The following is a 72,089-nucleotide window of genomic DNA, read 5'->3' on the forward strand; positions in this document are numbered from 1 at the left end:
ATCCTGGCTCGGGTTAAAGTCCTCCCCTTTCCTCGCCTTCCCCTCGTCTTTGTACTTCACAAGCTTGTGGTGGGAGGACTTGTTGGTGAAGCTCTATGGATCATCTAGGTCAGACTCCGTGAATGGCTTGGCCTTCTTGTACGGGGCCATATGGGCCATGCCATAGAGGTAGAACAGACTTGGCACAGGCTTCTTGTGGTCGTGCGTCTGAGAGAGAGGAACAAAATATTAGTTAAGGGCTCAAGCTAGCATGAATAATGATATTGCTATGTAAATAGGTCATTTTGGCGCTAAGAAAGGTTATTATGTCATTTTTGAAGAAAATAAGCTAAGTTAGGTCATTTTTGAGGTAACCAAGATTATTATGCCATTTTTGACCAAAGTATGCTAATTATGTCATTATTGAGCTATCCAAGGTTATTATGTCATTTTAGAGCTAATTATGTCATGAATGAACTAGCTAAGATTAGTTTAGGTCGTTATTGAGCTATCGAAAGTAGTTATGCTATTTTTTAGTAACCTTAGCATATTAAGTCATTTTATAGAGCTATCTAAGGTTATTATGTCATTTTGTAGCTAATTATGTCATGAATGAACTAGCTAAGATTAGTTTAGGTCGTTATTGAGCTATCGAAGGTAGTTATGCCATTTTTAACTAACTAAAGCATATAAAGTCATTTTATAGAGCTATCTAAGGTTATTATGTCATTTTGGAGCTAAATATGTAATAAATGAACTATCCAAGGTACTTATGTCATGTTTTAACTAACTAAGCATATTAAGTCATTTTGGAAGGGATAAATGCTAGCATGAAGAATGAAATTGCATGAATCATGTAGCAAACCACATACCCAGTTATCCTCGTACTCAAACAGGTTGGAGCTCCCTTGATGGTGTGGCACACCTTTCATTTGGCCGCGCTTATCCTTGGCCCTCAGGTGTTCGACTAGCCATTCGGGAGAGCACCACGCATCCACCAACACCTCCCAACAGTCCATCTTATCCACACACCATCTCGGGGGCACCTAAGTTAGTGAAGAGAAATTACAGCGCTACGCCTACGAATCAAATCAAGAAAACTAAGTTCAAGGCCTTAGGAATAGGTAATTACCTACATGTACTTCTCCTTACTCAGAAACTTGCCACGACACTTCGTCTTGGCCCTCCTAATACCCTTCGAGGCGTAGTAGTCTCGAACGGCCTGCACCCGAGCCTCGTGCCGAAAGTTCTGAAGTAGGCGCTTGCACTCGGTTTCGACAACCGTAGACGTGGCCTCCTGCTCTCCCTCTAAAACCCTGTAGAAGTTCTGCAATCAAACAAGACAACACTGATTAGGAAAATCACTAGGTAGTTTTGACTTTTAATTCTGTAAAGGAGAAATTACCCAAAACCAGCGGAACACCATGTCGGCCACCGTCTCGCACAAGACACCGCCGACCATCTCCCCCGTTGGGGCTGGGGAAACCGAGTACAGCTCCCACCTCAGTGCTAGCTGTGGAACCTGACCCTCACCGGGAAACGTGACCCACCCAGGGGAGTGCTGCCGGCAAATCACACCAAGGACCTGGTTGGGCCTGCGGACACCACGGGGGTGTACCCAGCCCCTGCAGTATGACAAGGCCAACGCATTAGATATTAATTTGAAGGAACATGAAGCCAAAAGGTTAAAAAAAAATTAAATGCACTTACTTCAACCCTTTAGGCGCAATCAACCACCTCTGGTCGGGGGTCGCCGACACGGGCGGGAGCTTTGTACAGCCATGCTTGTAGACCTTCTTGCCCTTCTCAACCAGCTCGTCGTCGCTGTAGCTATCACCAGAAAAGGTGTCCTTGCTACCATCAGTAGGGCCACTAGCCTCCGTAGTCTCGTGGGAAGAAGCCTCCGGGATCGGAGTCTTCTGGGACGAAGACCCCGTGACCGGAGTCTTCTGGGATGAAGACCCCGTGACCGGAGTCTTCTGGGACGAAGACTCTGGGACCGGATTCATGTGGGGCGAAGGATCGGCAACCCGAGTTAGGTAAGGTGAAGGATCAGCGACCCGAGTCCGCTGGGGCGAAGGATCAGCGACCAGAGGCTCATGGACCGGAGTCCGAGACAGGTACAAGTCAGACGGAGCAGTCCTGTGGTCGGGTGAATCAGCTGAGGGTGGCGGCGAGGAAGGCGTAGAAGCCTTCCTACCTCTCTCGCTGCCACGTCCACCTCTACCAGCCTTCTTCGTGCTCCCCCGACCTCTCCCAGACGTAGAAGAAGCGCCCACCGCAGCTGTCTGCATACTATCTAGCAGCGCTCTCCGGAAGGGCTGGGCTGCAATACTGGAACCACCCCTCCCAGTAACGCTTGCAGGAGGCTCGGGGCGCTCTGGACCCTTGCCCACCATCTTGTCAACACCTGCAATGACAAAAAGTAAACGAAATTAGTACAGCATAAAAAATTTGGATACCTGACATGAATATAATAGTATGTATATAATTTAAGTGTATCATCATCATGATCATCATGAACATAGTAAAAATACCCCTCCCAGTAGCGCTCGCAGGAGGGTCAGGGTGTGGTGTCTGGGTGTCGGGGTGTGGTGTCAGGGGGTCGGGGGTCGGGGTCTGGGTGGGGGGTCGGGGTGTCTATTGTCGGGGTCTCAGTGAGTCGGGGTGTCAAGGTGTCGGGGTGTCGGTGGTCGCGGTGTCAGGTGTCGGGGTGTCGGTGGTCGGGGTCGGGGTTGGGGTGTGGTGTCAGGTGTCGGGGTCGGGGTGTCAGGGTGCCGGGGTCAGGGTCAGGGTCGGGGTGTGGGTCGGGGTGTGGTGTCAGGGTGTCGGGGGTGGGGGGTCGGGGTGTCGATTGTCGGGGTCTCAGGGTGTCGGGGTCGGGGGTCGGGGTGTCGGTGGTCGGGGTCTGGGTGTCGGTGGTCGGGGTGTGAGGTGTCGGGGTGTCGATTTCGTGTTTTTTAGTTTCTTCGTCTTCTCCTCCTCCTCTCCTCTTTCTTCTTCTTCTTCTTCTTCTTCTTCTTCTTCTTCTTCCTTTCTTCTTCTTCTCCTCCTCTTCCTCCCTCCTCCCCCTCCTCCTCTTCTTCTTCTTCTTCTTCTTCTTTCTTCTTCTCCATCCTCCTCTTCCTTCCTCCTCCTCCTCCGTCTTCTAAACTAAAACTAAAACTAAAACTAAAACATAAACTAAAACTAATCTAAAATAAACTAAAAATAAAATACTCTTCTTCTTCTTCTAAACTAAAACTAATCTTCTTCTTCTAAACTAAAATACCCTTCTTCTTCTAAACTAAAACTAAAACTAATCTAAAATAAACTAATCTAAAATAAACTAATCTATAATAAACTAAACTAAAACTAAAACTAAACTCAAACTATAACTATAACTATAACTAAAATAGAAACTAAACTAAAAAAACTAAACTAAAAAAGTGGGGAGAACTCACCTGCAGGGATCGCCGGAGGAGGCGCGGGGCGGCCGGTGGATGGGAGGCCGGCCGCTGGAGGGGGAGGCCAGACGGCCGCGGCGGGACGGTGCGGGGACGACAACGCAGGGGAGGGGGCGGGGCGGCTGGACGGCCGCAGCGCGGCTGGCCGACGTGGAAGGGGAGGCGGGGCGCGGTGGAGGTCGGGGCGCCGCAGGGGAGGGGTGCGGGCCGCTGGGGCGGCCGGCTACGGCTGACGGGGTCGGCGGCGGCGGCGCGGATCGGGGATGGCGACGCAGGGGAGTGGCGATGGTGGGGGGGGGGGCCGACGTGGAAGGGGCGGCAGGGGCGTGGTGGAGGTTGGGGCGGTGCAGGGGAGGGGTGCGGGGCCGTAGGGCGGCCGGCTACGGCGGACGGGGTCGGTGGCGGCGGCGCCAGTGTGGGTCGAGGGTGTCGGGTACATAGAGAGAAGAGAGAGAGAGGACGGGGCGGGACGGCCGTTTACGTACCCATCTCTTTGCCGTCCGCCAGCGGACGGCAAACAGTCTTTGCCGTCCGCTGGCGGATGGCAAAGAGGTGGGGCCATTGGGTCGTTACCATTTAGACCTCCACTGGACCCCACCCCCTCTTTGCCGTCAGCCAGCGGACGGCAAGGAATTAGTTGATGGCGAAGGACCTCTTTGCCGTACGCTGTCTCTTTGACGTCCGCTTCCTCAAAGCGGACGGCAAAGGACCTCTTTACCGTCAGCTGACAGATGGCAAAGAGGCGGCGGACGGCAAAGGACCTCTTTACCGTCAGCTGACAGACGGCAAAGAGGTGGCGGACGGCAAAATGCTAGATTCCAGTAGTGATGGCAAGAAAAATCGATCTAGTCGGCCTAACCAAACCAAAGATTCAAAGAGGAAATACGAGGCTATAAGTAATCATGCATATAAGAGATCAAAAGACTGAAATAACTTTCATGCATAAAAACATAGATCTGATCATAAACTCGAAGTTCATCGGATCCCAAAAAACACACCGCAAAAAGAGTTACATCAAATAGATCTCCAAGAGGCCATTGTATTGAGAATCAAGAGAAAGAGAGAGAGAGGAAGCCATCTAGCTACTAACTATGGACCCATAGGTGTACAATGAACTACTCACGCATCATCAGAGAGGCACTAATGAGGATGATGAACCCCTCCGTGGTGGTCTGTCGATTGGATCTCTGGTTTTGTGAACTTGTGGCGATTGGAATTGATTTTTGTCGACTCCCCTAGGGTTTTTGGAATATTGGGGTATTTATAGAGCAAAGAGGCCATGCAGGAGGCCACCGAGGTGGGCACAACCCACCAGGGCGCGCCTGGGCCCCCAGGCAGCCCACATCGGTTGTGCCCCCCTCGGGGCACCCCTCTGGTACTTCTTTGGCCCATCCTTTGTCTTCTGGCCCAGAAAAATGCTCCAAAAAGTTTCGCTGCGTTTGGACTCCGTTTGGTATTGATTGTCTGCGAAGTAAAAAACAAGCAAAAAAACAACAACTGGCACTAGGGACTATGTCAATAGGTTAGTCCCAAAAATGATATAAAGTTGCTATAAAATGATTGTAAAACATCCAAGAATGACAAATATAACAGCATGGAACAAACAAAAATTATAGATATGTTGGAGACGTATCAGCGCGCCGTCGGTTAGACGTGCGGGAAGGGCCAATTGTGAACGAGCCTATGCTGGGGTTCCCTGGGTGCCTACCCTATGATGTGGGCTCCCCAGCGTTTACCCGCGAGCGGTGGCAACTTCAGTGGCCCCATTCCTGAAGTTTCAAGCATGACTTGCCAGAGAAGTATGGTGGCAAGCTCAATCTGGCTGAGTTTCTCGGAATCTACACCATCACTGTGCAAGCTGGTGGTGGTAGAGAAAACAAAGTTCTCTCGAACTATTTTTCATTGGCTCTCATGCCTAACGTGAGATCTTGGCTGATGAACTTGCTGAAGGGCTCCATTTCTTCTTGGTCGGACTTGTGTCATGCATTCATTGGGGCCTACATCGGGGGCCATGAGCCTCTGGAGTAGCCCAACAACCTCCACTTGATTCCATAGAAGGATGGTGAACCCCTTCGTAAATATGTCTAGAGATTTAGTCGTGTGCACCATAGCATACCCGATGTGTAGCCTGTTGTCATGATTGCTTCGTTCCATACGAATGTCCGCAACCAAAGGATGCGGGCTAAGTTGAACATCAAGCAGGTGAAGATCGTCAATGACCTGTATGCCTTGGCGGATAAGTGCGCACGTGCTGAGGAAGGGGGGACTTCCTGGGGAGGAGGCTGGAGCCGAGGTTGATTCCCCAGATGACGAGGCGTCCACCCCGAAGAAGATAGGCCGAAAGCGCAATTACAAGCACAAAGGCAATGCAGTGATGGTAGTCAAGAGTTTTGGCAATTCAGATGCCACCAGGATGCCCAAGACCGACAATCCCGGCAAGGAGGTTGCCGGATGCGCTGATTGTCGGGAAGCTACGGCAGGCTTAAAGACGGAGGGCTCCAGCAAGCCATACTACAAGATCGAACGCACCATGGGCACTGGTTGGTCCGGCAACAACAGCCACGGTGGCCGTGGGGGCCGCCTCGCCAAGGGCCAGCAACCGAAAGGAGAAGCCTTCTCGAGGCCTTTGAGAAGAAGGAAGGCGAAGATGATGGTCATGCCAACGATGAAGAATCTGACGGACAGGAGTTCCAGAAGGCTGTGGGGGCCATGTGCGTTGATGGAGATGCATCTTTGCACTCCTCTCACTGCCAGCTCAAGCAGTGGGTGCGTAAGGTTAATGCTTCCGAACTAACAGTAGAGGAACAAAAGCTGCTCAAGTGGTCTGACACGCCCATCGTTTTCGACACTGAGGACCACCCTGACCACACCACTATGGTCGAGTGTTTTCTTTTGTCGGTTTCTCCAAAAATTCACAACCTCAAGGTGACTAAAGTGTTGGTTTACGGTGGGCATGGCTTGAACCTGATGTCACCCGCTGTGATCAAGAAGCTGCAAATCCCTGATAGAGATCTCCAAGAAATGGGAAGTTCCAAGGGGTCAATCTAGGGAGGAGCTAACCCACCGGCCTGATTACGTTGCCGATCACTTTTGGTACTGAACTGAACTACATTATCGAGAAGGTCATTTTCGGCGGCGTCAAGATATCGTTGCCCTACAATGGGATTCTTGGTCATCCGGACCTGGCGAAGTTTATCGCGGCGTCACATTACGCCTATAACACTTTGAAGATGCTAGGCCCAATGAGCGTCATCACCGCCTACTCCGACAAGAAGGGCACAGTCATTTGTGCGAACAAGCTCTACTAGGAGGCAGTGGCAGGATCTACTGGCAAGGCACCTGCTCCTGTCGGCAAAGCTCTCTGGGGAGGAAAGAAGAAGTCCGCTAAGACCTAAGAGGATGTGCCGGAGATCTCTACAGGCAAGAGAAAGAAGACCAAGGCCTCACCACCTGCTATGAAGCAAGTCTCCGCAAGGGAGGATGGCACTGGCGGTACCTTTATCATGAGGACTACCTTTGAAAGCAAATAGGAAAGCCCGCTCATTGCCTTTCCGTGGGGGAATATCGATGTGTTTGCACGGCAACCATCTGATATCCCCAGCATTCCCAAGGAGGTGATTGAGCACCACCTTGTCGTCTGCCCCAATGCGCGACCCGTCAAGCAGAAGGTCCGAAAGCAGGCTTTGGAGCGGTAAGAGTCCGTTGCCCAAAAGCTAGATGCAGCAGGCTTGGTTAGAGGAGTGCTACACCCAACTTGGTTGGCATACCCCATGGTCGTTCGCAAGGCCAATGGGAAGTGGAGGCTTTGTATTGACTTCACTGATGTAAACAAAGTGTGCCCAAAGGATCCCTTCCCTTTGTCGCAGATTGATCGGACTGCAGAATCCACCATCGGTCACGACCTACTCCCTTTTCTTGATGCTTACTCTGGTTATCATCAGATCTTCATGGCTAAGGAAGATGAGGCGAGGACGACATTCATTACTCCATGTCGTACGTACTGTTTTGTACACATGCTGTTGGGGATATAACCCGCCGTATTGGGTTGGGTCATCAAGGTGGCGGCTGAGAAGCAAGACTCAAGATGGGCCGTGGTGCCCAGGTACAAGACTAGCAGGGCGGCTCATAGCGTGGGCCGACTCAGGGCCTAGCAACCGAAGACCGCGGCTCATGGCCCGAAGGAACAAGTCGCCCAGAGTTTCCTTGCTTAAGGAGCAAGACAAGTTAGAAATATACTAAGTCATGGATCATGATACGACCCAGACTCTTATAAGCCTAGGGTCTCGACCAATATACAAAGGCGAATCCCTGAGGCAGAACAAACTAAGTTACAATCGATCCATAGCTAGGTCAAGCAAATCCTCTCCCTTGCAATTGATCCTCAAGCAATAGGCAAACAAGCAGGAAGTAGGCTATTACCTCGATCCTGAGGGTCCTAACCTAGGTAACAACGTGTCTCTCGATTCCGATCAACCCCGACAAGCTAACAGCCCAGTTGCAATTGCCTCATGACTAAGTCCTCACACTAGGCATCTTCCATGACAAAACCACGATAGTTGGTGCCCATCGTGGGCCCATCACATGGTGGTTTCGAGTTCTTGAAGGGCTCTTTCCCAGGGATTGAGGGATAAACCATCGGCAGGATGACGAAGAGTCGTCGCGGCAGGCTCTGCATCGACGACGCCGGCTAGGGCTCAGAGGCCGACTCAATCGATTACGGGTACCGGGTCCCCTTCAGCATCATCCATGTCTTCATCAGCAAGTTCGACGGAACGGAATCTAAGCCTGACATCTGCACCAACCTCATCGAGCCGGCTCGGCGCGCTCAACCCGCCCGGATCCTAGCCGGCCGGAAGCATGTGTTCGCTGGCTTCATGCAAGGTGTGGAACTTGCGGAAAATTCTATGTCTGAAGGAGAGACCCTTGCAACTTAGATGATGAGTCCTCAACCGGGGATATTGAGTCAATCTACCATCATTAGGATGGTAGGCTTGGGGGTTGTTCCGATGGCAACATTATACCAGACCCTTATGAGCCGCCATGCCGAGCTGCCATCTTCATGGCAAGTACGGTGCCGACTCTCAATTCATAAACGACCGGGGTGACAGCAACGACTGACCCTACCACTACAAAAAAATACACTTCCGTGATGATACATGTTTGTCACAATAGGTCATGTTTTCTGTCATGCATGTACATCCATGACGATTTTATGACAGAATCAAGATAGTTATACCTGTGCTGTTGTAGAAGTGTTCCATGACATTACCCAAATTATCATCACGGAAGTGTCCACTTCCATGACGATAAATCGCGCATCAGAGAAGTGCTTTCGTCAAGGGTGACCGACACGTGGCATCCACCGTAATGGGTCGCCGTTAAGCTATCGGGTTCCGGTTTGGATCCGATAACCCGTTAATAGCCCAGACCAACGTGGATTTTCCACGTGTAAAATTCTCATTGGCCGGAGGAAACACGTGTTGGCTCACCGTTGGTACAGATGTCATCCACTCATTGGACAGGAGGCGCCTATGATAGGTCAGCACGTGGCACGGCCCAACAGTGGCCCATTCCAGTGAAAAAGGTCGGCCCAGTAAAAATTAGCAGGTCGGCCCATATAAGGACTACTTGTGTCAGGTCCATTTAAGCCCACGGCCCATACGAGATGTGCCAATTCGGCCCATCAACGGCCCGTTAACGATTTGACTCCATTGCGGCCCATCGTCAGTTCGAGCCTGTTAACAGCCCGCTATATATTTGGGCTCAATATCTAACCGATGTGGTTTCGGCCTGTTAACGACTAATTCAAGGGATGGGCCAATTTCCAGGATGTACATCTTTCGGCCTTTTAGCGACCCATTTAAGTGTTGGGCCAATTTCCGGCCCGGTGTGTCTTTCAGCCTGTTGACGGCTCATAAATGAGTTGGGCCATTTTCAGTCGGACCTGAGTTTTTGTCGGCGTCCTGGGAACGGGGGTCCCCAGACTTGCCTGCTTGCGGCCCGCGGCATGGCTCCACCAACGGCCCTGTACGGCCCATCTTCACCAGCCACAAGACCCTCGCGAGGGGCCAAGCCTCGCGATGCGGATGACGCAAGACCTCCTCGGGGGAGGCCTCACTAGGCTGGCTTGCGAGGGGTGGAGAGATCAAGGCAAGGGGCACCTCGTGAGGTTTCTGTGATGCAAGCCATGATGACTGGGGCCAGGCGGGCGGCAGGTGGGCGCCAGCGCGCGAAGTTTTCTCGTTTCCTCTTCGGTGCTAAAGAGGAAAGCGCAGGTGAGGAGTCCCGAGGCATCAGGCAAAGGTTTCCATATCAGTGGAACGAGACCAAGACCAGCAGGACGGCAGGACGGAGGTCACCGTGGAGCCCAAGACGGCGTCACCACCAGAGCCTTTGGCAGGCGAAGACCACCTTTAGTCAGGATAACTTGTACTAGTTGTCTCCCTTCAAACTAGGCCGTTGTGGGATCCCTTCCCGCCTAACATTTGGGAAGACGACCAGGGCCTCTATAAATAGGACTAGCCACCATAGTAGGAGGCAATTGATCCGGGGCCATCATGATCATCCTCAACCACACAAGCTCACCGAGCACAAGAGCACCTCTCCTCAGGAGGCTATTCTTCCCATATACTAGTTCTTCCTCAGCCCAAGAGGCAATCCACCAGACCACACTAGAGTAGGGTATTACACCACATCGATGGCCCGAACCTGTATAAACTCCCGTGTCTCTTGTTCTTTGGGTTCGTCGAGCTAGGCCTTGAGATCGTTGCGATAGCGAGCTAGGGAGAGAGAGATCTTCGTGCGCACCCCAGTGTTCGAACCTCAAGGGTTTGCCGGAAACCGAAATCCGACATTTGGCACCCCAGGTTGGGGTGCGCTGAAGCCTCTCTTCCATCAGCAGACCCGCCAACACTCTGCAGCGCTGATGTCTGCCGACCTGAGGGCCCACGCTGACCACTGGGCAGCCTTGCCAGCCTGGGCGGCGTCGTCTGCCCGAGAAGACCTCAACCCCGCGCTCCAGCCGGCACGCGCACCGCCAAACGCTGCGGGGCGTGGGCGGCGCGGTCCGACGACGCCGTCCACCCTTATTCTGCGGTGCGCGCGGGCCGCCGCAAGGGCCTCAAGCTACGCTGCGGCGACGGTGCCGCACACCCGACAGGAACAAGCCAACATGAGGGTCGCACTCACGGTGGCGCAGGAGCTGCTGCGATACCGACTGATGGAGAGCGGCCGAGATGCATTGCTGGTGCGCGTTGCCGAGCTGTTGGACGCCACGGCCAGGGGTACGCCACCTTTCTGCTTCTTGCATACGCCTCAGTTGCGGCCGGATCGCACGGTGGGCCTCGTCGCACCCTCGTGCTCCCGGGTGCACCAGGAGGTTCCGTTGGCATCAACGCGACCAGCGGCGCCCAACCGCACCTCTGCCTTCCCCGATGGGTGCAGGCATGAGCATTGCTACCCATGGCCCCGGCAGGATGCCGCCCTACCATCCTCAGAGCGGCGCGCTAGACTGGGCCGCGTGGAGCGCGGGGCACTTCAGCGAGGTTTCCGGGGCAACGGCTCCGGAAGCCTATGTGCCCCGCATGATGGACCAGGAGTACACGCCGGAAGATGACCCCGACACGTTCCTCAAGCCGGGTTGGGAAGAGGAGACACTGGAAGTTGAGGCCTTCCAGGAGCCATCCGGGGGCCTCACCGACCATGCCGGCGACAATAGCCACAGGGTACCGCTAATCTCTCAGGAGCAGGCTTACGCTAACCATGGGTCGCAAGTGAATCATGTCACAACGGTGGGCGACGACCCCAGCACGGCAGCCCCCCTTCCACCAGGGGAAGCGCACTGGGGGCTGCATGGGAGGAGCCGGGAACAAGGCCCCTCCACACATCGCACGGAGCAAGGCATCGCCCGGAGGTAGGCCCTCTGCCGGGGAGGCACTGGCGATCCTTCCCCCGGCAGAGGGCTCGTGGTCGCCGAGGGCGCCGCTAGCGTCCCCTTTGCCCCGTGGCATCGTCCTGGTTTCCGGACGCCCCAACGGTGGTCGAGGGTGGTGCAAGGCGGGGCCCTCGTCTGGCGATATGAAGCAAGGCTCACGCCTGTGAAGGTCTCCGCTCGTGACACTCTCACGTAATAATGAGTGGGGCTGTACACGCCCCGAAGTCTCCGGAGTGCCGCCCTCAGGCCTCGGGGGCTCCCGGCCACGTCCTAGTGGAAGCACCATGCTCCGCGCTGGCCGTCGACACTGTCCCCCAATGACTATGCTCACAGCCTGTGAAAGCACTTAGCTCCGCGCTGGTGAGAAGACTCGAAGACAAGAAGACTAGTTAGGTGCCGGACGCGGCTATTTGCTTCTGTCCTCTCTTTCTTTTTGAAGCTTGAATTTGCAGCCTTTGATCTTGAATTTGAAGTTGTATTTCCATTGGCAATCGTGGGGAGCATACTCTCTCGTTCGTGTTGATTTCGTGAGTTTCTGGATTCGTGCTTTGTTTTGAGATTTGCGTTCGCTGTCTTTCCACCCTCCGAGCGCCTCGCGAGCGGGGGCTGGCAGCGGCGTACGCGCGCCATGCGCTTGTCCCGCCACCGCGCGTCTCGCCATCACTGGCGTTCGCTTCTCGCGAGGCCCTCTCGGGTGGGCTAGCGGACCCCTCAGGAAAACTGAAACCTCACGAGCTCGCAAGGGGATCCCCTCAGAAGAAATGCACATCCGCAGCCGCCAAATCAGCTTGAAGCCGGCTGGACGTAAGTAAGTTATCACAGCAAACCCGCAAGGGGCTCGCAAACACACAAGAGCGCGTTTTTAACCTAGCCTAAGGAGTAAAATAGTAGTCTATTTACATGAGGGGCCCCCCTCCCCAAAATGCTCTTACATTGTGAGGGGCTGTACCCAAGCTTTTTGCGTGCAGGTTCAACGTAAAGGAGCGCGGGATCAGTCGGACATGTCGCTCGCCCCATCTCCCAAGTCGCTCCCGGACAGGCTGTTGGCGCCGTTGCTGGAGCTACCTTCACCGTCATCAACCACACTACCCTCATCCGCCGCGACCACTACCACGTCGTCGTCAAAAGCAAATGCCCTAACCAGAGCACCCACGTTATCGTCCACCCAGCGCGCTAGGTTGTCCCGGATGACCTCAAGCACTGGCGCAATGGCGGCGTCAAATCAAAGTCAGGATTGGTGTTAAGGAGATGGATGTAGACGCGGGAGAATGCACGCCCGAGGAGGCCTCGGCTCTTTTCGTCCACGAGCTCGCGAGCCCTCTCAGCTCGGTTCGCCAGGCGTGTCACGACATCGGTGAAGAAGAGAAGATGGCCGGCATAGTCCTCGGCGTGTGGATGGGGAGCGTGCTCATCGCAGATGGTACCGAGTCCCTGGTTGGCCTTCTTCCTGAGGTCCTGGAGCATGGGAGTGTGCTCGCGCAGTAGCGTTTGTCGGCGAAGTGCCTCCTCCCTGCTCTGCTACGCGAAGGACTCAACGCTGGAAACCCGCTGCTGAAGAAAGAGCAGCTCGGCACGGGCGGAGGCCAGCTCGGCCTGAACAGAGGTCAGGGCGGCCGAGGCAGCCTTCTCACGCTGTTCCGCTTCAGCCAGCGCCAACTTGAGGGCAGTGGTCGTTCCAACAGCTTCGGCTTCCACGAGCGCCAGCTTCAGGTCGTACCTGCCCGTGAGGGCCGCGCGAGCCTCGGCCACACGGCGGTCGACCTCCTCCTGAGCCTTAGCCTCACGCGCACCGATGACATCCTCTGCCTGGTCGACCTGGCGCTCCCTCGTCTCCAACCGCTCGAGCTCGAGGTTGCGCTCCGTGGCCTCCAGCAGTGCTTCTTCGCGCCTCAAGATCTCCTCTTCGTCGACGGTGCACCCTTCATCGACGCTAAGGCGGCTTTGCGCGCCTCCACCTACTGCTCCAAAGAGGCGTTCAAGGCCAGCATCTCCAACCTGCGCCCCTTGGCGATCGCGCGGTGACAGTCTGCCTCCCTGGCCTCCTCCAAGGCTCGGGCGCTGGCCTCGCGCAAGGTTGCCAGGGATGCCTCGGCCTTCGCATTAGCATGCTCATGCTGAAGGTGCCCAAGACTGATAGCCACCTTCAGTTGATGCCACTCCTCCACCAGCCGGAGACCCTCGGCTTCAAGGCGCGCGTCAACATCCACGAGTTCTTCGCCGAGCCGGCTCATCGCACCCATTGCGTCCTGAAAGAGCTCGTGGCGGACGACACTCCACTTGTGCGCAAACTTAAGCGCGCGATCGGGTCCGTCATCCACAGCCGGGGTTGTCGACGGGATCCAAAGCGGCTCACCCCCTTTCAGCAGGGGGCTGGGGGCTGGCACCTCCCGGGTCACTGACCGGGCTTAGGCAAGAGCCCGGATGGGTTGAGGCCCGTTGCTCGAAGAAGAAGCCAGGATCGAAGCCATCCAGCCGTTGTCCATAACCAAAGGGGGAGCTCTCAGCACGCTTGCCGCACCCCAGGCTAGGCCACGAAGGAGTGACGGCAAAGGCGCGGGCTCAAGGTGCCAGGCTAGCGAGTTTGCCTCTCCGGCCGACCTCGCGCCGGGGGCGGCACGCTGGTTTGGGTTGCTCAAGGCCAGCGGGGGATTCGAGGCAGGAGGAGGTTGCTTCCCCGAAGACTTATCGGCCTTAGCTGAAGGGACCCTGAGGAGCCACTATCGGGAGGGGAAGCAGCACTCGAGAAATTACAAAGATAAGGTACTCACTCGTCTATGGCGATATACTTCCTCTGCTTCAACAGTCGGAAGGCATCACTGCTGCAGCTTGGAGACCCTTTCCTCTTGCGGAGCGCATTGAAGTCCAGGAGGAGCTGACCGAAGCGTCGGGCAACCAGCGCGGGGTGCGGCTAGTAAGGCGCTCGAGGAGACAACCTCGGGAGTGCTGGGATGAGGAGAGCCCTCGGGCTCCGCCTCATGATGACCCGCTGAGGCCTCGGAGGCTTCAGCCTCAGTAGCAGCGGATTGCGTCGCCCCCTCAGCTGTCACCCTAAGGCAAGAGTCACGGGGCTCCCGAGGATGGCACCTCGAGAGCCTCAAGCGGTGTCAACACCTCAGCACCCGCGCCTCTGGCCTCCAGCGGTGCTCGCCCCCCTGAATTCACTCTTGGGGTAAGCTCGGCGCTGGCTGCAAGGAGGGGGACCATGGAGACAGGGTTCTCACAGGGCCTTCAAGGCCTACTGGATGTCGCCCCCATACATCGAAAGGGGGCATCTGCCCCGCGAACTGCACCCTGTTTGAGCAGCAGTACAAAAGACAACCCTCCGGCGGCATATCGGCTGGCGAGGGGTCGCCCGTCAGGACCTCGAGCACCGCTCTTCGTGCCTTGGGCGGAAGCCCCGACTCCTAAAGCCTCATGCGATCCTAGCCGCCGGACAGGGCCGACATCGGCCGGGAATGGCGGTGGAGTGGGGAGACGCGGCGTCGGATGAATTCCTTCATCACCATGTGAGCAGTCACACCGAGATCTTTCAGCCTCTTCAACTGGAGCCAGACAAAGGCAAGGCGGGGTCCGCGAGCTTCTCATGGCGCCAGTCGGAGCTGGGAACGGCGAGCGCCAAGGGAGGCAAGAGCAAGGGGCTGAGCACACCGACGGCCACAAACACCCACCATGTCCAAATCTCGCTTGTGGATGGTGGAAGTTCAAAATCAATCCCCGAGCCAGCCGTCGCAGCCATGGCCTGGAAGCTCAAGCATCCCGAGCACTGCCGAGGGCTATTCAGGTGCAGCGAGAAGAAATGGCGCAATAGGGCCACGGAAGGGGGAATGCCCACCATGGCCTCGCAGACGAAAGAAAAGACAGCAAGAAGGGAGACTGATTGGGGATCCAGGTGCAACATATGGATGTGATAGTGGTAGAGCACGGCGTTGAAGAAGGTGGAGAAGGGAGGAACCAGGCCAGCCCAGAGGGCGTCGATGAAGAATTGGACCTCGGTGGCTATCTTGTCGACGGAGGCATGGGACGCGGACCAGGCCACCGTCCTCCCCCATTCGTTGAAGTCAGCGGCGAGCGCAGGGCGCACCTTGTCCATGGCTTCCTGGTTGAGCACCAACGACCGGCCTACGGCAGGTTCAACGGCCGGGGGTGGCCCGGCTGAAGACTCAGACTTCTTCTTCCCCTTCTCCGTTCGTTGGGGCGCCATGGCAACAATGAGGGCTATGCCCGGGACAGATTGGAAGAGGAGGTTATTGTTTCGGAAAGGCAGGGGAGTTGGAGGAGCGCGTCACCAGCAATGGGGGGATAACTGTGTAAGTCATGGTGGCCGCCTAGCCAGGCGAATATCAAGTCTGCGTGGGGAATCGGAGACGCGCACGTCCAATCAATCGCCACGCGTCAGACGGGGCCACAGGCTGTTGGGGCCTGCGGCGCTCCACACTTTCCCCTTGGCTTCGCCTCGACGCCAAGTCCGAGTGCGCCTTGGGCCCGGGGGCTACTGTCGGTGTCCTGGGAACGGGGGTCCCCAGACTTTCCTGCGTGCGGCCCGCGGCGTGGCTCCACCAACGGCCCTGTACGGTCCATCTTCACCAGCAAACACTCAAGACCCTTGCGAGGGGCCAAGCCTCACGAGGCAGACGACGCAAGACCTCCTTGGGGGCGGCCTCACCAGGCTGGCTCGCGAGGGGCGGAGTGATCAAGGCAAGGGGCACCTCGTGAGGTTTCTGTGACGCAAGCCATGACGGCTGGGGCCAGGCGGGCGCCAGTGCGCGCAGAGTCCTCATTTCCTCTTTGGTGCTAAAGAGGCCAGTGCAGGCGAGGAGTCCCGAGGCATCAGGCAAAGGTTTCCATATCAGCGCAACGAGATCAAGACCAGCAGGACGGCAAGATGGAGGTCACCGTGGAGCCCAAGACGGTGTCACCACCAGAGCCTTTGGCAGGCGAAGACCACATTTAGTCACGATAACTTGTACTAGTTGTCTCCCTTCAAACTTGGCCGTTGTGGGATCCCTTCCCGCCTAACATTTGGGAAGAGGACCAGGGACTCTATAAATAGGACTAGCCACCACAGTAGGAGGCAACTGATCCGGGGCCATCCAGATCATCCGCAACCACACAAGCTCACCGAGCACAAGAGCACCTCTCCTCAGGAGGCTGTTCTTCCCCTGTACTAGTTCTTCCTCGGCCCAAGAGGCAATCCACCACACCACACTGGAGTAGTGTATTACACCACATCGGTGGCCCGAACCAGTATAAACTCCCGTGTCTCTTGTTCTTTGGGTTCGTCGAGCTAGGCCTTGAGATCGTTGCGAGAGTGAGCTAGGGAGAGAGAGATCTTCATGCGCACCCCAGTGTTCGAACCTCAATGGTTTGCCAAAACCTGAAATCCGACAATTTTGGCCTTTTAACGGCCCATGCTCTTCATGGTCCAATACCAGCCCGGTTTGTCATTTGGCCTGCTAAAGTCTCACAAGAAAGTTGGGCTATTGACAGTACGACCTGACTTTCAGCCTCTTAGCGGCCCATGCTCTTCGTGGTCCAGTACGAGCCCGCTGTCTCTTTCGTCCTGCTAAAGGCCCACAGTATAGTTGGGCCATATGTAGCCCGACCTTAGTATCGGCCTGTTAATGGCCCGTGAAATCAAATGGGCCCACCTGTTGCCCGCTTCGATGTCGGCCTGTTAACAACCCAGGAGGTAACAACGCCGACCATTAACTTTCGTCCTGGTAATGGCCCATTAACTTAATGGGCCCACTAAAGTTCATACATGTCTTTAGGCCCAATTAGATAATTTGAGCCCATTACGACGAGCAATTATGCACAGGACCAAAACCGATCAAGCAAAGGTACGACATACAGGGAAAAACATTGCACATCCACCATATATTACAGGAAATTACATCCACTGGGTAATCGAAGATTGATGCCAATGCAAATAAATGACAGTGCACCGATCTACAACGTCACAATCTACAACCTCAGCGCGGGTGACGCCAATAAGCATGTGGGCAAGTTGTTGCTGCTTTGCTACACTGTCTCTAAAAACATTGATCAGTTGTTGTTTCGCACAAATGTGCACCTCTGATTCCTCCACCATTTCCATCATTGCTTCAGCCATTAATTGGTTTAGAAACATACATTTTTTGTTGCATTTGAGACAGAGGAAACTGAACAGATTTAGATGGAGATTTTGGCAGGCTTGTATTATTGATAGTGGAGAGTGTCTCGACCACTGCATCATAACATAAATTAGGAGGGGAACCGGACAGATTAACCAAGAGTTATTGCCATATTACCTGGCCTAGATTTATTGGAAAGAAACAATGGGGTTGCCTTGCTATTTTCAGAGTTTGTCTTCTTATCTTTAGCAGCCTGCACCAAATTAACACACTAGCACTGCTATCATTTGCCAGGTCAGATAATAGGAAAGAACATTGACACAGCGAACGTTTGGGTAACCAGACCACACCAGACTACACCAAATTAACACAATATGGCACAACTATCATCAGCCAGGTAAGGCAATACGAAAGCAACATTGGCACAATGAATGAATGGGCAACCAGAGCAGCACTACAATTCCGTAATGTGCATGATATGAGATAGTATACTCATGCAGCTCACTATGCAAAACTACCAGGCAGTTTTCCTTACAAAAATCAACATTGTCGCCTTTAACATTTTGCTACAACTAAATTTAGATCAGATAAAGGTTGGATTCATGTCGATTAACAAAATACATGCTGATGTAAAAATATAATGATATACAACAGGTACTTACATCAGCATTGGAGCACAGAGAATTCCCACAAGATACTTTCCTCGAATACGATCCCAATGGAGGAAGTCTTCTATCGTTTAACCTTATTTTCTAAAAGAGAGATGGGTAAGAAACATGTAGAAAATATGATCAGAATGCTATAAAATTTAATGATGCAAGGATACACACACGCTTCTTAGAATGGAGTTGACATATTTTTACTGGACTAGAGTAGACTAGTTCTTTGGCCACTGGAATCTGCTTATTATTAGTGGGAGTTGGGTTTCTCTGTGCTGGAGCAGTATCTATGAAAACTGGAGTTGGTTTATTATCTCCTGGCGATTCGATCTTTTGCAAAGACCTGGTTTGTAACCCTTCAGATTCTAACATAGCCATATTCCCCTTGCATGCCTTATTTATAAGAATGGTTCTTCAATTATAAAACAAGCTACAATAGAGATGGAATAGGTACTGAAGAATAGAAAGGCATGACATATTGACATGTATTCCCTCCATCCGGAAATGAATGGATGGGTCTAGGCGTATTTCAATTCTAGATACATCCATTTTTATCCATTTCTGCGACATGTAATTCGGACTGAGGGAGTATGATCTAAGAGCTAGGGATACGACAGGACAATAGTGTAAAAAAACACTACTTGAATGTAAAACTGTATGTTAGCGGAATACATACAGAAAAACACTAAGGCAACATATGCGTGTATGATTGGGATACTAAGCTGGCTTTGCAAGAGACCACTAGAACATCACTTCAATGTAAAAAAATAACATGGTATGGTAGACAGATGAAGTACATACTAATGAATAACAATGCATAAGATATTCAGAAGCATGATGTCCAAACTAAGCAGATGGCATTGCGATAGAGTAGAATGACAGTACTTGAATTTGAAAACATGTTATCATGAATGGAATAGGCATTGAAAACTAGGAAGGCATGCCATATTTACATGCATGATCAGCAGGCTAAGCACAAGGCATTGCAATAGAGTAGATGCACTCCAGGACATTATATGCATATTGTACCCATATCACAGGCCAAGTTAGAGCAAGGACCTTGTGAGGTTAATAGGATTCATCATCTTTCTGCAAGTCTTGTGAAGAACTGCCTTTATATGTTCCATCATATTAGGTATCATTGGCATCAAGTTTGTTGGCCGTTACATTGCTCCGTGAGGTTCTTTTGGATAAATCAGTGTGTGCAATTATATCTGACATGCATGGAAGACAACTAGTAGTCAGATTTATGTAATGAGTGCCTGTAAGAGACGACATAAATAGTAGGACAGGGGTTAACTAGCATCCACAGGTCTCAAAAACTAAATGGAGAACACAGATGAAAGCTACAGAATATGTATCATTTGTACTCGAGATTAACTTGATGGCACACAAAAGTATTAAAGAACAACATAGGTAGTACTAGAAGTGGTATAATACTATAATCACCAGCCTGTGGGATAGCATCGGCTGATGGATGATAACTATGGAACAGTGTTACCTAAAGAACAAGTCTCTTAGCTGAACCATGGAACAACGTTAACTCCTGAACAAGACCCATAAGAGATCAGCGTGAATATACAGTGAAATGTGATAATCTATTTTCCATGCTTAGATGAATAACAAAGCCATAAATGTTGCACACAAGTAAGATGAGGGTACAACCTATCTGGCCGCCATCCATAGGAGTGAGCATCATGTGCTGACTTGTCGATGGCCCTGAAGTTGTTGTGGTTGTCCATGTCGGGCATGCGCCTTCGATGCAGGGAACTATTGAGTGGGGACTATAGATCCCTTCTGGTGTATGCTTCCCTTGTTGGAGCAGCTGTGGTGAGTCGGAAGACGGTGTAGCTGAAGATGCAGAAAACACATAATGTTAAGAACGACACATCTCTCTGATCTGAAGAAATACATAAGAGATCAACAGCAAGGTACGAGAGTCGTCACACGTCTGTTGACTGAAGACTAAATTGGGGTCACATGATTTTATTTTATTTTGGTATTGTCCGATCTACATCGGATGGCTTGATGGCCGTCTTGTGCCTCCCGGCTGACACTGTTCGGAATCTTCCCAGAAGAGCCAGGGATCACCGGCAGAGCAGCCTGCCTCCACCGTCCGTGGCCGCGAGAGCTCCAACCAAAACCCCGCTCCCCGCCCCACCGCACTGCCGTGGTTGCGCCGCCCTCGGCCAATCCACAAAGACTCACCGTCATCCAGCTCTGGTAGCGGTAGTACCTTCAACCCAGGCAACTCTAAGATAGCCATCTAAGCGCTGCTTCCGCGGCGAACTTGCGCCCTCGCACCCTTACGTTAGACACAAGCCAACCGGCAGCCTAGGAGCTCCGCCGCCTCGAGGGCTGTTGCTTCCCATTGGGAATCGATTGGCCCAGAATAAAAATTCAAACAACTGACTCCTAAATAAAGTGATTTGGGATGAGGGTGCGACCTATCTGGAGGCTCGGTGAAGTAGGCAGCTCCAGCTGTCGAGTCGGTGAGGCCAGCGCGGCTGCGGTGGCTACTGGCGGCAGGGAAGCAGAGATGTCGCGACGGTCGACGGCTACGGGGAAGCAGCGCCGGGGCTCTGGACGGATCCGAAGTTGGAGCCGCTCCGGCGCCGTGAACAATAGCGGGGGTGAATCGGCTCCGGTACGGTTCACACGGCTATCGTCGAGGCAGCTCCGGCAGCACAGAGTAAGAGGCACACGGCCTAGTGCACGACGACAAATGGACAATGTCTCCTGCATTAGGGAGGAGGGCGGCTATGAATTTGGTGCGGTGGGGGCGCCATGGAGGAGGGGCTAATGTTTTGCGTCTGGGGAGAAGGGAGCTTCCGGGGAGAAGGTGATTTGGCACTCACGAGGTATGAATGGGGAATTGGGGGGGGGGGGAACCATATCTTACGGACGCATTTGTCTGAAATGTGTGTGTGTGTGGGGGGGGGGGGGTTACAGTTCTACCCGTGCCTTTAGGCTTCTCGGCTTGGGTCTATGTACTGAGGGTCGGGGATACTAGAGTAACTTTGCTTCTCCCAAATAGTGGGCGCGTGCGATTTCGGGCGAGGAGGGCGTGTTTTGAAATAGTGGGCGTGAGCGATTTCGGGTGAGGAGGGCGTGTTTTGAAATAGTGGGCGTGAGCTATTTTGTGTGAGGAGGGCGTGTTTTGAAATAGTTGGCGCGAGCGATTTTGGGAAAGGAGAGGGTGTTTTGCCACCCATGGTTTATGAATTATTCGGCACATGTCATTTCGGCTGACGAGATGGCGTGCTTGGATTAAGTTACGAACCTACCCTCGATGTACAACGGGCCAATTGATGCGTGTCCCACATAGACCGGTAATTTTGCATCTCCCAATTATTTTGGGATAATTGTATTCATACCCTTAGTCGTGTCCCCCTCAACCGAATTGCCCCTAGTTTTTGAAAACATGTGGTCTTGCCCGACCCACTTGGTCATCTTGTGCTTTTGCCCATTGACCGTTTGAACGTCACTTTGAAAACTTCATAACTCATTCATACTAAATCAGAAAAACATCACTTGTATGTCAATGTCACTTGCATTCATGAAAAAAGTGTTGGTAAGTGCCCATCCAAGTTTTAGCTCTTATCATACCACCATGAATAGGAAAGTCTAAAAAAACTTCAAAAAATGCAAGAAAAATTTGGTGCCAAAGAATTGTAAATGTTTTCTCAGGTGAATTCCACCGAGAAGAGGGTGTTTAACGGTTCGTTCAAATTTTGCGAGAAAGAGCATCCACGTCTACCTTACCAAGTCGATTCGAATCAAATTTTGAAATATTAGCTTGCCACTTCTTTTTTAGATGGAGAGATGATGCTCGGGAGTAATGTGTTTTTACATGCTGGTTGCTAACGATTTACTATATGACAAATAGTTGACCCACTCAAAAATGGGAATCAAACACAAAATGAAATATCTCAAGTCAATGAAATAGCTCGTTCACCAGGTCAAAATAGTGAACTAAATCCAAAATTGAACACCTCAATCGAGTAGCATGTTGTACAGTATTATAGTACTCCATGAACATGTTGAAAGTCAAATTAATGAACTTGTTTGATATGCATATCTCCGTTCATGTGTGGATTGTAGACAACATGCTCTCCAATTTAAATATTTGAATGCAAGTTTATATCGAAACATGGTTTATATCAGTCTTTGATGCATAAAACGCGACCTCCCCCTCTCCCGGACTCCTGCTCTCTCTCTCTCGCCGACAATCTTCAATTCTGTCGCACGCATCCAACAAACAAACCTTGTTGGTCTCTCTCTCTCTCTCTCTCTCTCTCTCTGTGTGTGTCGGGGGTCTTTTTAGTTCGCATGCATATATACTCCATGTATAGGTCTCTCGCGCACACTATGTTTGATTCTCTAGTCCAAGCTAAATATCTTGGGTGCACTCATCGTACGCACACAAACTCCCTAGCTCGTTGCCCGTAACTCTCTCATGCACCACTCTATCGTCTCGGAGCTCTTCCCTCTCTCTCTCAAACTTTCCATCACCCTGGGTCACACATACACATGCATATCTCACACGCACTCGATAGACCCATCTAAAACTCTATCTCTCTCCCTCGTTCTCTCTCCATCTCTCACACACACACACAATCTCATGCCTAGCCATGTATGATGGTCTCTCACTCAATTGTAGGCACACGCAGTCCCCCCTATATGTATATGACTAGTTAATTCTTAGTCTCCATCACAAACATGTGCATGGTCTATCTCAATTTCTCTCGGGGCATCTTTCTCTTGCATACGCACCTCGTCCCTCGATCTCCCACCCATATAGTCCCCTCATGATCTCGAGGGGATCTCTCTATCACAAACACACCCTCTCTCCCTCCCCATGCGTCCATCTTCTCCATGCGTCCCTCTCGACCTTTGTTCCTTGCTGGCCAAACCTCTATTGGACATGTGCTATAGGGGTGTCTCTCTCCGTTGCAAACAATCACGCACTAGCTATCTTCGTGTATCTCCTCACCTCGCTTTTCTATCTCGGAGATGCATGTGTGATATGTTTGCATAAGAAACGAACACACACACACTCTGTCTCTAATTTATTGTTTGTGTCACTTTCTCCTTCACACACATACTCTTTTTGCACACTGACTCATTCTCCTTCACACGCACTTGATCTCTCTCGACTTAGGCACTCTCTTCAGTCCATAGCATATAGATTTATTGAAAAGTCCAACATCACAATGTTTGACCATGTACGTGGAGAAAAACATTTACATCTAGAATGGAAAACATATACCATTAGATTCATCATGAGATGTAGTTTGTATGATGTATCTTTCGTATTGTAGATATAAATAATATTTGCGTAAACCTGGTCAAAGTTTCCAAAGTTTGACTTCTAAAAAATTTATATGCACTGCATTATCGAGCGGATGGAATATCTCTTTCCCCCTCTTAGCTATCTGACGCACACCACTCAGCCTTATCGGGGCTCCTCTGTCTCTCTCAAACTTTATATCTCCCTGGTTCACACATACACATGTCTCGTTCGCTCTACATAGACCCATCTAACACTCTTCGCCCTTGTTCTCTCTCTATGTGAAATGCACCCACCTAAGTACCATAATCCCTCACTCCATCATAGGCGCATGCACTCCCCCCTAAGTATGACTATCTCTCACTAGCCGTCAGGAACACACGTATTGGCTCCTTCCATCCATACATCTATCTCAATATCTCTCGGGGTATCTTCTATCGCGCACACACCTTGTCACTCGATCTCCCACCCATGTAGTCCCATCACGATCTCTCAGGGGATCTCTCTATAACAAACATACAATCTCTACTCCAAATGTCTGCATTTTCTCCGTACTTCTCTCTCGACCTCTCTCCCTTGTTTGTCAGACCCCTCTTGGCCAGGTGCTAGGGGTCTTTCTCTCTCGGTTGAAAACAACCACACACTATCTCCTCACCTCGCTTCTGCTGTCGAAGATGCATGTGTGATATGTTTGCATAAGACACACATGCTTTTTCTCTACTTTTATCGTGTGTTGTCCATGTCTCCTTCACACACGCGCACACATTTTGTCAGTCACTCTTTCTATTTCACTCTCTCTGTCTCTGTCTCTCTCTCTCTCTAGTTAGGTACTCTCTCACGTCCATAAGGATATGGATGTTTTGAAAAGTCAAACCTCAGAAAAGTTTGACCAGGTATATGTGGAGAAAAACATTTACATCTGGAATGATCATTAGATTCATCACAACATGTACTTACTTCATACTATCATTTATCTTTGGTATTGTAGATATAAGTAATTTCTTTATAAACTTGGTCAAAGTTTCAAAAGTTGGACTTTTAAGAAAATGCTGGCACTACATTATCGAACGGAGGAAGTAGTTCTTTCTCTCTCTCTCTCTACTATCTCTCACGGGCCTACCCTCTCACTCGAACTCTCTATACCGACACATTATACGGTCACTGTGTCAGCATATAGCTCTGTATATTGTTTAGTTGACCGGGCAACCAGTCCACATGCTGCCTTGTCAGCTCATGGTCTCTATCTTCGTGTGCTAGCCCATGTGGCAGTGGGTGAAAATAAGTAAACTAGAGGCCCATGTGACACGCGTTGAAGTAAACAAAGTTCAAACCACTCGGGGTAGCACCTCGCATGCTAGTTAATTGAGGGCACACTTCTTCCGCGTGAAGGACGCACTTGCGCACACTTCACCACTGCGCGGCGGCATGCACAGAGGATGCACTCGCGCAGACCTAGCACACAACACACACCAGCACACGTGTACACCAGCATCACCGCCGGCTGAGATGGACGGCGAGGAAGCCAACAAGCAGAGCCGGCTTGAGCCAAAACCGCATCCGGCGAGCCTGGACTTCATCAGCAGCCTCCCCGATGACATGCTGCTCATCCTCATCGGCCTCCTCCCTACCAAATCTGCCGTGCGGACCACCCTACTCTCCCGGTGGTGGCACCCCCTCTAGCGCCGCGTCCCCCTCAACCTCACCGTCGACAGCTGCCTCTACGATGGGGATTGCAAATGCATGGCCGCTGTCTCCAAGATCCTTTCATCACACCCTGGGCTAGCCAGACGCCCATACATCCGCATGTCCAGTACCAACTGCAAGGTCCAAGCCAATTTCGACGAGTGGTTCTTATCCCCCGCCCTAGATCAGCTCGAGGAGCTCACCTTTGAAGCTGGACGATGTCGCTCTCTGCCGCCGTCCGCGCTCCGCCTCACGCCAACGCTACCCCGCGCCAGCTTCATCTCCTGCTATCTTCTCCAGATTAATGCCACACTTGCCCTTCTTCTCCCTCAACTCAAGCAGCTCGTCCTCTTTGATGTTGGCATCTCGAAGAATGCCATGGAGCACCTGCTCCGCAGTTGTACTGCGCTCGAGTACCTTCATCTTGAGCAGATCCACAGGTTCATTAGCCTCCATATCGCCTCGACGAATCTCCGACGGATTTATGTGTCTTGCTGGCCCCGCAACAAGACATCAATTGGGAAAAGATGACTCCAGCTGTTCCACGTTATGGTCATTGAGAATGCGTCTTTCTTGAGAGATTTCTTGTATCTGATCTAGAAGGTCCAACAAAAATCAGGGTCATTGACGCGCCAAAATTGACAACATTGGTGTACTCGTCTGCCAAATTCTCCGAACTGTTTATTGGATCCGTAATCGTTCAGGTACAACACTCATCTTCTTCTCTGTCTTCTTGAAATTCACATTTTTAAATTTCTTCTTGATGTATTTACGACTTTCATCAAGAAAATGATTCCCACAAGCTTGACCCAGTCTATGCGCACAGTGAAGATCTTGGCAATAAAATCTATCGGCCCCTATCCGGATCAAGCTGTTGGATTCCATACATGCTTTCCGTGCACGGAGAAGCTACTCATCGAGGTGAAGCTTCTTTCCTATTAGTAAATGTTAATCACAACGTAGGTCAATTTTTTCGTAATTTTCCCAAATTACAATGACAAGTGTAGTGTACAAAACTGCATCTACGCGCTGCATCGAAAGAAATGTTTTTAGTATTTTTTCTCACGTAATCACCTGCATCGTTTTTTTGTTGTACTACTATAGCCTAGGCTAGTCATAGTGGCAAGTAACTTAGACTAGTAAATCTGTGGTTACCATAAGAGCAAGTAGTACCTCCGTCCTGGTTTACTCTTCCTATTTTGTAGTATCAAAATTTGACCATAGATTTAACTGACAAAATATTAATGCATGTCACTAAAAATTATATCGTTGGATTCGTATTTGAACATAATTTCAAATGATATAATTTTTGGTGACATGCATTGGCATTTTGTTAGGTAAATCTATGGTCAAAATTTTACACTAAATAGGAGGTAGTACAAAATTGGGCTATAACAGCCCTCCACTATGTAGGCCAAAACACGTGCCAAATTCACTTGTGATGCATTTGGCATCGATGCCCCTCCATTGCTCACCTGGTGCCCCAATCTGGATCACCTACTTTGCTCCGGTGCCAAATTAACTCACGTAATGAGAAAACACTTGTGTGGGAGAGGGAGAGGACCGAGGCAATAAAAAACACTTGTTTAGGAGAGCGAGAGGCTGGTGTAGTTGGTTTGATTGATTTGTTTCTACATGTGGGTCTGTGTGCACATCGGGCCAAGTCTCTCACATCGCTAGAGCGGTGCCAAAATCTTTTGATTTGACATCGATGCGTATTATGTGGCATACTTTTGAGAAATATGGCATCGGCCACATAGTGGAAGGCAACAAATTTCCAAGCTCTTCACGTGCTCCTAGGCAAATGAGAGGAAAGAGAGAGAGAGAGGGTGAAAAAATATCACTAGCCAGCCAATCCTATCGTATGAGCGAATGATATTGGTACCTCTTGATGACACGGCAATCTTATATAGCCAGCTGCTCTACTATGTTCTCCTCTTTTACAGATAAAAAAGACCCGAAAGTGAAAAATGTGCTACACTATAAAAATCTCATCAAATGCCTTGATATCCATCTTACAGAAATTGATTTGATTGACTACCGAGGCAGAACATCTGAGATTAAATTGGCCAGATTCTTTGTTCAGGAGGCAAGTGTGCTCAAGATAATGACGTTTGGCGTTCTCTGGCGCAACAATGAATGGTGTGCTGATCACTGCAAGCGTCTAAGCCTAAATGACAGAGTCTCCGCAGAAGCTGAATTTGTTTTTGAAACATCAAGTGGCCAGAGACTCAAAAATTTATTTGCCCATTAGTGACTTGTCAGGGCAGTGGATTTTAGTTTGTACGATAACGCTGCATCCACCTAAAGTAACGAAAGTTCTTACGTAAAGTTCCTAGTAATTCCCTCTTCGTAGGTGCAGCATTACTCCTAACATTTGTAATATCAGTTTGATACTTGTAATATTGTCGTGTCCTATTCTGCATTTTCAAAATCTTGCGAATCAATGAGGTCCTGAGTTGGTGATTATGTTGTGCGTGCCATCTTTCCCCAATAGACGTCAGATCAAGATCTGATGCATACAAACCAAACTTCTGCAGTTTTGCAAAAAGATGCCCGCACTTGTTCCCTATTTACAAACAACTCCTTGTCTCTCACAATCAGCCTTATCTCCTCCCCACCACATCTAGAAGGCCATGGAAAAATTTGGCGCGATGGCTGCTGCCTGTGCCGTCCACCCCCAATCTTGGTGTTCCATGCAATGCATGGGCATCTACACACGGGAAATTATGTTAAACACGACTAGTTGTAAGCAGGATAGTTCTACGACAGATGGTGAGGCTGACTATGGTATGCCAAACACAGCACCTACACTTAGGTGTCATCTCCGGTGCAGGGTCTTGTCACTTCACTGTGAGGAGCAACACGTAATAATTTGACCAACGGGTAGTACAGAACTACTACATTGGTAGTACTACTACTAGTACTAGCACCACCGTCTGGATTAGTAGTACTACACTATTGTAGGATGCTGCTAACGCGACACTACGATCAGAGACCCTTTGACGAAACTATGTGCGATGCATTAATCACAAACGGGGTGTAAAAAACCCGTCAAAAAGGTGCAAAACCTTTGAGATGGCGGAGCCATCAAACACGGTTCAGATTTTAGTTGCGTGTGCGATTCAGGGCACACGGTTAACCCGTTCAAACTGTTTGTGACGAGGCAGAACAATAGAAATGGGCAGCCATATCAATGTGTGTGTGATATACGACATATAGTTCGCTCCGATGAACTGTTTACTATTAGGGAGTGCAACATAAACGGTTAGCTAGATCAAGGTGTGTGTGATATAAGGCATACGGTTCACTCGGACGAACTGTTTTCGATTAGCGAACGCAACGGAAACAGTTCAACTTAACAAGATGTGTGTGATACATGGCAAACAGCCGACTCGGATGAACTGTTTGTGATGAGAAATTACAACACAGACGGTTAATACAGTTAGTTCGTGTGCGATTCTGTGTGTACAAAAAACTTTGAAAAATGCAAACTAGTTGCTTGCGGTGGCTAGGAGTATCGCACACAATGCGTCTGCGAGTACTCGTGTGCGATGATTAATAAGTTACACATACGTTTCCTTATGTTAACACTTGTGTGATAAATAACACGTGGCACCAGATACGGTATTTGGGTTGTGTGTGTGCTCCACTTAGTCTTCCCGTGCTCCAGCAATGCTTCCCGCGCTCCACATGGGTGAATTGTAAAATCCACACCTATTCCCTCACCGGTTTCCCGCCACCAGCTAACGGCTTGCTACATATAACCCAGGCGGCAATGCACCACCGCAACACTCTGCGAAGATCTAGTCCTCACCCATCTACCATTAGTTATTCCAAGCATGCCAGGCAATGACCAAAGCACAATCGACATATTGCAGAGGAGGTGTGATGAGCAGTTTGCCATCCACCGTGCAAAAGATCCAGAGCTGCTTGGCGGCATGATAAACGACCCACCCGAAGAGCCGCCGTCACCAGTGCTCATCGAGAGCCCGATGCCCATAAGGAATGGGTAGAGGACCTCTGCGATTCAGTCAAGACAAAGGCAACATGCAGATTCATCATGGCCCACTGCGGCCGTGTCAACCTCGATCCTGATGATGTGGTGGCCAGGCTCGAGCGCATCCTTGGCGGAGTTGACGTCCCCGACGAAGTAGAACATCGCCAACGTGATATCTTGAGGATGCAGGTGATCGGCGGAATTTGCTACCAGGCCAGAGACATAGAAATGGAGCGGTTCCGCGGAGTTGTCATGCACGCGATTGCACGCTGTCAAGCTTTTCTGGAAGACGCCCAGCAGCCCCAACAGCCTCCTAAGGCCAGCAGCTCCGTAGGCGGAGGCAGGTTGGGACACTTGGAGTGAACAGTTGCAAGGGTGCTATGCTGATCATGGAGTCCGAGAAGACCATCGTCGGAAGGCCGCCAGCTCAGCCTTTTAGCTTATATTTTATTATAATTGTATGCATATGTAGGTCGTGAGTGTTCTGGGCCTGCCGCATTTGGCATTTTAAATTATCTTGAATATGTAAGACAATTATTAAGTGTCGGGGGAAACGACACCTACGGGATCACGAGGAATCCATTTTGCTACGGTTGGCGGGCGTGGGGCTGTGGAAAGAGCGGGATTGAGAGATCAACGCAGGGGGGATTATCCAGGTTCGGGCCACAAGCGGTGCATAATACCCTACTCCAGCTGGTTTCTGTTTATCTGGTGTTCTTGGACTAGCTACAAAGCGTGCAGGGTCCAAAAAGTCTGAATCCTCTCCCAGTATGCCGCGGGCCTCCTTTTATAGACAAAGGGGCTGCCATAGTGGCACACAGGAGGTGGAAAGCTATACCGTGGTCGAGTCTATCCTCTGGCACCGTAGGACAAACGCATTTAATGCGCTGCCGCTGTGCCCTTCTTGCTTTATCGAGGACGGCAAGGAAGCTCGTCCCAGCTGTCGTCGCCTCGCCTGGCTTCGACGTGCGTCCGAACTGACGAGGCGGGTAGTGCCACGCTGGCTGGCTGCTGAGTTGGTGCGGTGGCAGAGCCTTCAGGAAGATCTGCATTCCACCACGCATGTGCTTGCTGAGTTGGCCTAGAGGCCGCACGTCGCCACGCAGGTGCTCGCCTAGTTGGTGGGTTGGCAGCTGCATGGGAACGGCGGCGGAGTCTTGGCAGATGTGGGCCTGGCTGCGGCCCCGCGGATGTCTTCGGCAAGAGTCTTGCCGGGGCCCCGGCAAGGGTCTTGCCGTGGCATCGTGGTCGTCCCCGGCAAGGGGCATGCCGGGGGTCTCATGGGTATCCTTGGCAAGGATCTTGCCGAGGAACTTCGTCTTCTGGTTATTCATCTAGTCTTGTATGCTTCTGGTCTTACAAAGATCTGCATGCCACCATGGAGGCGCTTCCCGAGCCTTGGTTCCAATGTGGTTTGAGGGCGTCAGAACTCTCAGGCTCAAGGGTGGCAGACCAGCTGGCATTGGGCAAGTTGCCCCAGCAAGGCTCTTGCCGGGGCTATGGAGGCCGCCCCGGCAAGGGCCTTGCCGGGGGAGTCTACCTCGCCCTTCTGCTCTTTGTGTTTCCGGCTTGGCCTTGGTCTTAGTCGTCTTGTGCCTTCGCTTCTTCTGCCCCGCCAAGCATGGCCAAGGGCTTGGGGCTACGACTGCCCACGCACAAGTAAAGGGGTGCAAAAAGGGACCCCTACTATTGTACACCGACAGGAGCCCCCGGGCCTGGGCCACATATAAGCACGGGGCGTTATTGAGCCAGGCCCAGAACGGTGCGCGGGCGCGCGTACGGCGGAGTTTTTACTGCAGTAACTCCCTCGCTCGCTGCGCTTCCCCACGACCCGCATTGAATGCGCGACGTAGGGGTCGTGCGTGACTTGGGGGTCATGCGTGGGGCGGTTGCTTCCCTCATGCATCACATCATAGTAAATGGTAAAGAGGCGGCCCACGCCTTTCGCATAAAAAAGGAAAAACCGCAGGCGCGCTACTCATTTACCCTCTGCGCCTCTTCCAATCTCGGAACCGCCATTCCTCTCTTCTTCCTCAAGCGAAAGATTCGAAGTTCTTGCCTCTGCTTGCTGCCGCCGCCCCCATTGCTCTTGATCCTTCGCCCCCTTCCAGCTGCCATTGCGCCCAAAACCAGCAGGGGTAAGGGAGCGGCCAAGGATGCCGGGGAGAAGGAGGCGCGGGAGAGCGAGTCGGCGGTGCGGCGGACGCAGCTCGCCTACTTCCCATCGACGGTCGATGTGGTCCACCTCAAGAACCTCCTCTTGCCCCTGTGGGAGAGGAAGACGACGGGCACCCTGCCATGCGCATCGTCCCCGCCGATTTTGCCATGGACAGCCCAAATCGGTATCCCTTCTTCGTCAATTTCTTCTCTTGCAGGCTCTTCCCCCCTTTCTCTGATTTCTTCAATGACGTCATGCACACCTACGACTTCCATCTTTTGGATCTCACGCCGAATGTCATGGCGTGCCTGGCTCTCTTTGCCCACCTCCGCGAGGGCTTCGCCGGGGTGCTCCCCAGCACGGCGCTCTTCCGCCACTACTTCTACCCTCGCATCCAACTAGGGGGCGCCATCTCTAGGAGCATCACCTAGATCCCGAGGACCCAGGAGAAAGGCACATACCCGGAGGGTTCCCAGAAGGAGAGGTGGGAGGAGTGGCAGGGCCGGTGGTGCTGGATCGAGGAGAAGTACCCACTGGAGTTCTGCCGGGTCTGTCAGAGCCCGTCGACCCGCCGCCAGGATTGGAGCGACCTCGATGTCAACGACAAGAAGCTCTCGATCGCCACCCCCAAGATTCATCACCTCACCACGGCCGGGCTCACCCTCGAGATGGTTGGGGCGGACTTCATCCATCACCGAACCGCCCTGCTACATAAAAAGGGGAGGTCGGCCTGGGACTTCAGGAATGCGGCCGACTTCATGAGGCTCCGCCCTGGCCTGAAGCATAACTTCATGGTGATGGGGCATGCCCATTTCTGTCAAAGGTTCTTCCAGCTTGACGTGGACAGCGATGGAAGGGAGGAGAGGAGCGGCAAGGCCGCGAAGGCCGCCAAGGCCGTCAAGGGGCCCCTGTTTGGGTTGCCGGCTGGAGTGGTCCTGCTGAGCAACAACTCTCGCCAGTCCGCCATCATCGCCATGATGCCGGACTTCAACGCGCACGGCCTTGACCCGTCCTGGGCCGAGCCGCCATCGGAGAAGGTGCAGGAGTTCTTTGACACTTTGTTGGAGGCTTACGTCCGCGACGAGCCGCTGCTCATCCAGGACACCACCCAGGCGGAGCTGGACTACATCGCCGCTAGGGCGGCAGAGGCGGCGCTCACCAGGGAGGCCGGCAGCGCTGGCGGCATGGAGGACGAGGCCGACACGGCCGCGGAGTAGAGGGAGCTCGCCTAGTGGGCGGAGTCTGCCTGGGAGGCTAGCAGCGCCAACACCGAGGCCCCCCCTTGTTGAAGATGCGGGCGACGAGTCATCCGCAGAGGAGGTCGAGGTGAACGACCCCCCGGTCGCAGGGAGGCAGCCCGTATTGAGGCGGGCCAGCTCTGGTGAGCCGGTCCGGCCCGGCAGGATCACGCAGCGGTAGCCGCCCCAGGAGCAGCTCGTGCGCGAGACGGGGGCGATGAAGGCCTCAGCAGTAACGAAGGCGGCGAAGGCCACGGTGGCGAAGTGGAAGGCGACTGCTTCCTCCTCGTCCAAGCGGTATCGGACCCCATCGCCTTCCCCTTCGGGTAGCACCTTGGAGGCCGAGTTTGACCTTCGATCTTTCAGGCCGGCGAGGAAGAGGAAGCTAGCGGAGGAGGAGGTGGAGGAAGAGTAAGTATTTCGCCCCCCCCCCCCCCCCCCCCCCCGCATCATCTCCTGGCGTCACTCCAATGTTGTACTTCTTTCATTTGGTGTTATCTTCACAGGGACATGGAGACGCTGGCCCAGAGGGTGGCGAAGAGGGCCAAGGCCTCGACGAGCGACAAGGCCCCGGCGGGTACTTCACATACGCTGTTGCTGGTGGATAGCAGCCCAGACAGCAGCCCCCGGCGTTGCCCCCGCTTCAGTCCCCACCATAAGCTCACCACTTACTCCTCCATTGATGAACTTTGGGGTATGAATCTTTGACGCTGATCTTGCCGGTTTTGCAAGAGAAGAACGGCAGCAGCAGGAGCCGCCGAGGGCCACCCCCAACACGCCGCCCCTCTCGACCATGCCGCCCCGAGGGGCGTCCCCGGCAAGGGCATCCACCACCAAGCCCATGCATATGGAAGAGGGGGAGGTGAACTTGGGTGCTGGGGGTTCTGCCCCGGCAACGAATGCTGGCGGGGAGGGCGCCACTTCTTCCCAGCCTGCTGTGGGTGAGTTATTTGCTTTATGTCCCTGTTCTTTCTTCTTCTTTTTGAACCTCGACCTTGGCTCCGCCTCATTCCCCTTCCTGGTATCCAGAACCTTCCTCGGCGGCCCGGGGGGACATCGACACCGTCATCGAGGAGGTCGCCAGGGACGCCGAGGCCGAGGCCGATAAGATCGCCACCGAGGAGGCCGCTAAGACTACCGCTGAAGAGGCTGCCAAGGGGCCTGCCGGGGAGGCCGGCAAGGCCGCTGCCGAGGAAGCCACCACGGGCTTGCCGGGGAGGGGGTGGTTGACGACCAACCTTCCTCCTCCGCTGCCTCTGGCTCGGGCAAGTACCTGAAGGTGAGCGACGACCTGTTCGTCCACCTCCCAGGGATGGCGAGCACTAGGGCACCCACCGAGGGGGAGGTGTTCGATGACGAGGTGCTCGCCGCCGCCGGGCTTGAGGTTGTTGACGAACCGAGCACCGGTGGCGGCGGTTCCCAGGAGGAGCAGCTCGTTCGGGCCATGAGCGCCAACTTCCAGAAGCTCCAGGCGCTTCACCGTCCCCGCCTGGACAAGGCAAAGTCCAGGATGGCGGCGGTGGACAAGGCGGAGGCAGATCTCGCGGGGTGCGTCGCCGAGACGCAGGCCTGGTTCTGCCAGGCCCACGAGGAACTGAAGGTTCCCCAAGATCTGCTGGCTGAGCGCAAAGAGGAGCTTATCCTGCTGCAGGCCGATGTCGAGAAAGCCCAAGAGGCGGCGAAGGAACAGGCCGCCAAGGACGAGGCCGCTCGGCACCAGTACCAGGCCGAGCTGAACTACTAGGAGGAGGACCTTGCCACTTGTGAGGAGGTGCTCGCGGCCACCCTCCGCGGCAAGGATGAGGAGGTCAGGAAGCTTGCCACGCAGCGGACCCAGGTGCTGGAGCAGAGGCACAAGGAGGCACTCAATGCTCAGGCCCAGGTCCATGCCGGCAAGGTGAAGGAGCTGGGGGTGGAGCGGGATGGGCTGAAGGAACAGGTCTTGGAGCTGGCGAAGGAGAAGGACACGCTCAACGGTGCTTTGGTAGAGGCGCAGGCTGCAGTCCTCGGCAAGGCCGAGCTGCTCTCCAAGGCCAACGACTCCATCAAAGACCTGAAGCTGAAGCTGGAGGGTCTTGAAGGGACGCTTTCAGAGGTCAGGGACCGGGAAGAGACCCTGACCAAGGACCTGTAGTAGAAGAGGCAGCTGCGGAGGAATGACGCCGCCGAACACAAGGAGTACGCGGAGGGCATAAACCGTTGGGTCAGCCGCCTCGCCGACGTCGCCGGCAGGATCACCACGAAGCTGGCTACCATGGGGATGCTGAATGTGAGGTACACCCCGGAGCCGAATGTGAGTCCCAATGTGAAACTGACCATGTTCTTTGAGGGCGTTCTCGGAGCCCTAGAGCAGCTCTGCTCCAACCGGGCATCTTATCTGGCCAACGAGTCCCGGAGGCTCTACCAGGGCGCCTTGACCAAGGTGCTCACCAAGGTGGCTTCTGGAACCCCACCGTCAACTTCGCCGACGCACTAGAGAGCTTGCTGGAGGGGACGGACCTCGCGCCGCTCAAGGAGCGTCTCAAGCCCATCATCGACTGCGTCGATGGAGTTGAGAGGGTGGAGGGCCAGCGTTGGGACTAGGCACCCCGTTTCTCGTCGCCGCTGTGAGTTCAAGACCAAGATAATTTAATCTTAAGTGAGAACCGCAGCGATTATTTGAAGTAATATAACTCTGCAGTACTTTAATATCACGCATGCTATCTTCCCCGTTGAGATAAGGCCCCCGTCACGTAAACCCATGCCGTGGTGCTTTGAGGACGGATCCTTAGCACCCTGCCGGAAGGGAGCTTGCTGCCGGCAAGCCACCTTGCCGCTGCCAGCGCGGTCGCTTGAACTGTCAAGCCGACTCGAAACAGGACAAGAGTGCTACTGGTAGCGGGTAGGCCACATCACCATTATCAGCCCGGCCGCATGAACTATCGAGCGGACTCGAGATAGAGACAAGGGTGTTGCAATAGCGGATGGGTCCCATTGCGTGCAGGTTTCCCGTACAATGAACGAGATCTTTCAGGGAGGACAGACTTATATAAATGAAATTACCCAAAATTTTGCATGACTTAGCTTTTCGGGGCCACACGGATGACCGTCGATGCCGCGGACGGCACCAGAGGGCGGTTGATCGACGTCGCCCTCTCCCTTCGAGCCATCCTCATGAAAGAGTCGCTGCGTCGGCTCCAAAACCCGATTTCCATGGCTTGCGCCCCCTACCTGGTGCGCCAAAGATGTCGGGGGAAACGACACCTACGGAATAACGAGGAATCCCTTTTTCTACGGTTAGCGGGCGCGGGGCTGTGGAAAGAGCGGGATTGAGAGATCAACGCAGGGGGGATTATCCAGGTTCGGGGTGCAAGCGGTGCGTAATACCCTACTCCTGCTGGTTTCTGTTTATCTGGTGTTCTTGGACTAGCTACAAAGCGTGCAGGGTCCAAAAAGTCTGAATCCTCTCTCAGTACGCTGCGGGCCTCCTTTTATAGACAAAGGGGCTGCCACAGTGGCACACAGGAGGTGGAAAGCTATACCGTGGTCGAGTCTATCCTTTGGCACCGTAGGACAAACGCATTTAATGCACTGCCGACGTGCCCTTCTTTCTTTATCGGGGACGGCAAGGAAGCTCATCCCAGCTGTCGCCGCCTCGCCTGGCTTCGACGCGCGTCCGAACTAACGAGGCAGGTAGCGCCACGCTGGCTGGCTGCTCAGTTGGTGCGGTGGCAGAGCCTTCACGAAGATCTGCATGCCACCACGCAGGTGCTTGCTGAGTTGGCCTAGATACTACAAAAAAATACACTTCCGTGATGATACGTGTTTGTCACAGTAGGTCGCGTTTTCTGTCATGCATGTACCTCCATGACGATTTTATGACAGAATCAAGATAGTCATACTTGTGTTGTCGTAGGAGTGTTCCATGACATTACCAAAATCATCATCACAGAAGTGTCCACTTCCATGACGATAAATCGCGCGTTAGAGAAGTGCTTTCGTCAAGGGTGATCAACATGTGGCATCCACTGTAACGGAACGCCGTTAAGCTATCGGGTCCGGTTTTGGATCCGATAACCCATTAATAACCGAGACCAATGGGAAATATCCACGTGTAAAATTCTGATTGGCCGAAGGGAACACCCGTCCATTGGAGGAGACATGCCTACGATACGTCGACACATGGCTGGGCCCAACAGAGGCCCATATAGGTTAAAAAGGCCGGCCCAGTCAAAGGACCATAGTACTTACTCAGGTACTAGTGGGCCAGCCCAATAACGACCAGCTTAATAAAGGCCCATTTACGGCCCGAAGCCAGATCTGGCCCGTTAATTGTTCGCCAAATATTTGCGCCCATTTATGGCCCAAAGCCAGATCTGGCCCGTTAATTGTTCGCCGAATATTTGGGCCCAATTACAGCCCATTGAATTTCGGCTTGTTAGAGGCCTGATGTAGACATGGGCCCATTTCAGCCCGCTGTGACTTTCGGCCTGGGAATGGCCCGTGCTGCCCATGGGCCATATATGGTCCGACGGGACATCAGGCCCACTAACGGCCCGTGATAAAGGTGGCAATAGTTAAGCCCAACGTGACTTTGGTCCTGTTAAAGGCCTGTCGCATAATTCGGCCTGTTGATGTCTGTACTAAGCTTTCGGCCTCTTAAAGGCCCATGATATCAGTGGGCCAACTAAGGCCCGAGATATGTTTCGGCCTCGTAACTGCCCGTGATATAACTGGGCCCAAAAAGGCCCAGTCTACATTTCAGCCTGCTGAAGGCCCATCGACGACTAGTTAAAATTGAGGCCCAACATGCATTTCGGCCTGCTAAAGGCCCATGGTTTCATCTGGGCCGTAACAGGCCAGTACAATATTCAGCCTGTTAATGGCCCAACGCTACCTGGGCTAAACTAAGCGCTGGGTCCACAAAAGGCCCAACTAAAATATAGGCCGGTGTAAGTTGTGGGCCTCGTGCAAAGTGTGAAGGCCCCAATCATTCGGGCCGAAGAAAGATGCAGGTTGGCCCAATTGTGGCCCGCTAAAAACATGGCCCGTTAGAGGCGAATGTTTCGGCCCGGTCGACTACATCTGATTTTTTTTCCAGATAGCGAATGATGGCAGTAACTAGTAGGAATTAAGAACAAACCTAATCTATACAATAAAGAAATTATGGCATAGTAACTAAGAATAAATCTACACTATATAATAAAGGATTTATGGTATATTACATCCACTGGGCATCGAAGTTCAGCACCAGTGATCATAAAGCGCAACGAAGAAGCAGATTACAAAAACTGGGCACCATTACAGCGTAACAAAATAATACTGAACCGAGACCACTTCCAAGACAGTTCAAGAAAGGTTAGCCTTGCGCGGGAACTACTGCGCAAACTGCGGAGCAAGGCTGTGAGACCGGCCTAGCATATCGGTTATAGCTTCCAGGTGTAGCTGTTTAGCGATGAGGTTCTCATTGGTGTTCTCCGCAATCTTTCTTAGAGATAGGACTTCAAGTCGAAGTTGAGTTGCAGAATGCCTTTCTGCTAGAACTTGGGACTGAAGAAGTCGAACTGATTCAGACAACAAATTCTGTGAGCTTGTCTGACTACTAGTCTCAAGTAACTTAAACACTGCATCAAGACAAGACTTTGGGGTTGTCTCGCTATCTTCAAGATGTTTTGCCTTCTTTTCTGCAATATATGTTGGGTTCGTCTCATAGCCTTCAGGAGACTTGTGCATGCCATCAGGCATATCACCCTGAAACAAAGTAGAGAGATGACAGGTTTTGCACGTGTATAAACAAAGATGATAACTGTGCTGTCAATTCCATCCAATTTCAAATTAGAAAATAAAGAGTAAGTTCAAAATATCAATAGCATAATTTGGCATTGTTCATAATGCGGGGAGCTTCACCACACTACTGGATTACCATGTCAACATAACAAGCATAGATGAAGGGCAAAGAAAATCATTGTATCTATTTTGGTTAATGTGCATGGCATGTTGTTCATATCTTCATCCACATCAGTAAGATAAAACAGGAGATGACAAGGTGCAAACGTGGGCTGCTTCACCACACACTGGATTATAGATCCACAAAAACAAGCATACATATAGGGAGTATTTAGTAATGTGCATGGTATGAATAAGGAATTTGGTTTTACAAGTAGAACTTAGAACTTACGGTTCTTGCGAACATGCATTTTGGTAGAAACAGCAAACTAAACAGTAGTAAATGATAGGGAGTATGAGCAAATTAAACAGCAGTTGAGGATAAAGGCTTTAGATGGACTGACTTACATTCATAGTTAACACCGGCTTTATAATGCCCTTCTCCATGTCAAGGGAAGGATAACTCAAGAATTTCAGCACAGAATCTTCTTCATAAGCATTGCCTGTACTCTACATTTTGTAGAGAGTAATTATAGATATGATAATACTGGAAGGGATAGAGGATAATGAAGATAAGATGCAGATTGATGCTACATAATCAACTACCAATCCCTGGAAGTACAAGCGTTATAGGACAAAATGTACTGACACGAGCAATGGGCTACACTTCTGCACTGGCATTGTCTATGTATTCTACTTTTTGGTAAGATTAAATATAGATCTGATCTTTTTTAGTAAATGGTGGGCGAGGGAGATAAGATGCAGAATGCTACACAATGAACCAATCCCTCTTCCCATAATACAAGAGTGTTTTGAACACTGGTGTACTGTACAAAATGTTCTTATATTATGGGACGGAGGGAGTAGCTGGTAATGTAAGTACAGTGATAGATGACGTTCAGTCCTTACAAGAGGACTGCAGACCTAAACCTCTTCAAAAGCATTGGGTTGATTCTAAATTTATGTAAGAGTCCGTACGGATCTTATAATGTCCATCAAATGGACGATAACGAGGCTAGCATGTGCAGTGATGCTACATAATTAAACAGCTATGAAAGTAAGTATGGTCATACAGGGCAAGAGATACTCCACAAGAGCAATGCAGTGTGCAGTATAGTTGCGAGATTATGTGGTCCCTTGAGAATGATTGTTCTTCTGCTAACAGTTTTCGTACAAGTGAGACGTTAAGGCAAATGCAGAAATGTAGTTCAAATTGAGATGTGATATCATAGACAGTACCTTACGCTACAGCCGAGACCAATGTGTAACAAGATTATTCCAGTCACCGTCGGATAAATGTAGCACCGGAGACTTTACAAAAATTTCGTTTAGAGGCTTGCCATCCAAGTGCGCTTGCCTCAGGTAGGAACTATACTTCATCAACGAGTGCTTGAAAAGTGCAACCAACCCTTGCTCGTCTTCACAATCCAGTTTGGTCCTCGCCTATTTAAAAGAATCAAATCTTGTGTCTTCTGTCAGCAGAAACATATGCAGTAATGACCATGAATAACATTAGTACGTTACTTACGCGTAAGTTGTGGAGGAAGACTGCATATTGTTGTGTGTCTGCGGTATAATCTTTCCATGAAGGAAAGATGCGCACAAAGTTCCTGACAATAATATAAGCTTCGTCTTCTAAACTGGGAAGAAATGGAACAGGGGTCCTATTTGCTGCAATTGGGGCTCTCTATGGTTCGAAAAGGGATTTGGCAACTGGATTTGGTGTACTCTTTGCTGGAATGGGAGTTTTGCGTCGTAGAGCTGGTGCTATGTCAACTAGCATAATAATACTGTTTGCTGCAGTTGGGGTCTGCTGAGTTGGGGCATCAGAAATGACCAGTGTAGTAGGGCTAGAGTCTGCTAGAGTTGGGGTGTTTTGTGGGTCAGGTGATATTGCAACTACACCTAATGGGCTATTTGATTTATTAGGTGCCACTACCTTTTCCAAATACTTTGCTTGTGCTCCTCCACGATCAGCAATCACCCTCTTCCTTTTGAACGTCTGATACACAAGAACAATATTTGAATGGATAAATATGGTATGATGACAGATGGAATATGTACTGAAAATGGATAGACAGGGCGTATTCACATACACGATGTGTAAACTAAGCTAATGGCAGTTCAACAAAGTAGAAGCAATGCAAAGCATCAGTTGCAAGATATGTGAGACCAATATAACCTTGGAAAGTTAGAGCAACCACCTTGATGGGTGAATAAGATAGGGCATCTTCCTATGACTCCTCCACTAGGGAGCTACATTGACTTAGGTCTTCCTCTAGCTCAGAATCACTGTTAGGATCATATTCTGAGCATGAATCTGTAGGTGGATAGCGTTTGCATTGCATCCAGACTTGATTTCAGTCCCTTAATGCCAAGTTTGACAGCCATGGCATTGTTCTGCTTTATTCTTTTCATGCGCGCAAGCTCATAATCATTATGATGCTGTTCAGAATCTGAGATTCATGAAAACATAAAAAGTAGTCAGATTATCTATGGAATGCATTGCGGATTCAACTCAAAGCGTGTCTCCCTATAAACCCCTGCATATGCAAAGTTCACCTCCCAACCGTGCTGACCAGACCACACACAGAAATACAAACCCCTTATGTCTCTATAATAGGCAGACACACATTTCAAAACTGAAGTAGTAACATTAGAATCATATGAAATTCGTATTTGAACAAATAAACTAAGGAGTTATGAGTGGCATAATGTTTAGCTTCAAGGGTGGAGTGTTGGTAGTGCGGCACAAAGCAAGTAGGCAGATTGTATTCCATGTAAAAGATTGAAGCCTATGTAAAAGCTGGAAATGACACTTTCTTTCTATACAATGCAGTGTTCATTGCCCACACATGATGGAAGAGATCACAGAGAGAAATACTATTCACTCATGTCTACGGTTCCAGTATTTAGAAACAGGGTGGTCCACCCTAAAGGAATATTGACAACAAATATGACAAGGCAAGCATAGATGTAGTGAATCAATCATTTACTTGTGTGCTTACTAGGACAAGTATGCATAATTATAACAGCAGTAAGAGACCATCCAAAATCTGAATCAAGAAGTTTGTCTAGCACTTATTGTTTGCAACTAATCGACGTGAATAATTGGATATTATATCGAATGAGTAAGAAAGACAAGTAAAATTGTCAATAAACCTGGCTTGCAGTAGTAATCTGGGTTAATGTCACTACGACCAACAATCCAAAATGACTAGTGTCTGTTCCTAGGGCCGGAATTTTGAAAACCCTATGAACTTTACAGGTACTAAGGATTACCGAAATACATCAGAGCCATTAAGTGTAGGTAGCACTTAGCACACAACAAACCCTAATGATAGTCCTGCCTAATGAGTAATGAATCAATTAGAAAATGGGTGATGAGGAGTGGCTGCTGAGTGTTGAGGACGTATCTCAGGATAAATCGGGTTGGCTTAGTGGGTGCAACACGCCTGAGCCCTGAACGGACTGGGAAGGTAGGCACAGCGGCGTGCCCGGGCAGCGGTGACGCTGTTGGGCAATCGGGTCCTGACCTCCTGTTAGTCCGGCATTTCCTCCTAGAGTCATGCCGTCCGAGGACCGCAAGTCGCCGGCGAGGCAGGCGGCTGGGGGCGAGTAGAGATCGGAAGCGCGTAGCAGAACAGAGGGGAATCGGGACCTGGGACGACCCAAAATCCTAGGGTGGGCCGGCCCACCGTTGGCACCATGGAGAGGTACAGACCCGAGTGGCGAACATGCATTTCCGAAATTAATTTAGGAACATTTAGCTGACCAATTAAACGACTCTGTTTTAATAATATCAGATTCGCATTTGAACAACTAAGCTTGTTTAGCTTGATTGGTGGAGCGGTGCTACTATGACACGAAGCACGTATTCTGATCGTATAGTGATCATAAAAGGGGGAAACAATAAGCATATTTTTTAGCAAAGGAGGGTTTCACCTCCGATTTCTATTAAAGAAACCACCACGGAACCAACATGATCAATTAAACCGTATTATGACTGTGCCATGGCAGATTTGAAGCTGCAAACCGGAGAAATGATATTTAGCAGCCATTGTTTGCTTCGAACTAAGAACTAAAATTATAAGAGCTGAAAAGAAAGTACAGTAACCAATTTAAGATCTATTTTCTGGTTGAGATCAAAAAGTTGAGGAGATATGAAGTACCACCTCTCTTGCAGCGCCGTGTAGGCATCGGGGGTGCGATGGATGTCGGTGGCGTTGAAGCAGATCTGCGACGGTAGACGGGTGCATCGGGGGATAAGTCCTGTTGCGGTGTAAGAGAATGTCGTGTGAGCGGCCCCGGCAAAGAGGACGACGGCGCCGATGAAGCGAGAGGACGTGATGCAAGGCTCTTGGTCCGTCGCCGTGGATGAGAAACGTCCATCTCTAGCAGTGGACGACGCGGTCTTGGTAGGCGCTCTGGCATGGTGGAGGACAGTGGCGATGGATGTGGTGGAGGATGGCGGCGATGGATGGGGTGAAGGATGACCACGATGGATGGGGTGGCGGACGGAGGCTGGTGTGCGGATGGTGTTCTAGCGCGGACGGTGTATGAATGGGAAAATGGAGGGAGATGTACGGGGAACCATGTTTTTGGGACGCGCCTGTCTGAAATATGGGAAAGTTATGAACTTAGCTCCCGTTTAAAATTTGGAGGTCTCGTCGGTTGGGGATACGACGGTAATCTCGCATCTCGCCAATATTTCGGGCGAGGAGAGGGTGGTTGGCGCCCATGCACTACTAGGGAAAACCCTAGCAGTAGCGTGGGTATTTTGCTTATCAGAAGCGCGGGAGGGCGCGCTACTGATATGACGCTACAGCTATTCCTTAGCAGGAGCGTGTGCTACACGCGCTGCTGCTAAGACATATAGCACCAGCGTTTGTTCGGACCAGCGCTACTGCTAATATAGCTAGTAGTAGTGTGTTTACTCTCCATCGCTACTAGTATTCTTTTTCTCATTTTTTTAAATTTTAGTGTATTTATACGCCGTTATACAAATTTTGGTACAATACCAATTATGAGGCTGTTATATCAATATGTCCATAACAGTGTGTCAAATGAAGGTGGATTAGGTTTAAGTGGAGGGAACATGTGGTGCATGTCAAAATTATACTACTAATCCAAACTTGATCTAGTTTGGACTCGTAGTACTTTCGATGTGCACCACATGTTGCCTCCACTTGAATCTAATACACCAACACAAGCTATTTAATCATCATCATAGTCATTATCACCAACAGTAGCTATTTAATCATCATCATAGTAATTACCACCAACAGTACATCATCATCTTCAAACCCATTCTAGCTAGCTAATCACCACCAAACACTACCTGCGGTAGCTATCTAATCACCACCAGCACTAGCTAATAATAATCATCATAGTCATTACCACCAACACTAGCTATTTAATCATCATAACTCATTTCTAGCTAGCTAATCACTCCTGCTGCTCTCTCTCAGGTAAAATAACATAAAACATGTGTAGCACTCCTACTTCATCAAGTTGGAGCATGCAGATGAACCTGTCTCCTAATCGTGGGCTCCGCTTCTGATTGCTGCCCCCTAGTACTTCTCTGCGATCGTTCACAATTTTGCTCCAGTCTTTCACTATTAAGCATTCCTTGCTATTAGAAATCCTGGATGCACAAAAGTGCATTGTAGGATATCTTGGCCGTAAGCTAACAATTCTCATGGGACCTTTAGTCTCGATCCAATGAGGGACAACATTCATCGGGAGTCCCTGTTGACGAACATCGTACAGTAACATAATTAGCAATGATGTTTAGCTTAAAAAATATTGTATGCAAAAGATGCACTGAGGACAAATAGTAAAAATCTTACCATCTTTCCTAAATAGATGTTACCATAGTTTAGTACGAACACTGTTGGTCGCACGTTTTGAGTACTAAGATTTTTAAGTCTAGAAAAATAATTTGTCTTGACAGTATGAAGATCCTCAAGCAATGAAACATAATGACCTATCTCCTCGCAGTTTAGTTCAGCCCTGGGACAGTGGACGGTCATGTCTACCAAGCGCCGGACATGTTTGCTTGAATGGAAATAAGCTATCAATAGAAATTAGGTGTCAACTATTTTTGAATAAACAATATCGAAGACATAAATATGGTTGAGAAACTCACATAATGGTATAATTGGAGGCGTCTGCACATCGACCCAGATGTCTCTATTACCTTCAATATCATCTTCGGGACGAATATCAAAGGTGATAAACATATCAGGCTCAAATGCATAAGCCTTGCATAGTGCTTGCCAAGTTTTGCATTCAGAATAGGTGTAGGTGTCTGCGTTGTATAATTTTGAATGGAAAGTATAACCATGCTTGGTCTTGAAGTTAACTCTCTTTACCTCCGTAGTAGTTTGGATGGGACTGAAACCTATCTTATCCAAGACAAAAACTCTTGCATGGCAGGGGATACGCTAGTAGAATAGTTAAAAAATAAATTATAAGTTGAAGCAAATGAAGCAGATGTCATGCTTAATTACGAAAAAAGACTTGTCGTTGTGACTTACCGTGTCCACTTCGAAGTTCTCGTCCAGCTTGATGCTGAAGCGCCTATCATCATCTAGGATGATTCTGTCGCACAGGCTACGCTCGTCTTCCAGTATTCGCAAATACCGAAATCCTTTTCGTCGTCAGACATTTCCTATGTTCATAGTTGAAACATTATTTGAAAATCGATCGATGGCAACTACCAGGATACTCAACACACAAATCCGGGGCACTCGATATTTCCTACATAGTCTGGCACAAGTCATGCCAAAATTCACGGAAAAATCCGGCAAGACCTTTGCTAAAATAGGACATATCGAGCGCATGAAATTTACCGGAACAGAAATCAATCAACACTCCGGCAAAACATAGGCCACTTGGAGGTGTAACCTGCAAACATGACCAACCAGTTGGGTAAGCACATATCCTATTTGAGCAACACAAGATATACATTTCAAAATATCTTATAGGACTCATATTGACATGAGCATTCAATAAGCAAAACCAAATCATAAAATAAATAAGTACTCAAATTAGCAAGCATTCAATAAGCAAAAGTAAATCATCTCATGCGTCCGTACATCATCGAATATTATCACTAATACATCCCGAATAGTATCATACCCATAACATCACTAATACAACTAAAACCCTAGCGCACGACGGGTATCGGCGCGGGCGGTGGACACCCATAGAGAAGGAACCATCACAGGATCATAGCTCCAGTGAGATCCCTGGAGAACCTGCCAGGTATTGGAGAACCTGTGCTCCAACGCAAACAAGTACCGACGGACGTGCGCGTCCTCCTCACTGACATGGTGACGCACCACCTCCGTGGGGTCCTCGAGCCTCTGGACCGTCATTGGCCCACGCGACCGCCACCAAAGAAGGTTCGGGTCAACGACGGGCTGACTCCTCACTAACATGCACCCCCCGGTAGGTAGCGATTCCCAGTACCACCCCGGCGGAGCCCAGTCCCGGAGATGGCCCATCTGGTGACGCAGGTGTCCTTCGCCGACTCGACGACGAGGATGCGGGATAGGCATCGTCGGCGTCGATGCGGGAATAATTGGTTTAACCAAAAAGGTAAACTAGTTCTATTAATTTTCGTACTCAAAATAAAATAGTTGTATTAACTCAACTAGTTCAATTAAGCACTTACTATAAATAAAAATAAACTGGTTTTTACTAAAAATAAACTAGTTCAACTAACTAATTTGATGAACTCTAAAATTTCATGAACCCTAACTAATTTGATGAACTCTAAAATTTAACCCTAACTAATTTGATGAACTCTAAAATTTAACCCTAACTAATTTGATGAACTATAAAATTTAACCGTAACTAATTTCATGAACTCTAAAATTTAACCCTAACTAATTTGATGAACTCTAAAATTTAACCCTAACTAAGTTGATGAACTCTAAAATTTAACCCTAACTAATTTGATGAACTCTAAAATTTAACCCTAACTAATTCGATGAACTCTAAAACTAATTCTGTTTAACAACTACTACCATAATTAGCATCAAATTTGATGAATCCTAACTAATTAGATGAACTCTGAAATTTAACCCTAAGAACCCTAGCTAGGCAGTGGTAGGGGAGGAGGAGGAGGAGGAGGGCGTGCTCACCTCGGGCGCTGGCGGAGTTAGGGAGAGGGGCACGCGGCGTCGAGGTCAGGGACGGGGTCGGGGTCGGGGCGGCGGGCGCATGGCGGAGGGCGGCGATGTAGGGGGGCGTCGAGGTCGGGGTCGGGGACGGCGTCAAGGTTGGGGTCGGGGGTGGCGTCGAGGTCGGGGTCGAGGGCGGCGTCGAGGGTGTGCAGAGAGCGACGGGTCGCGCGCGGCGGCCAACGGCGATGCAGGGCGGTGGCAGCGGTGGAGTAGGGATTTGGGGGAAGTGGCCATGGGGGAAGAACGAAATGTGCGGTTAAGTCAAAAGTAGTAGTAGTGCGTTCCAGGAAGTGCGCTACTGCTACCGTAGCTATAGCGCGTTTCCTAACAAGCGCTACTACTATTCCTTTCTCTTTTTTATTTGCTTTCCATTTAATTTTACTTCGTTAGCAGCAGCGCCTTTATTAGTAAACGCGTTGCTACAAAACAAGTAGCGGTAGCACTGTTTCTGTAAGCTCGCTACTACTATGTGTAGCCTATCGGCTTATCAGTGCGAATTTTAGTAGCAGCGCATTTATGGCTAGACACGCTATTGCTATATATGTATCTGTAGCGCGGTTTCCGCCAATGCGCTACTGGTAGTTAGCACAAGCGTGCTTTTTTAACAAGCGCTACTGCTAAAGTTTTGTGTATAAGGTTTTCCCTAGTAGTGATGGTTGGCGCCCACGGTGTATGAACGGGGCTAACAGGTAGGGCGGTTGTGTCAGGTCTAAGTGCAGTTACAAACCTGCCCCTATTGAAAATATTTGCCTACATCGATTTCAGCCGAGTCGAGTTTGTTTTGCCGCCTACCGTGTATGAATGGTGAAATGGAGGGAGAAACAGAGGTCTTACGGACGAGCTTGAATCAAATGTGTTTTGCCGCCCATGTTTGGCGCCCACCGTGTCGGAATGGGCTCAGAGGCGGTCATGTCACCTCTAATTGAAGTTACTAACCTACCCCTATTTATAGTAGTGGAAATTGGGCCGATGGATTGTCCATGTAATGGGTAGACAGTAATTTCCATCTCCCAAACACTTGGCTTCGGGCAGCCGACGTGGGAGTGGACATTTTGCCGATTCTTTCGAATTTTGGGACAATAAGCATCCACGTTTACCCTGGCAACTAAATTCAAATCCATTTTGTATTCCTGTACGAATATTTATAAATCATTCTATGTGTTTTTATATATCTTCAAAAGGACGACAAAGATGTATTCCACTGCCATATATGAATATGGTTTATAGATGCCGATACTCAAATTCAGAAGCTAGAATCGAGTTTAAGGTGAATTCAAATATTTGGAACACTTCATGTCCAACCCAAATGTCACATGTAGCATAATGTGTACTCCCATTTAGATGTGTACACAAGCGATGTATCAAGATTCAAATACCGAGTCAATCAACAAAGAATGTACAGAACTAACAGACATATAAACACTTACAGAGTATATGGATCAATAATATCAACTAACATACATAAGCCAGGCCGCTGTTCTTTTTTTTGCTACAACAGCACCCTTTTTTTAGCCAAGCTACTACAGCATCTTGGCCCTTTCCGATGCGTGCCACTTATGGTCCATCTATACTACTATTATTGCTGAATGCACATTCAGCCCGATTGGCATATTTGTAGGTCTGGCACAGCAATCAAAATGAAATGTCTCCGAGTCTTATCAATTAATACAGACTTGTGCTCAAATAAAATTACAAACCAAAAACCAAAAAACAATTATTACATGATCTCTAAAAAAATGGTTTGATTGATTACATGAACAAACAACACAAAGGTTATTCAATGATGGAAAGAACATTTCACATATGATTTACCAAGTGGGAATTTAATTTCTTTTTTTCCTTTAGGACCTTAACAATGTGGTCAGTCTCAGCTTGATTCGTTTTGAAATCCACCAAATATTTAATGGTTGTCTTGAGTACTACTTGTGATTGTGCTGTTTGCTTCCTCAACATGTCAACTTCATCTCTAAGTGCAGAAGCTGAATCTCTTTCTACCACTAGTTTAGCCTCTAGAGCATCAATAGTTGGAAATTCATAATGCACGATTGGGCCGGTGCCACTGCTGTGGGATGATAACGTCCATGGGGACCTCGCTCTTTGATCTTGGGCTAACCTGTTGTGCCATTAAAGTTCCGATTGGATTCAGAAAAGTTGAAGTTGGCAAAACATCTCAACTAGGAGTTATAACAGCAAAGCAGTTAAATAAACAAGGAATTAAAGAGTTTCAATTGGATGCTGAAAAGTAGTTATTAACATGATTGTAACCCGTTGTTGCAGCAGCAAAGCAGTTAAACAAACAAGTAGCTATTTAAGTTCATGCAAACATGTAATTCTTAACAGTAAGTATCAAACACATAGATAGGCGCAATCTATAATAGGATTAACAGGTTGTGGCATTATGTAATCAGTAGCAAACTAAATTAAGCCAAGCAACGTAATTGAACAATTTTGCAATAAGTGGCTAACTAAAATTCCGAGAAGCAGGTAACTGAACTTATGCTAGTTCTTTGTACAGGCACACTGCAACTTCTTTTTTGCTTACAAGGTTGTACGAAGGAGTCCATGGCATCAATTGCTTGGATACACAGTCCCAATACTTCTTTCTTCCCACACTGCATTGGTAAGTCGAATGGTTAATCTGGTAAGATGGTGTGTCCTTGATATGTTATATGAGGACGTGTTGTCAGACTAGTTGTAGCCACACACATCACACTGGCTTTTACTATATATTTCATGCGATTACTTTTGGCATATAGAGATCTAAGCAATGTACAATAGGATGAAAAGACTGGCATCCTTCACATTATTGGCGAACTCAGTTCATAGAAACAAGCAATTCAACCATTTTGTGGGTAAATCAAAAGCGCCACTGGAATATTTTTCACTACCCCAATCATACACGCAAAAAGGGGCGACACCACCACAGGGGCTGGTATGGGCGGCAACCTCGGGTGGCTGGAAAGTCTGCACCTGGTTTGGGTCATCCAGGTTGGCCCAGCCTAGTTTTGTTCGTCCCAACGCACGAGCAGGCAATGTAGAAAATGAAGAAAAATGTTTCAATTTGGATGGGACAATAACATAAGTGCAAGGCAGGCCCTATAGCAGGCTCGCGGCCCAAACGAGCACCTCCCATATCGATCGACAGCAGGAAAAATCCCAATTAATTCGCTCCAGCCTCCAGTCTAGTTCGCTCCTAACCTAGCCGCCGCTGGACAGGCCGACACAACACTTCCTCGCGCGCTCGTTGGAGGGCGGTCGCCGGGCTTCAAGTGAACGGAAGGACAAGAAGATGAAGATCCAACCCTGGGTGTAGCCTGCGTGGGAGGCAGCGGCGGCAGCACGGGCATGGCATCGAGCTTGCGCAAACGGACAGTCACAGTTTGCAAGAGTAGCATGCGCAACGAGCAGGTACATCACATCCCTAATTATATCTAATTCAACTCTTCAATTTCTGGCAAATAATTAAACCTGACGGTGTTGTAAAACTGATTGGATGTAGGGAAACTATGAGAAAATGAAACCAATTTCTACTTATTTTATAACTCCCCCAATCAATACTGAACTGACTGAATCTGATGTATCTAATCAAGTTTCCAATGCAAACATCCAAGCTCATGTTGTTCTTGAGCCCGAAGTGTAATGTACAGACTACTAATGAAGGATTTGAAGCAAACATTTTACATGCTCCTGGTTTATGAACATATAGTGTCTAATGAGGGATCTAATGCAAGCATTTTGCAAGCTCCCATTGAAGGATTTGGTGTCTAATGATGATCTGCTCTGTTGAGAGAGACATAGAGATTTGCAGGCATTGATGACAAGCAAATTATAGTGCATTTTCATGGCTTGAGGAAACGTCGAGGCCATCTACCAGAAAGTCCCCGTATCATGACAAAGCAGCATAAATAATTTTCTAATATGTTGTTTGAAACTATTGGCATACTTGTGCAGGATAGATATATTGATATGCAGTTTGCGCACTGGTTATAGGTGCAATTACACTTCGATATTTTCGGCCAGAGAACGAATAACTCAAGCAGGTACAGACCATGTTTGTAGTCCTTGTACACCATGTTGCATTTTGTGTTTTTGGTGCTTGCATCATTTAGTGTTTATAATCTGAACTACTTTGGATCATTAGCTGGTTTTCAAAGTGCATGTAGCTTCACATTTCTCAAGTTATGTTGATTTCCGGAGTGCAAGTGCCTTCGTATTTTTTAAGTTAAATGTTCGCCCTTGGTAACTTGAATTCGTGGATCCGCCACTGCACACAAATCATACACGAATGCCATTACGAATTAAATGAAATGCAGGGACTTACACTAGCTCGTTGTACAGGCTCACTGCAGCTCTACTTGCGCTTGGGATGTTCCATGTACAAGTCCATGTTACGACTTGCTTGGATGTGCAGGCCTTGTGCTCCTTGCATCCCCCTCTACATTTTTGACATGGCGAATGGTTGATCAAATAAGAGGAATCGACCATGTTGTTCTACCGGAGGACAGATACTTACAAGGTTATACGAGTGTGCAGGATGTGTGCCAGATCTCGTAGCGCCGTCATGCTTCGCTAAAAAATGGATTTGCTTGTTTCAGATGATATCTCCAGAAGAAATAAGAGTTAAAGTCAGAGTTGCATAGGCGTGTAAGCTAAGAGAGCAGTGAAAGGATCCAAACATCGTCAGAACAGTGCACAAGGGAGTGATGTGTGGATACCTAGTTTGGGCCGGCGTTTGGGCATGCTCGCCTAGCTAGAGTGCGGGACACTTCAGAGCCGTTGAGGGTGATGTGTTGGCGTTGGCTGTCCGGGCATGGATGTAGATCTTGAGTGGTAGCAGAGCGCTACGATGCGGTGGACGAGACCGTTGGTGAAGCCCCAGCGGCCTCGGGGGGCGGAGGTGTGACGATGTGCTCGGTGAAGTAGCCCCGGTGAGCTGGGAGACGGCATCGGTGAAGCGCACCTGATGCGGTGGAAGTCGGTGTCTGTGAGGCACATCGATTGCGGCGGCCGACGTTGGCGGTGGACCACCCGGTGCGGTGGACAAGGGCGTAGATGAGGTAGCTCCGGTGCGATGGTGAAGCGCGGCCGTCGTCTTTGTCGTCGTCGTCCAGCACAGAGGTGGGGAAAGAGACGAGATGAGGGGCGATTCGAACTTTGCTTGGGTTGGCGGCGAATTAGGGATTTGAACAATATGGGCGCGGAAGGGGACAGTGGAGAAGGGAGATTTTGCAGGGCTGGAATTGGGGCCACCAGATATTTCAATCCGAAACGTGGAAGCGCGAACTTATTTTTTCGTCGTCCTTTTTTGGGGGCGAGGGGGGAGGGAGGGAGGGGGGTGGGTGGCTAGGTGCTAAGCGTCCGTCCGACACACGCGACCACCACGATACGACCCTGGTCTGCCTGGTGCGCCTACATTTGAGAATGCAAACGAATCTTCTTTCATTTGCAAACGAATCTGTATGTATTACCATGCCCGTGTTTTCCTCACAATAATTAGTCATTCGAAATGAGATACTATAAATTAATTAATGAGGAGATATTTGTAAAAAAATTGAAACGGTATCCACGGTATCCATGCTAACGTGGATTAGAGTGTGTGTCACATAATAAGTTATTTGAATTAGAGTGTGTGTCACATAATAAGTTATTTGAATTAGAGTGTGTGTCACATAGCGATCTCCAATTCTAACGTGGATTTCGCATTTCACTATAGCCACGCTACTTTTTTAATACAAATTCATATGTATATGATGAACAACATGGTAGTGAGAAAACTTTTGGATGGATTCAAACATATGACCTACAAAATAGCACAACAAATCGAGTCAATGTCAACTTTTTGAAACCTAGTATGGCACGAATTCGAAATAATTACCCATATGCATGGTCCTGAGTTCAAATCTTTCAATGTACACCGAATTGAAACATCGATATTAAGTCTCGTACTATCTTCATTCAAATGTTGTTTTTAGCCCCCCCCCCTCGCACACACGCTACATACTTCCTTTATCGGTCAATCTTCCTCTCCTAACCACCTTATGAAGCTATCGGTTTCCAACACACATTCATTCTTTCTCTCCATGTTTCGATCTCTAACTCTCTCAACTACACAACCCCCTTTTTCCACTCTGTTACCAAATGTATTTACCTCACACACCCGCCATTGCACCCCATGCTGAGCTCTCTCTCTCTCTCCCTCTCCCTCTCACCATCTCGCGCTAAATACATGCATTGCCTATCTAGCCCCCCAACCTCTCATGCGCACGCACGCACGTTGTCTATCTAGGTCACTCCCTCGAGAGTATCTCACTCTTTCTTCCGCACGGCGGGCCACACTCGCTCAATCTCGCACTCTTTATCTATGTCTCGTTTAACCTCGTTTTCTTTCACACACAAGTGATATATCTCCCTGTTCAGGTCTCGATCGACACACTCTATACTCTCTCACGCAGATTGTCTATCTAGGTCAGTCCATCCAAGCCACCCCAACTCTTTCGACATCATGGCGGGCCATGCTCGCTCAATCTCTCTCTCCCTCTCCCTCTCTCTCTCTTTGTATGTCTCGATTGACCTCGCTCTTTCTTGGACAAAACGATATATCACCATGTTTGAGCCCAATTCGACCTATTCACATTGTATACTCTCTCACGCACATTGTCTATCTAGGTCACTCTCTCCAAACCGTCTCACTCTTTCGATCGCACGACGACCCTATGTGATCGGTTGACCTTGCTTCCTCCCACGCACAAAATATATCTACACGTCTGTGACTGGATGATCTCTCAAGCTCTATCTTACAGCCCTCACCCTTGCCAAAAGCTCAATCGGACAATATCTCTCCAGAGCATATATATCTGTTCAATGAATGTTGGACCACACTCACTTTGTCTCTCTATCTATATGTCTCTCGATTGACCTCGCTTTCTCACATTGTATCTTCCACACATTGAAGCTACCTCTCCATCCCTCACAAAGCCGGAGCTATTTACATTGCGAGGGGCACTCCAACCTTGTATTAATTTGCGTAGGCATTTATTCCGGTCGGTTTAGATTATATTTTCATAGCATTCGGCCCACAACTACTCCAAACACCGTTGCAACCCCCACAACTCCCCTAGTTGATTTCCCTCTGGCTCGGTCATCGCTCTCTCGCACGTCCTTTCTCGCCTTCAACGTCGCACCATGGTATTATTGCAAAAAATCTCTTGTTCTCATTAATTATTATAAATAAGCTACAAAACTACACACCGATAGTCCACTTGGAATGGAACAAATTTCGACCCACAAATTAAAGTGCTACAAACTACACACCGAGGGGCCCACATGTCATGAAACAAATTTGGACCCATATACAAATTAAAAAATAAGGGACGAGGATCGAACATGCGACTAGGGCCTTCAAGCCGCACGTCAATAGGCAACATACGTAGAACAGCAATGTTTGTTGTACCTCCCTTTGTTCACATAATGTTTTTATATTACCACAACCTATTTAATGGATAACATGTAATATTATTTTTAGTACTATTCGCCTTCACTAACTGGTGGGTTCCATGTGTGCTCTCTCTCTCTCTCTCCTCCCCTTCTGCGTTTAGACGCACGAGCAAACATGAAGAACTCTTGGGCGATGTTGCCGTTGACCATATCTGGACGCGTTCACAAGTTACGGCACTAGTTTCACGTACTAGCAGCACTAGTCAGAGTGTACGTGCAATGGACGTTAATTTGGAAGTATATTAAGTGCATGCTGATATTAAGTAGGATATTATTTGCGTGTTATTATGTGATTAGCACTATTTTTGGCATGAAATTAACTACACGCTAAATGTGTTGAGCGCTCGACATTGAAGCAGGCTAGGTCGTTGGATGACAAGGAATACATGTGGCTTGATGACGTTTTATATTTAATTTGATACGGCTCTAGCAGAACATTCAATCGATCAAACCATAGATTTCGTTCAGTCTGACTCCGACTTTAAATTATACGACGATCGATCTAAAATAAACGGAAATGATAAACGCTCGGATTTTAAGCATGGCAATCCGAACGTTCATCATGGCAAATTTAGATTACGCGGCGGCGGCGGGGGCGTCTGGCGGTTGGAAGCGCCTCCTCTGCCGTGCTCTGTGTGTCGTCGGGCCACTGACCGACGGCGACGGCGACGCCTTGTGCCGTTGTTGGCGTACTCCTGGACGTTGGCCTAGCTTCAAGGAAGGCCAAAATGTTCTGGACTTCGAAGCGAGTCAGCTGGCGGGAGGAGGCGACTAGCGTTGGTGCAAGGAAGCGATAGACGGCAGTCATCCATGCCGCTGAGGGGGGCACTGGCACCTGCACGGCGGAGACATTCATGTGCACGGGCACCGGCACGGGCGCGCACATCAGTGCACGCGCAGGCGCATGCGTTGGCAGGTGCACGGTCACCGGCACGGGCGTGCGCGTCAGTGCACGCGCAGGCGCATGCGCTGGCAGGTGCACGGGAGCATGAAAGTCGGCGGGGACATCGTGGAACCCCGTGGCATCAAGCTCGGCAACAATGTGAGGCTCCCAGCCCATCAATGCCATGGGGATGGGCGCTGGCGCAGTCGGGGCGACGGGAGCCGGAACGGGAGCGGGGACATGCGCGGCGTCTTCCCACAAGGCCAGTTCAAGCTCGTCCCAAAGCGCCTTATGTTCTTGAGACTCCGGCTGGGTGTCTTCCTCAGGAAACTGGAAGACTAAGGGCATACCATCATGATGTGGCATGACGTACATTTAGGTCAGGCTGGTTGGAGGTAGACGACAGGAGAATCGGAGAGGAAGAGAGAAGATTGTAGCGATACCGGGTAGTGCGGGGTTGATTTTAAACTGCGGCGCTGGCGACATTAAAAGTGGGAGGAGTTGGGACGAAGGTGGGCGGCGGAGCCTGGTCAAAGGGCTCGCCTCCCGGTGAGCCTGCACAGTGGTCTGCCCGCACGCCTCCCATCGACTCACACGCTTGCTCGGACGACACCTGCCGATGAGAAGCGGGACTTATGGCGGCACGTAAATGCCCACGGTTTCAATAGTGAAAGCGTTTGCCTTAACATGACAAGTCTTTGTTCCAAAATACCTTGGCTCTTCATTTGTGCAACTTGTCATAAGCAGCTTGTCTCAAATTGAGGAAAAAAATTATGAAGTAAGATTTGTGCCATATCACGTGACCATGCTCAGTTTCAAGAATTTATGGTCACTTTTCAATTTTCTGAAATTTAAGATCCAGGATTCGAAACAATATCATAACCTGCATCATGGAATAAATTTTCAAGCCATACATCTGTCCTGTTGTATTTCTTAAGAAAGGATTTGGTCAAACATTTTGCTTAGTTAGACTTCAGACAAGTTATATATGCAGAGTAAAAGGATAATCCCTCCGTACCAGTGCATTGCCTGATATGTTAACTCAAGTACTAGGCACGAACAAACGGGCTCAATTATGTGCTCATCCTGGTGTAGTAGTAGTAGTACTAGGCAATGCAGTTGACGGGTGACCTTGGCGAGCGGCGACCGAGGGAATTGAACCGTGCTCGGCACGGTAGGTAACGTTGTCTAGTTACCGAAGCATCCCTCCGTTGTTCATCGGTAGTCATTATGGATTGGGGACATGAGGGGAATTTCCTAGGGCTGGAATTCTGGCCGCCAGATATTGCGACTCGAAACGCGGAGGCGCGACTGGTTGGGGTTGCCTAATGTGCGTACCACGAACGCCACCAGAAGGACACGAGCCCAGGCTTTTTATTTTTTTAGGATGAACACGAGCCAAGGTCTGGCTGGTACGCCGTTGGGTCCTACCATTCGAGAATATGAAGGAACCTTTTAAATTGCCGAACGAATCTGTGTGTACTACAATGCCCGCATTTTCCTTGCAAATACTAATCTCAATGTGGTAATTGATTTATGATGAGTTGCTGAATTAGAGCGAGTTTTTGTTATAGTGATCTCAACATGGATTTCACATTTCATGGTATCCCTAGTAAGTTTTTCAATGCAAATTCAAATTTAAAAGATGAACAATATGGAGGTGAGAAAACTTTTTATGTATCAAGCATATGACCACACACACACACACACACACAGAGAGAGACACACACACACGACCACAACAACAATCCGATAAGTATAGTGCATCTATTTTTCCAAACCATGCATGTATGACACAAATTCAAAAATACTCCTTCTATTCCTAAATATTAGTCTTTTAGAGATTTCAACAAGTGACTACATACGGAGCAAAATGAGTGAATCTACACTCTAAAATATGTCTATATACATCCGTATGTGCCAGTCCATTTGAAATCTCTAAAAAGACTAATATTTAGGAACGAAGGGAGTAAAATGTAAGACATGCATGGTCCTCAATTCAATATTAAAATGAACATGAATATTAAGTCTAGTACTACAGTACATGCAAATGTTGTGTTTAATTAGGCGGAGCTATGATTGTCGGGGGTCAACCCCTCGACCTTAGATAAAATTGTGAAGCTCTATTTAGGGTTGTTTAGATTATATTTGTCCCCACCCTCCCAACCACCGATATGTTGTGCACCCCCACCCCTCCTCCCGGGGACAATATCATGTGCCCCCATACCTTAGATGCTATATGCCGATACGAGTTGCTTGGAGCTTGTAGATCTGAGATATAGCAGCTCACATGATGTCTTAATATTTTTACGGGAAACCTTTATGAGTTTGAGAATTGCACACAATTTGTACAAAAACTACTCGGATGCCCTTGGATCCCAAATCCAACGACCTCGAAGCTCGTATCACCGTATCATCTAAGATGAAGGAGGAGATCATATTCTTGTGTATGTAAGAATATCATGTGCTACCACACCTTAGATGCTTTGGTGATACAAGCTCTTCGGAGCCGTTGGATTTCTGACCCAACACCTCCTCGGTGGTTCGAATGGTTTTTTATAGAAAAGCCACCAAAGAGTTCGGCCACTGCTTACAAGCACAAAGACTGCTCACATGCCATTGGATCTCAGATCAAACGACCTCATAGCTCGTATCACCGTAGCATCCAAGCTGCAAGAGCACCTTATGTTTTCTCGCACGGGAGAATATGAGGTGCTCCCGCACCGTAGATTCTATGGTGATACGAGCTCACGGAGATCTAACGGCCCACAGTAGGAGGTTTGAATGTTTCTGCAATATACGGTTGAGAGAGTTTGGGAATTGCGCAGAAAGTACAACTACTACGCATGTGACATCTGATCACTGATCATACGACCTAGATGCTCATATCACCGTAGCGGGTAATTAAGCTACGGGGAGCACCTAAGATGAGCAACAGGGAGCCGTTGGATCCAAGATGCAGCGGCACACACGAGGCCTGAATGTTTTATTTGCAAAAAAACCTATGGAGAGTTTGGAAATTGCGAATAATTACAAAGACTACTCCCAAGCCATTGGATCTCACTTCCAACGGTGTAAAAACTCGTATCACCATAGAATCTAAGCTGCGGGGTGGATGTGATATTCTATGCCGCTGTCATTTTTGTTTGTAAACTTGCAAAATACATGTAACTCGTGCCGTTACTTGTCTAACCGTGCAAAGTGTTTGTTCAAAATAACCATCCTACACAGAAATATTGGAACAACACACGGGGGTCCCATTTGTCATTAATCAAATTTGGACCTAAAACTAACAAATCTGAAAGACGAGATTCGAACTGGCAACCTGGACTACAAAGCGTAAGTCGATAGCCTGAAACAACAACGGTTGTTGGCTTTGTCCCATAACTTGATTTTATACAGTATTACGTTGAGTAGAGTAGAGGGAGTGCCTCGTCAACACGTGCATGACCGTTGACTCACTTACTGGTGGGTCCCAGGTCTGCGATCTCTCTCTTCTCTCCATAGTCTAACCTTTGCACAGACACACACGAAGAGCGGCGCTAGCTTGCCATGGTGTTATTACAACTAAAAAAACCTTGGAAAATAGAAGAATCGCCTAGAACAATCGACGTTGTGGCTGGTCGAGATGGAGCTAACCACACGTATCCTCCGTGCCACGTTAGCATGATGAAGCTGTGTGGCTAGTGGGGTGTTTTGGACCGACTGGCTGGGTCTCGAGGTCGAACCATCGGTACTACGTCTGATACATTATATTTTTACACGCACATTTTTCCTCCGTGCCGAGACATGGCACACCCTACCGCGCGGTTTCGGGGTCGTCCCGGGTGGTGCACGCATATATTCTTCCTGACGTGGGACGCCCTACCGCGCATTTTCGGCAAAGCAAGTAAATGAGTCGTCAAATCACGAAAGACCACCTTTCGCGCCGAGTACATCAGTGAAGCACGGTGGCTAGCTAGTTGGGCTAGTTCGACCGATTAGCTAGGCCACCGCCACATTTGTTTTTTCACTCCCTTTTGTATCTACTTGCCGGCAGGTAAATTTAAATATCCACCGCGGCGTTGCTTTGGTGTTTGGGTGCGGCAGGATTTTTAATTTTTTGATTGACGGGAGCAGGCGCGACAGCAATTAGTCACTATGACTCCGCCTATAGATCCCACTGCTCCCTGATGTGAGAAGTCGTCGGCTGATGTTTTACCATGGTGAAAACCAAAAGATTCCCCGCTCCTCGGTTGGCTCCCTCCGCCTTCCCGTAGATTGCATTGCCTTTTAGCCGTTTCGCCACCTGCATCACCAATGTCGTGCACCTCGAGAAGCAGAGGGACTTCGGTGGTGTTTAGGCGCCCTGTGCATGGGCATGTCCATGTCTCGGCGCAACATGACCGTTGGATCAAACTCAGATGGTGTAGATTAGTCACTTTAGCACAAAGCGTGTGGGTGTGTTTGGTTTCATTCTCATCTCAATATAGTTGTTTCCTCTTCATGTATTTGTGTTAACCTACTAGTGTGGACTCATGCACCCTTCATGCACTCTGCCAAACACCCAAAAGTGGGTCGAGAAGGGAACTTTTGCTCCCATCCCGTGCACCCTTCATACACCCTGCCTAACACTATTCGTGCTTCATATGGTTCATGTTTTGTGGAGAACTATAGCACCGTACTCTCCGTGCGCTTTAGACCTAGTTCTGTTAACATTGATCTCACCGTTCATTCTCGACCGGACAGTCGAAAAAGCGATACTATGTTACTACATTACTGTTCATATAGTTGACATGCGCACAACATCATTTGTTGTCGTCATATCTTACTACACTGGCAACAAGATTATGTAGTACTGACGTATGAACCATTGCACATGCCTAGTAGTAGGAGCACTGTGTATGTTCAAGTGGCTGCTGTGTTTCGCACTCCTCTGTCGTAAGAGTGGAAACGGTTGCTGTAATCATTTTTTTTCTTCAGAAAACCAGTGGACAAGCTCTACCGTGCGGATCCTCCTCCAGCCATGCACTAAATTACTCACTTTCGCCGACGTGTGGGACAGCCAGCATCGGGGTCCACCAGCCATGCACTAAATTACTCCATAGTAGAGTGATGGTAGACTACCCCGATCGAAGCGCCGCAGTAATGCCCAATGAGCCGTCAAATCACAAAACCCGTAACTTTCCAGCAGTAAGTTGGACGGACGAAGCAACCATCATTTCACTCTTCTCTCTCAGCTTCCTCTCTACCCAACTCACTTCTCCCTCCTCTTCTTCCTCATTTCTTCAAGAACACCCCGACCTGCTTCTGCCATTGTTCTTCTCTCCCAAACAAGGAAAGGTGAGCGCATCAATGGTGTTGATTCTGGCCAAGGCCCAGTCTTGCAACCCCGAGACTGGTCCTATGAATCCCTCTCTGTTCTTCTTTTGGGTTTGTGATTATGGTTTCTTTTCTTTTATTTCTATTTGACAGTTTCTTGATGGACGCTGGAGCACCGGCCGAAGTGATGTCTATGGCTCTGGCCAAAACTGTCGAGGCTCATGGTACGAAGAAGCGCAAGCACCCCCCCTGAGACTACCGCAGACAAGCTCAAAGCCATCGCCCTGTCCAAGCCCCCCTCTCCGGGATCCCTTATTAAGCAAGTCTAGGTAATATCTCTTCTTAACGATCTTCTTCTCGATCTTGATTGTGTTTTTTCATCTAACACGCAGTACTAGTACTAGTAGTACAACTTTTTGGGCGATCTTGCATGTGATTTTTGTGTGCCAAATGACGGTTCTAATTTCCTCTTTTGACCAAAACATGCGAGAGGTTGACACTGATTTCTTATAGATTACTTTCAACTACTCCCTCTGTCCCAAATTTCTTGTCTTAGATTTGTCTAGATACGGATGTATCTAATACTAAAATGTGACTTGATACATCCGTATCTAGACAAATCTAAGACAATAATTTTGGGACGGAGAGAGTACTTTATGAAAATCAATGCTACCTTTGAAGAGGGTATATTTGCCTCAGTAACTTGTGTTATGGATATTGCAAGTAATCCCTCTGCTCTCATGCCTTTGAAGACATGTTCTAGTGTCTTTGTTCACTCATTTCTGTGCGTATATGTAGTCATATATGGAGTATAATATCGAAAATCATCTTATATTTCTGAACGGAGGTAGTAATAAAATATGGTTTATGTTTGAATTAGAACCAGGTCCACGGTGGAGATGAAGTTCTCATAGTCATGCCGTGTGAATTGGAAGACCTGACGATGAGTTCTACTGCTAAACTATCCAGCTGATGTGTCCTTGTCGCCACGTGTCTTGAACTAGTGTTTTCCTGTAGCATTGTTGTCGGGCGTGTTCTCGAGGCTGTACTTGACCACAACAATTTCCTGGCTGTGCCTTCGGTTACGAAGGGTGTGGTTCTTGTAAAACTTCCCAACAAATCTGATGCGGCCTGTCTTCATCATCATGTTTATGAGTGGAAAGACCACTCTGTTAGGTTCTCCAAGGTTGACGAGATGGCGATGGTGCATCTAGACATCTCTCACGAAGTACATGGCCTAGTCAGTTATGCGGGGTTCATCTCATAGGTCAGTGGCAAGAAATAGTCTGCAGAGTTTAATTAGTTTTGCTTGTCTTTAGTAAGTACTATTGTTCAGTACTTGATTTGTGATTGTGAACCCTGTATTGTTTATTAGTACTGCCGCTTTTGGTGTGTGGTCAGTCCTGAGAACGGTCTATGTTAATGTCTGTCCACTCAATTCTGTCTGTATATTTTGAGGTATCCAGATCTTTTTTGTGAGGACGGTTTATCAATTATGGTTACACTCCAATATCAGTATGCATTGCAGGGTTTATCGCACCCACCAGGATTTCCAGTGCCATGAATGTTCGGTCCATACGATTTGTCACGACCTTTGGACTATCCTGCTTGTGGGAGTAGGCGGGGCCCCCTGCATGCCACTCGTAGTTGGACGATCAATCTTCTGTTTAGTACTTCAACATAGTGATTTCCTGGTAAGGATTCACTCGTGTCACATCAAGTAAATCTTATTGATTTACTGTCTAAATCTTATTGATTTAATGTCATGTTTTCTTTCTTTTCCTGCAATTTTACGATGCAAGTTTTGCCATGTGACATTCATCACAGAATAAACCGTTTGGTTTGCTCTACGATGGCTATTTTTGCAGGTTTCACTTCTTATGTCATGTTAGTAACGAAGGTACTATCCATCACTTATATTACTGGAAAAAATTGGATCAGTCTGTTGTCTGAGTACAAGCTGAATCCCTATGATGAACTGCTGTTTGGTTTAACAAAAACGCCACAATTAGTCCTTCTCGCGTTTAAAATAAATGAAGAAAAAACTGGATCACAGTCACGGAGCCTAGTCAAGTTAGAAAGCTGATCATAGCAGACCAGACACGATCGCCGCTGTCTCGCACATCGGTACCACCTTAAACAACGGATCGAGCACTGGCAGTTGCTCTAGCACTGACAGCGGCAGCAGCTCAGTCTGATCGAGCTGAGGATTGGGCACCGACCGCGTCAGCGGATCATGCTGATCTACTGGAGGATCGGGCATCGACACCGGCACCTGCTCCGACACCGGCACCTGCTCTACAAGGAGCACCATCTCCGGCAGCAGCAGCGGCTTCGGCATCTGCACCAACACTTGCACTTGCATCTGCTCCGGCCTGTGCAGCGGCAACCAAACGAGCAGTTGCACCGGCAACAGACTGGTTTGCAGTTCGCACTTCATATACCAAAGTCCTTACAAAAACCGACATGTCCACCTTGGTAAGCATTGGCCGCCCAAGTGCTTCGTTCTTTTTTCTTTCCATGTTGTTTCACATGATTCACTGTGTTGATCTAACTGTTTGGGTATGTCTTCTTGTTTGCAAACAGAGAATTCCTAGAGCAACGCGGGAGTCGTTAAACAATCCATGCGACAGCGGCCAAGTTTCTCTTACCATGCGCAGCCTTGGTGTGAATGAACCTGCTCAATATACCGTAAGTACAAAGGATGGTCGCATGATGATTGATGCTAAAGGATGGTCAAGGTTCAAACCTAAATCATATCTTGCAGTAGGGGATGATCTCAAAATCGAACTTTCTTGGCCAGGAGAGCTGGTCCAAATCAACTTTGAAATTCTTCAGTAGCAGCACGCAACTGCCGAACTAATCTATCCTCTGAGAGATTTTGATGTAATAATCTGGCATGGTGAAACAAGTGTCCTGTGTGTATAAGTAATACGGTAGTATTATTTATCACATGGTATATCATTGATAGAATTGCAACTCTCATTGCTGGGTAGGAACTGTTGTTCGATTTCATTCCAACAGCTGCCATGCTTTATTCAATTTTGTGTATTCGCCTTGTGACAGCATCTAAAACCAGCGTCGTACCGATCGCTTGCAATATGAAAAGCACAGAGGTAGAACACATGGGCCCCCAAACATGCAGGGTGGGCCTGCGGCCCAAAGTTCAGAACCGTGAGCCTGTCTGAGTATTATATTCTCAGCTGAACCCCCATAATGCCCGTGCGTTGCATGTAACATCAAGATGCATTTGTATGAGTATTTTATCTTGTGAGAGAAAAGGATGAACGAGGGAAGGCCTTATTTGCAAATGTGGAGAGGTGTGTGGGTACCTTTTTGCAAAATTGCCATAGATTCCTTCCTATCCGTCAGATATAAATCGGACGGCCTATATTGCAGGATGGCAGGCACACCATCCTCACCAACTCGTCTATACTGCGTTAGAAACAACTATGTTTTTTATAATTATATATGTTATATATATTCCCCTTGATTTTTCTTATGTATAAAGTTGTGATATAAAAGATTTGTATATTTCTTTACAGAGGGAGTATCTCTCTGTCAAAAATATATTTATGTGTAGCTAGTTACTCCTGTCTTTCTACTTCCTTTCGCAGATATGTATGGCATCCGGCAACAGGGTCCATGTGCCATATGCACAAATTAGAGTGCACAACTGCACGGTAGACACACCCCGGTCGTAGCACCGCAGTAATGCCCAATGAGCAGTCAAATCACAAACCCCCCGTTCCAGCTTTAGCAGTAAGCTGGACGAACGAAGCGGCAATATTTCACTGGGCCTGAATCCCCTTCTCCCTCGTCTGCTTGTTCAGAGAAGACCCCCTCTCGGAGATTGCATAGGGTTTTCTCATGGAGAACCAGGTACGAATTCGTCATCTATCCCCGATAAATCCAAGTCCCTTGGTCACGGGTAAACCTAGGATGGCAGCCGCCGCCGTTGATGCATTTTTCTTCCTACTGAATCTAGTGTGTTTCAGTTGCGGTGCCCAAAGTGCGAGGACCCTACAGGTTTCTGCGCCCTCGGCGAGATGCCACATTTGTTCCTTCTCATCCTAACACAGGATTTTAAAACGCGCACAGTATGTTCCTAGAATCCTCTTTTCTATCCGGGAGGGTGGGGGTTTTTTGAACATGCTGTCGACTAATTTGGAAATTTGGATTTCTATATTCTGATAAAAGGTACTACCAGTACGATGGTCAACACTGACGTGAAGGAGGAAGTTATTTCTAGATTTGGATAGGGAATACATTGTGTTCTCATATTTTTTTCCTGCAGTGCATTATTTGCTCTGCCAGAAGACATGTACTCAAGATGCTCGGCCTTGCCATAACTGAATACACCAGTTCAATGGTCACAGTGAAGACAGGCCATGGATATAAGTTCCGAGTTGGGTTCATGAACCAAGAAGATCGTTGCTCTTTTATGGCCGAACTTGGATAAACTTTCTCAAGTGTTACAGACTGAAAGTTGGCGCACGAATGTTGATGGAAATAGCAGAACCTGGTCTCATCTTCACTGCGATCTTCCACCCTGACATTGTTCCAATTGTTCATCCATGTTAGTTTTGTATCTGGTTCTTGCTTGTTGCCTCGATTACTTCTTAATCCACCTATTCTGCCTAACTAATCATAATTTAACTTTAGAAGTAGCAACAAATCTCTCACGAAGATGCTACTTCTAACTAATATTTTCTTATAATTGGTGGCACGTGTAGGTTTTTTCAGAGTTAAGCAGGCTGCTCGTTTGTTATTCTGTAACAACTCGGTTGTTACTGATGGCACTGAAGTTGACTGCGACGACATCCATAAGTTCCTATACTTTATTGATCGTCTTGAGGTCCTTGTGGGGCATTTAAATGGTGGAAGGCCACGTGGGATATGTGTGCCACTGCTGCACTCGTTGAATAGGTCCAACTGTGTCAAGAAACTTATGGTATGAGCTGTTTTCTGTTATATATGTTGTTCATAAACTATTGCTTATACACAGTTTTATAGCTGTGATCTTTTTGGAACAGAAACTGCCCAGTTCTATTGTTCCTATACAGATGCCTGACCATGGTCGGGTCAGACTTGCGCTTGGTCACAACATGATGTTTAGGTCGACCTACTCCATTCCCCTTGGAGGTGAAAAGATACTTATTCATGGGTGGTCTCAAATAATGAAGGCCCGTCCATCTTGGAGAATAGGACAGAAGATTATGTTCCTGCTTTTCCATGGCTGTAAAGTGAATATCCCGTTTATTGACCACATTGCGAGATGAAGCCGCTTTCAGAAGGTTGTGGATGCGCGGGGTGGCGCCTGGGCCTTGTCCTGGGGCTTGGCGGCCTCACCCTTTGTTAACTATAGGCAAAGTAGCACTATTCAAGGAGTGCTTTGTACGGTTGAACCTGTATAACTACTCATACTGCTTTCAGCTATGGTTGTTAAGTGCCCCTGCTGGTTTCAGTTAAGGTTGTTAAGTACTCCTGCTGCTTTTACAGTCTGTCGTGTTTCTTCAGTCCTGTCTTCCTCCAGCCGCCAAAATCAAACCAGCGCCTGCGGGGCCGCCTGCTTCCGCCTCCCATGGCTGGTTGCGCCTCAGCGCACGCATCGCCGCCCCACTGTCTCCTAAATCGTTAAAGCCGACATCCGAGGCCTCGCCGTCATCCTCCGCGCGCTTTTGTGCGCTCGCCGCGGCGCCGCCCTCTCGCGTTGTCAACATGGTCAACAAACAACAGGAATCGGCAGAAGTACGTGGAGAGGATGACAGTAGGGGCCCACCATGTCAGCGTATGGAAAAATAAAATGCTTCCTCCTAGTGTTTTCCTGACATCTGGGACCCACGACATTGTGAGCGTATGTAGTCAATAGACAACAGAACAGCACAAGATCGGCTGACACCTGGGACGTAGCTGCTCGAGCAGTATATTTTTTTGTTATTGTTGAGACGGAGTAGGGTTTCAACTGGGCTGTGGCCCGTCTAGCCCAGGCTTATATTTTATGTTCACCATGTGACCAGCCCAGCTATTTTTTCTTTGTGAAAATGAGCCCAGTTTATTTTTTCTGAAGAATACCCAATCCGGGCCTACTTATTTTTCTACGCCCTGATGGGCTGCAACTCTTTCAAGACGCCTGCAAATCTTGAAAGTAATATGAAATGGGTTGTAAATATAAAAACAGATGACAAATTTGCAATTACTTTATAATTTCTGAATTTTTTCACATTTTCAGATTCCTATTTCACTGGGCATTAACCTAATATAAATATATGTTCAAAGTACTTTAAATCTGGCTCGACATTTCGGTATTATAAATAGTTTGGAACCCACAGAAATATGCGAAATTGGCCCTGGCCAACCAAAAAAACGGCCTGCAATAAATTGCATCAGAAGTCTCAATGAGCTATATATAAATTATTAAAAAAGAGGGATTGGTCTGACTTGTGGGCCTATTAAGTTGACGCGCATGCAAGATTTTTTTAGTTATTATGTATGTAAACAAACGATTCTAGCAGACATAACCTTTGGATGTCAATTCAACGGCCGTCGTGTTTCTTCAATCTCTGATCTTCTTGCTCCAGCCGCCAAATCCAGCGCTGGCGGGACCGCCTGCTCCCACCTCCTGTGGCCGGCTATGCTGCCGCGCAAGCCTCACCGCCCCCTACTACTCCAACCGCTGGCCAAGGCATCCCTCTACTCACCCACTCCCCCTGTTATTCTGTGGCGACGGCAGCCTCACACCGCAGCCGAACCAGTGAACCCTCGTACTCCTCTCCGCATGGGCATCCACTGCCGCGTCTTCTCAGCTCCTGGTCATCCCCTTCCTAGACCTCGCCATCGTCCACCGCCCTGGTGCTCTCGGCGTGGCGTGGTCAAGGAACGACTTCCATCGAAAGATTACTGTACGTGGAGAGGCTGACAGCTGGGTCCACGGCAGCCGCAAGGAAGTGCCTCCTTATTACGCGCAAAATAATTATTCCTCCACCTGACACCAGAGACCCACCGGACGAGCCACCATATTTCACGAAAAAAACATTTCCCCCCTGACTGCTGGGTCCCACCAGCTACATCTTCGCACAAAGGAAGTGCCTGACAGTCGGGACCCACCTGGTCGAAGCGTGCGTAGCGTTGTCATTCTGGTCGCGAACGTATACGTACATATTGGTCGATGTAGAGGCGCGCATGTGTTGTAGTAGAGGTGCACACGTGTCGTAGTAGAGGCGCGCATGTAGCATGTACACGTACATATAGCGGCCAGGGTGCAAGAAAGAAAATACGGCCACGTACGTACATATGGGCGGGGTCTCGAACGCCTACTTGCGCATACGTCGGTCAGGGCTCGTGTACATGGCTAGGTTGGAACGGAGAAACTGCGTCGTCGTGTTCAAGGGGAGGCAACGGAATACGTCGTGTTCATCGGGAGGCAACGGAACGCGTGGGAGCCAACCGGCTTGGACGGAACAGCCGATGGAAACGAGGCCTGGCGTACCGCAGCACAGAGGAAACGGCCTTGTGTTCGACCGGCCACGGTCGAAACGGGATCCTGTTCATCGGGAGGGGTCTGGTGTACGGCAAAGCGGAGGAAACAGACTTGTGTTGGACCTCCTACGGTCGAAACGGGGTCCTGTTGATCGGGAGGGGTGTGGCGTACCGCAAAACGGAGGAAACAGACTTGTGTTGGAGCCCTACGGTCAAAACGGGGGTCCTGTTCATCGGGTGGGGAGTGGCGTACCGCAAAACGGGACTCCACGGGATACTGTTCATCTCCACCATCGACCCCCTCCAGCCTCCACGGGCTACTGTTCATCCACAGTCGACCTCCTCCAGCCTCCACCTGCGACTGTTCATCCACGGGCTCCTGTTCATCCTGCCTCCACCGCGCGCTACTCCACCACATACTGTTCAACCAGCCCTCTCCATGGGCTCCTGTTCAACCACCCCTCTACAGGCTACTATTCATCCAGCCCTCCACCGTCTACTATTCAACAAGCCCTCCACGTGGTCATCCTGTTCATCCAGCCCTCCACGGGGTCCTGTTCATCTAGCCCCAACCAGCTCGATCGTTCGGGGTCCTGTTCATCCAGAGGCAACACCACGGGGTCATGTTCATCCACCCCCACCGGGAACTGTTCATCCAAACCCCCCAGCAACGCTCACTGTTCATCCAGAGGCAGCATCGATCGGCTTCAGTTAGCAGCAATAGCGAAGGAATCGCTCGATCGGCTTCAGTTAACAGCCATCGATCGATCGCTCGGGTTCAGTAACGCGTAGCCTGCAGTGCAATCGCTCGGGTTCAATAGGCGAACGCCTCGCTCGGGTTTAGTTAGAGCCCAACGCCTCGCACCCACGCGCGTGCGTGTACGAGAGAAACGCGCAAAACCTCCGTGCATCGCTCGGCCCCGACCACCCACCATAACCGGGAACACCACGATATTTTCCTAGCCCTTGCTTCTACCACGGTTTTTTCTGTCATGGACGGCCCAAAGAATGTCATGCATCTGCGTCTCCAGCCTGCCCAGGACGAAAAGCCCATTTTCTGTCATGATTTTTTGTCATAGAAGTAGGAGCCCACCACATCTATGATGATACCGGGTTTTGTCACAATTATCGTCATAGAAGTGTCATAAGTATGATAGAAAAAATTTCGTTCGGCCCAAAATGCCACGTATGTGTCTTTTTTTTGTAGTGAGAGGCCGCACGTCGCCACGCAGGTGCTCGCCTAGTTGGTGGGCTGGCAGCTGCATGGGAACGGCGGCGGAGTCTTGGCAGATGTGGGCCTGGCTGCGGCCCCGCGGATGTCTTCGGCAAGAGTCTTGCCGGGGCCCCGGCAAGGGTCTTGCCGTGGCATCGTGGTCATCCCCGGCAAGGGGCTTGCCGGCGGTCTCGTGGGTATCCTTGGCAACGATCTTGCCGAGGATATTTGTCTTCTGGTTATTCATCTAGTCTTGTATGCTTCTGGTCTTCACAAAGATCTGCATGCCACCATGGAGGCGCTTCCGGAGCCTTGGTTCAAATGTGGTTTGAGGGCGTCGAAACACTCAGGCTCAAGGGTGGCAGCCTTGCTGGCGTTGGGCAAGTTGCCCCGGCAAGGCTCTGGGCCTTGCCGAGGGAGTCCACCTCCCCCTTCTGCTCTTTGTGTTTCCGGCTTGGCATTGGTTTTAGTCGTCTTGTGCCTTTGCTTCTTCTGCCCCGCCAAGCGTGGCCAGGGGCGTGGGGCTGCGACTGCCCGTGCACAAGTAAAGGGGTGCAAAAAGGGACCCCTACTTTTGTACACCGACATTAAGAATTATTAACCGTTGCCATTGTAACTTTGCCTCAACGGCGAGCAGAGCGCGTGCAGGGACGCCAGAGCGGAGTGCGCCGTGGCCACCTCAACGGCGAGAAACCACGTCGTCAACCTTCTGCCATCAATAAATTTTGACCTTGTTTCTCGTCATGTTGCTGATTACAACGCAATAAGTAATTGCAAATCTGTTCACACCTATCAAACTAATATGTGTTCACACTTAGCACCGGGCTATAAAAACTACCCACTTGAAAATTACTTAAGAGTTCCTCTCCTCATCACCCAAAAAACTGGTTTTTTCTGTCAAGTCGTTCCGCCTTGACCGGTAGGAGGAGTTTAGGGTGGACATATAACCACGCAGCAAAGACCAAGGCCGCGGAAGCACTAGAGAGGTCCCGCCGCGAAGCCGCAGCGGCAATAGAGATGTCCCGGCGCGCCGTGGAGCCCTCGAACAAGCTCTCACGAGGGCTCTCACAAGCGCATTCCCGGCGTATGCCATCGCGATGAGCCGGCGTTCCTGAAGTCCTTCGCCGGCGACGACGACATTCTCACTGGCGTCACTACACAGCAGGAGCTGGTCGACGGCTTGATGAAGCTGCTCAAGATCAGCGATGCCTCGGTTGACAAGGCGACCGGCCTCATTGAGCAACTCATGGGCGACAATCCGAAGCTCCTCAAGTTGGTTGCCAAGAAGGAGGAGGAGGCCGCCGCCTGGAAGATGCTGCATGAGCAGAGCAGTGCCTCGGAGAGACGCTAAAAGCGGACGTCGAGGAACTGATGGGTGGCTTGAGGAAGCTCCGGATCGAGCACGAGCAGGAGGTGGAGAAATCCGTGGCTGCTTTAAGCAAAGTCGTGAGGAATTGAAGAACGAGCTGGAGGATTTCGTCCCCCGGCGATCCATCGACGAGTAGAGACAGTAGCGACCCAGATCGTTGTCTGCAATTTCCTACTTCTCTTGCCCCCGTGTCTTCCGGGCTTTGCCGTATGTGGCATTTTAAATTATCCGGAATATGTAAGACAATTATTATCTGCGCCATTGTAAATTTTTCGTCGTATTATCCGTTGCCATTTTATTTGTGGTCGTATTATCCGTTGCCCTATGTGGCAATTTAAATTAGGGCAGAATACGAGTTGAAAACATGAACAAAGAAAATGCTGCCATGGGATCACAAGAAAACACCCTCCGTCCAGGTGCTTTAATTAACCCATTAATGGAGAAGTTGTGAGCGAGGCGGGCGGTGGCTGGTGCATGGAGGTCAAGAGCTCGCTTCCCGGTGAGCATGGGCGGCCTTGCTTCTCGCACGTGTCCCGTCGAGCCTGCGAGGTGGACAGGATGCACGCGTCCCATCGAGCCTGCGCGGCGGACTGCTCGCATGCGTCCCGTCGAGCCTGCACGGCGGACTTCTCGCGCTCGTCCCGTCTAATCAAACAGCTGCACGCACGCCACGGAGTATGGTTAAATTTCGACATGGTTAATACAATACAACCATTTGCGATATTAACGTGTCAGCTTTTCGTTTCAAAAAGAACTTCGTTGGCTACTAATGTGTGCGCCTCTTCTCAAACCGGATGATTTTTTTTACCACGGCATATATGTGTCATGTCATGAAACCGTGCCAAGTTTCATGTTTTTCGGGTGACTTTTTGATTTACTAGGATTTAAAACGTGAGATCTCAATGTTTCAGGATGACGACAAGTTTGTAATTCATTCACATTCCATAAATGAGACCAAAACATGCACACAATGACACATGTACGATTTCCCACCCATTTTGCTTCACTGGAGCATGTGGTTGTATATACAATGGCCAAACGAATCCTGAACAGTTTCAAATTTTAGCCCGACACTCCTGTTATTCTATGTTTCCTCTAGAAAAGAAAGTTCAAGGCGAGAAGAGGCAGCGATTATTGTTTTGCCCACAAGAGAGGCATGTTTCCCTACCGGAACCACGAGGGTTGCGACAGGCTCCGGTTTGTAAAAGGCTTGTAATATAGCTTCGCCCAAATTGGACAATTATATGTACCATGTAGTGACACCATCCCAAGTTTCATGATTTCCTAGTGAGTTTTGGATTTATAGAGGTTTAAAAATCAAGATTGGCAATGTTTGTGGCCAAGCCAGGACGGCGAGACGGTTGAATTCATTCCCATCCGTTCCATGGGACCTAAATATGCACCCCAAGGAAACATGTATGCTTTTTCTAGCCATTTTGGTGCACTGGAGCATGTATTTATAGTTCGAATTTGAATTATGAACATTAAATGCCTAGAAAACCCAATTAATGAATAAAAAAGGTCAAACGAACCCTGAATAATTTCAAAGTTCAGCGTGAATCTCCAGTTGTTCCATGTCGCGTGTAGAAGAAAATACGAGGCTAGAAGAGGAGTGATTATCATTTGGCCCACAAGGGGACACATTTCCCTATCGAAACCACGAGGGTTCTTGCGACAGGCTCTGGTTTGTAAGAGGTTTGTAATAAAGCTTGGCCCAAATTGGCAATGTTTTTACAACGACATATATGTGCCATGACACCATGCCACCTTTGATGCCATAAAAAC

The sequence above is a fragment of the Aegilops tauschii genome, chromosome 6, assembly GCF_002575655.3.
Source record: "Aegilops tauschii subsp. strangulata cultivar AL8/78 chromosome 6, Aet v6.0, whole genome shotgun sequence".
Lineage (NCBI taxonomy): Eukaryota > Viridiplantae > Streptophyta > Magnoliopsida > Poales > Poaceae > Aegilops > Aegilops tauschii.